Source organism: Hippopotamus amphibius, chromosome 14, assembly GCF_030028045.1.
Source record: "Hippopotamus amphibius kiboko isolate mHipAmp2 chromosome 14, mHipAmp2.hap2, whole genome shotgun sequence".
Lineage (NCBI taxonomy): Eukaryota > Metazoa > Chordata > Mammalia > Artiodactyla > Hippopotamidae > Hippopotamus > Hippopotamus amphibius.
Window position 1 is genome coordinate 54,605,679 of NC_080199.1, and position 72,089 is coordinate 54,677,767.

General features: G+C 42.3%; 1 protein-coding gene across 1 annotated transcript; it reads right to left on the minus strand.

The window, feature by feature from the left end:
* Nucleotides 1-48,266: 48,266 nt before the first annotated feature.
* Nucleotides 48,267-50,626, minus strand: LOC130835585 (protocadherin-8-like). The gene is given in 2 exon segments (XM_057707202.1): nt 48,267-50,350; nt 50,353-50,626. Coding segments are annotated over 2 exon segments (2,358 nt in total).
* Nucleotides 50,627-72,089: the final 21,463 nt, after the last annotated feature.

Below are 72,089 nucleotides of genomic sequence, written 5' to 3' on the forward strand. Positions count from 1 at the left end.
AAGGACAGGGGAATTCATTTTTCTGGGAAGGGTCAGGGCAAACCTTACAGAGAAGGTGACATCTATAGGGGCTTGAGGAACAAGAGAGGGGAAGAGAGGTGATGGCAATGCAGGAAAAGGGCCTGAGCAAAGCCAGGAGGCCAGGGTGACCATGCAGGTCTAGGGAACTGAGCGGAATCCAATGTGGTGGGTGTTAGGCCTGCAGGAATCTGGCCAAGAAGTAGGCAACGGGGAGTTGGCAGAACTCTTTAAGCAAGGAAGCACTGTAGAGATGAACTTTGGCAGTGGTGATGAGAAAGATGAAAGAGAAAAAAGGAGACCAGAAACAGATCAGGTAAGATGTTACTGCAATGGTCCAAGTGAGAGATGCTGAGATCCTTAACTGTGGACAGAGAATTAGAAATGAAAAGCAAGACAGAGTTTGGAAAAGAAATCTGAAGCTGAACTGAGAGACTCTATTGGAAATGAGGGAAAAGGACAAGATAACTAACTTGGATAGAACCAGGAGTGGGGGTGGGGGGTAGGGGGTGATGTCATACCTTAAAAGGGAGAGAGAAGAGTTTTGGGTTTGGGTCATAATGAATGTGGGTTCAATGTGATGAGCTTATGGGGCGTGTGGGACATCCATTGGGAAACTAGAACTACAGCGCTGGAGATCAGCTGAAGGGCTGATAGCACAGATTTGATCCCAGGAAAACATCATTTAATAAGCACATGAATCTTTGAGTGTTTTGCTCACTAGCACATTCCACACCAAGAGCAGTGCTTGGCACACAGTAGGTGATCAGTAAGTATTTATTGAACAAATGAATAAACTTGATGATCATCAATCTGCCAGGGGTAGCTGAGTGCACTGCAGGTGAGCGAGACTTCTCAGAGGCTGGAGAGCAAAGATACGGTGCAATCAAGAAGGACATCCTAGGGACTTCCCTGGTGGTCCACTGGTTAAGACTCTGCACTCCCAATGCAGGGGGCCCAGGTTTGATTCCTGATTGGGGAACTAGATCCCTCATGCATGCCGCAACTAAGAGTCCGCATGCCACAACAAAGATCCTGTGTGCAGGCAGCCAAAATAAATTAATAAATAAATATTTATAAAGAAGAAGAAGGGGAAAGGGAGGGAAGAGGAGGAGGAGAAGGAGAAGGAGCAAGAGTAGAAGAAGCAGCAGAAGCAGCAGAAGAAGCAGAAGCAGAAGAAGAAAGACATCCTAAGTAGGTACAGGATACTTTCAGGAAGCTTGCTGTGAAGAGAAGGAGAGAGAAAGATCTATACACTGAAGTTTCTTTAAGATAAGCACTGTGTATCGTTCATCCATCTGTGTCCTAGCAACCACAGAATTCCATCAGATAGTCCAAATAAGAGACTTTATGATAAGACTGTTTGCAGAGGTCCGGGCACCGTGAATGGAACCACGAGGAGTGGCATGGCACCAAGAGCTGAAGCAGCAGGAAGCCACTGCCGTTTCCGGGTCTGAAGGGGCAATGGGAGGAAACAGTGCTGCCAGAGATGGAGCCTTGAAGCAGGGACTGTTGGGCTGGAGTGGTGGAGGGACAGAGCCATCACCAGATCATGGTGCCAAAGTGGGGAGTAAGCAGAGAAGAAAAATCCTCATCTACCTTTTCTCCCACCCTCTGACCTCTTGCCAACACTTCCCATTGGCAGAACCCAACTGGTAACCAAAGGGCAAGGAGGCAAGGGTGGGGCCAGGCTCCTGAGGCACAGAGCAGGATGGGGGAGGCAGGAAATGGGACCTGGGGGGTGGGGGAGTGCAGGCGGGCAGATGGAGAGTTACCAACACAGAGACTGAAGACAAACAGCCAGGAAAGGTGGAGAGCTTGCAGGTACCAGAATGAGTCGAGCTACTTTCTGAGTTAGGGGACCTTCCTATGCAGTGGCAGAATAAGGATCATAAGGGCAGGTGGTTCAAGATAAGGGAGATTTTGATGACATCAAGCAGCTAACCCTCCTAAGTGCCCTTCTCCAGACTCCGGGAGTAACTGCTGCACCAAGATCTCCCTCCTGCTGTCCCACATGACACTGATGCTGTGAGGTGCAGGCATTTGGTTCAACTGGCTCATTCCAGGGTCCCCTCTGGGTGTATCCTAAAAGCCTCTCTTTTCCTCTGATACCAATGCTACCTGCTACTATCCCTTTAGAGTCCGCACATGCTGAATCTTCAGAGTGAGACAAGGAAGAAACTTCAAAAGCACTTCTGCCTCCGCAGATCTTGAAGCAGAGGTTCTACTAGCGGATCCACAACAAACATCTATCTGTGAAGCTCAGAACGCCAGATGCGGAAATAGGGGCCATGCTTCAGTTCTTTAGATGCCCTGACAAGAAGGCTAGAAAATCATCGTATGACCATTCCTCATTTAGGGTTGTGCGAACTGATGCTGAATATTATTAAGAACTTGCCCAAGGTCACCCCTGAACAACCTGGCTGCGGAGCCCTTGCTTGGAACCCTTTCTTCCATGTCACTCACATTCACTGAGCACCTAGAATGTGCCAGGCACAGCTGTGGACACTGGGAAATGAGAAATGAACAAGGCAGAGAGATCTCCCTCCCTCCCCGAGTTCACATTCTAGGTGGGGTGGATGGACGACAAACACCAAAGCAAGCATAAAGCAACATGAGCTTCTCCGACAGTGATGAGGCCCTTTTCTCACAGCCTTGCCAGAGCACTCGGACACCCTCCAATGCTGAACTCCAAAAACCCATGATCACAACACGGAACCCTGAGAGTTAAGGCGATACCCCCACACAGCAGGCCCGTCTGCTGTGTTTGTGCTGCACCTTCCTGCCAAGCCCTTGAAACGTGTTACATCATCGTTGCCATTCCACTGCGAGCGCATTTCTCTTTTATTTTAATCCTATTATAGAATTTTCTGATGGCAACCTGCTGTTAGAGTACATCTAACTATGTTAAAGCTCCCCAGGCCCTGAGCATGAAAGAACCTCTTCAGAACACACGCTAGGACAGGTCTACCTTGTTAGCATGGAAATGAAAATAAAAAGAGCTGCTCTGGGGCAAAGAGGGGGAGGCAGGTGTTCTAATACCAACACTTAGGAGGCCATCTCTCCTTGTTCTCGCTTTCATGCTTCAGGTGGTGGAGACCGAATGGCAAGGATCCTTTTCTGTATTCTGCCCGGTGCCTGGAGCTTGGTTTTGAACCCCGATGACTAGTAATATAACTTGCAACCCTGTAGCCAAAGATCATTTCTGTTGCTTTTATGTTCCAGCTGCTTTTTGGTACAAGGGACTCAGTAGCCAGGATCACCTACGGGTTCCCTCCTGAACCTTGGTGATGTTTCATTAACGAAATGAAAATATATATAATTTAGATACGCAGGTGAACATCTTCCTTCATCTGCAATTATGCAAAATGGGAGCAGTCCCAGCGTGTCCCGAGTAACAGCTTCCCAGAGAATGTTGTGTTCATAGTCCTTAAACAAAGTTTTACTTGTGGGTTGCCACAAGACTGTGTATTTTGATTAATTATTTCACTCCAGAGAATAGCAATACGCAGGTCATCCTTTCTTGGCAGTACCAATTAGAACATGTCCAAAGCACCGGAGCCTTCTGGGCCTCAATCTGCATGCCCAGGAGAATATAGAATGGATGCTGTAGATAAAATTAATAATGAAAGTCCATCTGAATGAAAGATGGGGAGACTTGTTTGTGGTGGTGGTGCAGGCGACAGTCATTGGCCATCTTCCGTGTGCTCTGAAATGCCAGCCCCTGGGAAAGCTGTATGTTAACCATCAGGTTCTCCTGGAGCGACAATACCTTTTTTAGGATGTTCTGGGTGCGTGACCCAACGTTAGGGCTCAGTGTTTGCTCAGGAGTCAATATAAAGTGTTAGAATCATTAACATCTTCTAAATATTGTTTATGGATTTTTTTATACTAACAACAAAAGTTGCACCAAGGAGATAAGAGCAGGTTGTTTTAAAGAGTTTGGCCAAATCATTTCCACATCAGTGTGGGTGGGTGTGTATGTAGGCATGCAACCACAAGATTGCTCACTGATATGGGAGAGTAATATACAATCCATCCCCTTAAAGAAAAACATACTGAGTCAATCCCTCAACCTGGCAGTTATATATTTAACAGCCAGCCAGGCATGAAGCATTCAGGAGGGACCCTGGCCTTACCAATGCATTTGTCATGAACACGAGTCCTGCATTTGCCCGCCCATTGGAGGCTCTCCTGCGATGGGAGCATCTATTTATTTAATAACAAGCTCTTACTACTAAGTGCATCCCATGGACTTCAGGGACCCTGGGCTAAGTGTTGGTGATTCATAGAAGAAAAAGGTATGGCCCCTGCCCTCAAGGGGTTCAGAATGTAGTAGAGGAAACAAACACATACAAAAACATAATACACAATAGAAAGCAGCATGACTGCCCTGATAGGCTTATGCACAAAGGGTTACAAGAGTTGAGAAGATGGAGAATTATTTACAGCTGGAGGAAACAGGGAACACTTCATGGAATAGGTGGTATTTTAAATGAGGCTTGAAGAATAGATGGGATTTAGACACTGTTGTGGACTGAATGTCTGTGTCCCCTCTAAATTCATGTGTTGAAACCTTAACCCCCAGCCCCATGATAGTATTTGCAGGTGGGGCCTTTGGTGGGTAATTAGGTGTTGATAAGGTCATGAGGGTGGGGCTGCCATGATGGGATTAGTATCCTTATGAGAGCAGGAAGAACTCAGAGCTCTCTCTCCACCTTATGAGGACACACAGCGAGAAGGCGGCAGTCTGCAAGGCAGGAACCAAGTCTACCAGAACTTGATCTTGGATTCTCAGCCTCCAAAATTGCAAGAAATAAATATCTATTGTTGAAGGCACCCAGTCGATAGTATTTTGTTCCAGCAGCCCTAGCGGACTAAGACAGACATGGACAGTCAAGAAAATGAGCCTCCCAGGAGAAGGACCAAAGGAAGCTACGACACAGAAGCTGGAAATTATGGGGCAGATTCAGAGAGCAGTTCAGCTTGTCTGCATCACAGGACTCGTGAAGACAGGTAATGAGAGATACAACTGGGAAAGGGAGATTGGGGTCAGATGGTGACAAGCCGTGAATGCCAGGGGAAGGCATTTGACCTGACCCTGGAGAACTTGGAGCAGAGTCCAAAATTCTTTCAGCGGGAGAGGAACACGACCAGAGTGTCATCATCGATCAGCTCAACCGTGTTTTCACCTTCACAGGTAATGGTGGCAGCGAGCGGGCCCCAGAGTGCCAAGCTCAGCAGCATGAGGTCAGGCAGGGGGTTGCTCGTGCCGCCTCGCCTGAGCCGGGAGAAAAAACCGCTTATTCAGCCTGTCAGTCACTGAGTCGCTGGAAGCACCCTCCGCGTGGGAACGACAGTGAACACTTCTACTTAGTACTTAGCAGCAGGGTGTGCCCTGCCCCACAGCTGTCATCTGGGACCAGGACAAAGAAGAAGCTTAAGAGGATCTGAGAGAGGAGTCTGCAGACGTTCCCACTTTTACTGGCTGTTTCCGTGAGCTTGGCTGACCGTGCTGGTCAATGTTGATTTTTTTCTGCATGAAATAGAAAAGCAGAACTCTGTTGATTTTGTGTTTCATGGTTGATCGATGGGGGTCAGAGTGAGGGCTTTGAGACATGCCGAGGGGGAGGAACTGTGCTGCCTCTGATGGCCTCATTTGTGTCGTGTCTTCTTCTGGGAAAGAGGAAGGTCAAGGTGAATCCCTCTTTCAGACTCAGACGACTCAGGCGACGTCACCCCCAGGGCAGAAGAGGCAAATGGTGGGGGCGTTTCCAGCCAGGCTGAGAGAGGCGAGGTGACATTTAAGGGCTTTGAAGAAACGCGGCACTTTTGGCAGAGGGACCCCAAACTGCACCTGCGTTTTTGCAGGCTCTTCACTTGCTTTTTATATCCTTGCAGGCTGTCTCTGGAATTGCTGAAAGGTGGAAAATCTGCACATTCCTTAAGCATTTGGAAAGACAGGGCAGGGAAGAAAGTGGTGAGAACAAGCTCTTCAGGAAGCAGGTATATGTAATTCTAACCCCAACTGTGGTGCCTTCAGCCAAGCCTCATGATCTTGATGTCTGTAATACCATCACTAAGAATAAGAGCTGTTAAACAGCCTCCGTACTAAATGCTTCACTTATGCCCAATCGCATTTAATCTTCGCAATAACCTCTGAGGAAGTGATGATCGCTTCTATTTTACGGAAGAAATCGAAGCTCTAACAAGTTAAGTAGCTGGTCCAAGGTCAAAAAGAAAGAAGCCACAGAATGAACCTGAGCCTGAACCCCATGCTCTTAGCAATTGGCCATGCTGTCTCCTCCACCTTACTCTTCTCACCTGTGTTATGGGGCTAACAGCCACAAGGATGGAAAGCAAACTCAGCCACCTTGTGTATCAACAGGCCTTGCAAACCACGAAGATCAGTGAATGTACAACACCACTGCCCTCTAGTCCACTCTGCCCCTTTTTTCATCAGGGACGTGTAGGATTTAGATATGAACGTGCTTTCAAAAGTCAAAAGGTGTCACAAACTGAAGTGTTAGCATCGTGAACATTTCAAGGGTCGGGGAGCCCGACGCTGTATTATACGCAGGAGTCAGGGAAGCAGAGAAGCAGGAGGGCCTACCCTGGGGTTCCCAGGAAACATCTGACTAGGTAAGGAGGTTAAACGGCCTCCTGAGCAAAAGCAAGAGGGAAGAGACACATGCAGAGACACATCTGCTTCACTCGACAGACGGAGCAGAGACGGATGCGTCCCTAACCCAGCATCACCCTTCCCTTCCGCCGAGGGAAGCTTTTTCCATTGTTCTGCCTCCCGCACGGTTTGCATGAAAAAGCAGCACAGTGTGGACATCATTAAAAGTATCACGACTGGAGGCTGAAATGAGACACTGATCATCCAATTAAGCGACAGATTTCATAAACAAATGCAATTCATTCTGCCTGCAGCCTGACATCGCTGTCTGAGGAGCACTGCTGAAAATAATGCGTCTGCTTGTGTTCTGCTTAAGCTTTCGGATGCCAGAGAGCCCCACTAAGTCACGGAGAGAGAGGTCTGCAGATGGGTTGCTGCAGCCACGCAGCGGTGAATGAGCCCCCGCCCCGCGCATCAGCCTCCTCCCTGCCCCCGGAAAGCCTCCGAGTGTCCCAGTTGCTGTTAAATGGCCATGGCTACAAAGCCACCGGTGCAGCCAACCGGAGCAACGGCCGCCCGAGAAATGACAGATTTAAAGGAAGAAATACCGTGCACTTGCTGGAAGCGAGTTATTTTAATATAATGTCAAGATGACAGCTCTCCACATTTAATCATCAGACTCCTGATTTTTTTTGCCACGACATTAGAATTTCTCACAATTTGGGAGAAGGCTTCTTTTCCACCCATGCCTGACAGTTGCGTGTTGGCAAGAAATGTCTGTAAACTTCTCCAATTATTTTTAATAAAATGTAAATGATTGTCTGCTTAAGCCCCCTCTTTCCCAGCCGCTCCCTCCCACAGCCAAGGGTAGCAGTTGGCCATGCCTTCTGGGCAAGGCCTCCGTGGCTTTGTCGTTTACCTCGTGGTACTAACTTGCCACTCAGAAGGCTTGCCTCTCTCTTTGTCACCTGCCACTATGACCATTTTTTTTTTTTAATGGTGTCTGTAATCAGCAGCTGCCAGAGAGACTGTGCATTTGATTATCTGCTCCTAAGTGGACTGAAGCAGCCCGGCTGCTTCCCAATCACAAGCTCAGCCTCGTCTCAAGGTCTGGCAGCCATTAAAAGGGACATCTGCATAAGTCTCGAGTTTGCTAATTCATACAAGGTCCCCTAAGGTAGGTCTGTATCCTTCTCACACCCGTTTCTTCTTAGATGAAAAGCTGGAAGGGAGACAAGTTCTATCTTAATTAAAGATACACAGCATGATGGGATTACAGCCAGGACCCGCATCCAGTGCACAAGAGACTCTGTTCCTTTCTTCTTCCCCAAAACTTTCAATGGGTGTCTACTGTCTGCAGGCCCTGAGGGTGCAAAAATAAATAAGATACGGGTCCTTCTCTACAGGAGTTAACAAGGTAATAGAGCAGACAGATGGGTGAATAAATAATGTGAGCACATGTGAAAGGCAACACAATCCAGGTAAGTGCAAAGCGCCACGGAAACATTTCCAGGACTGCGCGCGCCTGTGGGGGTGGGGACAGACTCACCGAGATGACCGCTGAGCCGCGCCCGACAGGACCGTTAGGTAGCGAGGGGCCAAGGGCCTCTACCTGCTGACAGACAGAACCACGCAAGCAAAGGCAGCAGATGTGAAAGAGCATGGAGTGTCTCAAGAGCAGGGCATCTTCAGGGAGGACAAGAGTCCAGGCCCCTAAATGGAGGGAGTAGTCAGGCACTCTGCTGGAGAAGAAGATGGTGGGCAGAAGATGGATGACTTTAGTGGTTTTCCAGTTACTGCTGATCTAACTCCTGTCCCGAAGCAGGCTGGAATAAGTTCTTCCATGTCAGCCATCCTCCCGCCGCCCCCAGAAAGGGCAACCCAACCCACGGGCTGAAGTTGCTATCCCGTGTGATACACCAACTAGGGAGCCTTCAAAGGACAAAACAGCCACTGAGACTAAGGAACCCACTTCTGGCGCCTGAGTAAACGGGATAGAACTTTATTTTCTCCAGAGGAACCTGCAGACACTCAGCCTCTTCCTGGGCTCTGTTCAACGATTGCTCGCCTGCCCATTAGTGCTTCCTTCACGTTCATTCCCAGCCTTCTCTATTAACTGGAGTGTGGATCTCTCAGGAGAATGGGGCTGGCATTAGTATCCCATCCTTGTCACGGAAAGAGAAGTGGTAATACGCCTTCACAGGAAGAGGGCTGAATCAGGGAAGCAGAGGAGCCCCAGAGCCGCCACCTCCCTCCCATCTCATCTTCACCTCTTTCTGCGGTGCAAAGCTGGGACTTGAGAAGCAGTGTCCTTGATCATAACAGAAGGCATTTTGCAGATCTGGGTTAGCTTCTGGACTGTATTCTGGGTAAATAATTAGTGCTTCTTTCCAGCAGCCTGGGCTCCAAAGCTCCACTCGCCAGAGACGACAAGCGAGGGGCGTTTGAGTCCTACTAAGGATGTCCCCAGAGATGAGCGACATTCCCGCTCTGTCACTGCTGCGTTTGACACTGGGCACCTCGCCCAGCACCCCCCACCATGCAGTGCTAATGAGAAATTCAAGTACAGGCCCTCTCAGGATGCCTGGGCAGGTCCTCGCTTTGCAAATGCAAAGTAATGTTCCCGACAAAACACATGCCTGCTTCTGGGCTATGTACAGGAGCCAGCTCTGCAGCCACTCGCACCTGTGCTGTCTTTGCAATTTCCCTTCCTTCCCTTTCAGTGTGCTAAATTGAGATACAAATGAAGCGGAAAGAATCCAACTCTTTTACATGTGCTCCACTTCAAAGGAAACATACAATCTCTTGAGGTGACTGTATTTACTCTGCCACAGCTCAGTATAAGCACCTCCATACCACCTCACCACAGGTTCCAAATGACAAATTTTGAGGGCTATTGAACATGCTGCAGGTTTTCAGAGCAGATCCGTGGAAACTTACTTAGCACAGCTGTCTCGGTAATTGTGATACATTAGAGGAGTGTGTGGTGCTCGGCGGCCCGGGGCCTCGCACTTGCCTGGGCGGTGGAACGGCCTGGGCTTGGGATTCAGCACCACAGTCCGTGAAACCAGCAGGGAGACGGCTGCCTGACCAGCATCCTGAGTCAGGCTTTGCAGCTTAATCCTATCTGGTTCAATGGATTTGTTTCCCATATCAGAAGGTCACGAACAGAGAGGGGATAGAACCAGTGCTACGGTGATGCCTTTGAACAGGCCTGGGGTGCCTGTCAAGTGGGCTGCTCCCCCGTTACATCCAGGGGTCAGGAGAGCCGAATGCGGTATGTGCACCCTTCAGGGTCCTTCTTAGCCTGAAAGCAACTAGAGTGTTTCCCCTCTACCACCTTCATGGTCACCCACCCCCATGCCCGTGACCTGCTCCACACCACACACACACACACACACACACACACACACACACACACACACACACACAACTTCATGACCCAGCTCATCAGCCGGGCTCCTAAGCACAAAAGGCATTACACATTCCAACATACATATGTTTTTTCCTTTAGTTCTTCACTCAGCTATGCATGTGTGAATGCCTTTGGGCTCTCTAACTGACTCAGGGAAGGGCCTGGCATGGAATAACAATAACAATCAAAAGTGACCATACAGCCCATGCCTGCTAACTGTGTGCCAGGCAGATACCAAGTGCATAACTTATTACTGTTTTTTAACTCATAACAACCCTGTGATAGAGCTGTGATTATTATCCCCATTTTGCAGACATTATTGACTGCAAAACAATGTATATTTTTATAACAATACATTGACAATGGTGGCAGTGGCCAGAGTTGTTGAAGGCCTGGAAATTATCTTCTGGAGAAAAGGAAAGAACTCAGATTTCAGAATCAGACAGGCCTGGAAATTCCAACTCTACTACTTACTAGCTGTGAATTTTATACCATTTTCTCAATGTATCTGGGCTTTAAGATAATTGCATCAAACATTTATTTTCATAATCATTGCATATAAAAAATACATGATGGCTTAGCACAGAGTGGGCCTTCAAAAATACACTTCTGTCCCTTTCTGTCTCTGTCCCTATCTCAGTCCCACATCTCAGGAGCCACAGTCCTTCCCCCATGCACAGGGCATATGTTCCAACACACGCAGTGGATGCCTGAAACCGCGGGTAGCACCAAACCCTACATATATTATGTTTTTTCCAATACATACATACCTAAGCTAAAGTTTAATTTATAAATTAGGCACAGTAAAAGAATATCTGAATTTCCAGCATTAGTACTCTTGTGCTTTGGGGTCATTACTAAATAAAATACGGGTGACTTGAACACAAGCCCCAGGATACCACAGACCGTCAGCCTGAAAACCCAGATGGCTACTAAGTGACTAACAGGCAGTACGCAGCAATGGTTCACATCCCAGATGGGATGAAGTGGGATGGTAGGAGATTTCATCATGCTACTCAGAACAGCAACTTAAAATTTACACATTGTTTATCTCTGGAATTTTGCATTTAATATTTTCGGTCTGCAGTTGCCTGTGGGTAAGTGAAACCACAGAAAGTGATACCCTGGGTGAGGAAGAACTACTGTATTGTCTGCTGAATTGCTTGCGGTAACCCAGAGTCACTTTGTGGTTATATCTCATTATTAAGATGTAAAAGTGAAAGTGGGGTGGGGTAAGGAGGGTGGGCAAAATGCCGACCCTCATCCCTACTCATGAAGGGCATAAAATAAGGGCATGAATCACCAAAATATCTGGAATGATTATCTGTGCATAAAAAATATTTACAGGGGAAAGCCTTAATTCACCAGGACCCAACTGTGGAATTGGTCAGCTAGTATTTCTTCTCTCTTGACCTAAAGAATTATGAAACAAGAACAACAAAACAAACCATCCTGAAGTAGAACTGTCCTATAATAGCTACCTCCTAGAGTAATGAGCTCCCTGTCACTAGATATATTCAAACTAAGGCTGGACAACCAACATAAGAGATATTGTAAAGGAGATTAATGCATAACTCAAGGGTTTGATGAAGTCAGTGATTTTCGTAATTTTTAGCAACAGAACATAAAAGAGATAAAAGTCAGCTGCTTAGGCTGAAGAGAGGTGGGAAGCTCTGATCCGAGGAGTCCCTGTGGAGTCTCAGGATTCAGTAATTAAGCCAATAAGAAAAGCCAGCATTTGCACAATATCTTCCATTTTATAAGGTCTCCTGTGCACGCAGACTATCTTTCAAGAGTATGCTACAGGTGAAGTTCAGACTAACATACATTGTGCTTTATGGGAGTGTACACTTGATAGGCCAAAAAAGGTGAGTGTGAAATGACTGAATTGTAAGCAGAGTGATATCATGGGGCCAAGGGAGAAAGATGCTGGGGGTCTGGGGCAGGGCAGTGGAGAGGAGAACTGAGCGTTTACCTGTTTATAACCAGAAGTTGTTCATCGCCTCCTTCAACAAATATTGTAATGAGTATTTACTCCGAGCCAGGCTCTAGTTCAGGTACGGGGACTGTGACAGAGGTTAAGACTAGGACCCCAGCTCTCAAGAAGCTTATATTTTTGTGAGGAAGAGGCGGAAATACTATACTATGTACTAACAGTGATTGTGTGAGTACTTTCCATTAGATAACTTTAAATAGAGTAGTGGGGGAAGGCTTCCCGGAGGAGGTGGTATTTGAATAATGAAAGAGTGCCAACCACACCAAGATCTTGAGGAAGCATATGCCGGCAGAGTCAACAGTGTTGTGTGGCACAAGAAGATCTCTTTACCAATCCCCAGTGAGGATTCCCACCATGTGGAGGACGGCAAAAATTACAGAGATGCCAACCACCAGAAGTAGGAGCCCACTGTCTCTTCTATGGGTTCCAAGTCTCCAAGGACTCAACACACAAGGCACTGGTTGGAACAATGCTTCACTTACAGAAAAGAGAAGAGATTCAGTAAAGCAACATGTGTAGTGTGCACTGGTCTCCCGTGGCCAGTGAGTCCCTCCTGATGGCCAACACAGGACAATGACTGCATGCACGCTTCTCACACTCCAGGCAAAGACCCTGTCCCCTTCCCACAGAGAGAGGGGCAGATATACTGATGGGACTGGCCAGGGGCCCTACGATGCACATGCTTAAGCAATACAAGAAATTTCACTGCAAACCCAGAACAGGGGGAAGTAGTCTCCTAAAAAGAAAGAAGAATCTGGAGCCAAGTGACAGCTTGGCACTCAACTTCCATATAGAGGAACGTCCCAGGCCCAGGGCACTGACTGAGCAGTACCAGAGAGGCAGGGAAGGTGCAAAGCCCTAAGGTGAGAATAAGCACAGACAGAGGCTCTAAAGAGTCCAGAATCCAAGTGGGCAGGGAAATTGAAATCTTTAAAACTAAGGATGACATCTAGATTTTTGCCTTCAGTAACTAGGGAGATGGTGGTTCCATTGTTGAGATGGGAACGACAGGTTCAGTGTGGAAGGCATTAAGAATTCTATTTTGGAAACATGGTAGATCAGATATCTATTAGGTACTCAAAAGTATAAATGATGTCAGATTCTTTCTTTCTCTTTCAACCTACTTAGAGGCCATCTTCCAAAGGATGGCCTCCAAGGGTCATCATTTTTGGATGGGGATAAAACGAAGGATCCTTACACCAATTGACTCTAAAATATACTCCAGCGCTGCAGCCAAACTATTCCTATAGACACAGGCACTAACAGGGGATAGACTGGAGGCTTAGCTGAGGACTTGCGGTAGCTGAGTCCTCCTACAGCTATTCGATTCTTCAGACGTTCAGTTTCAGGGGGACCATGCCAGTCCCAGGGCTGCCAAACCTCAGGCAGCCCCCTACTGCGGCCATGAGGCAAAGTTGGCAGCAGGCTCAAATATCAACTGCAGCTTTGTTCTTACACAGAAGCTTCATAAGCCCAGCTCAGAAGACTCATCAGCCATATTCCTTCCCCTTGCTATCCATGTGGAATCAAGCAGGGTGCAGGGGACCGTCTGCCTAAGCCGGAGATGATGATGCAGAGATGCACACACATCCCATCAGCAGGTAAACCTCAACTCACCACTTGGAATGTGGAAATTGGCCTGTGAAATGGCCAAGGGATATGCCTTTCTGACTAAGAAAAAAAATGTTATTTTAGGTATTTGGAGCAAGATACATATGTACAGTGTTGCAACATTCCCAGCACCACCCTCCCCCATTTTCTTTTTGCTCATTTTCTTGATGTGAGTCCATACGAATGAAGACCCATGATGGAAGCCACTGATGAAGGACGATTGGTGCTTCTTAAGGGCATCACCTCCAGAAGCTCTGAATTAAATACAAAGGAAGAAATGAACATTGAGGTGCATGTATCTTTTTGAATATAGTTTTCTCTGGACATATTGCTTAGTAGTGGATTTGCAGGATCACCTGGTAACTCTATGTTTAGTTTTTTAAGGAAGCTCCATACTGTTCTCCATAGTGTCTCCACCAATCCAGAGAAAACTATAATTCAAAAAGATACATGCACCCCTATGTTCACAGCAGCACTATTCACAACAACCAAGCCATGGAAGCAACCTAAATGTTCAACAGATGAGTGGATGAGGAAGATGTGGTACATATATACAATGGAATATTACTCAGCCATAAAAAGGAATGTGTAATGCCATTTGCAGGAACATGGATGGACCTAGAGATTATCACACTAAGTGAAGTAAGCCAGACAGAGAAAGACAAATATCATATAGTATTGCTTACATGTGGAGTCTAAAAAAAAAAAAAAAAAGATACAAATGAACTTATTTACAAAACAGAAATAGGCCCACAGACATAGAAAACAAACTTACGGTTACCAAAGGGGAAAGGGAGGGGAGGGATAAATTAGGAGTTTGGGATTAACATTTTACACTACTATATATAAAATAGATAACCAAAAAGGACCTACTGTATAGCACAGGGAACTATATCAATATTTTGTAATAAACCTATATCTAAATAAATCTGAAAAAGGAGATATATATATATATAACACACATATATATACACACATACATATATATACATATATATAACTGAATCACTATGTTGTACACCTGAAACTAACAATACATTGTAAATAAACTATAATTCAATTTAAAAAACAATACAAGTAAGTACTATACTTACTCCATTCTAAAAGAATGAATTGACCAGCCTGTTGAAAGACATAAACCCCGCTCATGCGAAAGCTGCAGACACGGAACTTTGTGGTTATCTGTGGTTGATTTGAAGTTATTTATCAAACCAGTCATTCCAACTGATGACCAGACTACTCCTTTCACCAGCAATATTTTGGATTCCTTTCCCCACTTTTCCAAGATGTAAGCTTCTTAAACTCCTAAGTGATCAGGTTCCTCATCACAGAGGATTATTAATTCTGATCCTTTCACAATTTGGAACTTCAACAAAATCTTCCCATTTGTCTCCTCTTTAACCCAGCACAGATGTGACACCACTCAGATTAATTTTCGTGATGAATCCGATTTCAAAGAACATTCATCGCAAGTTGAACCCATGCACCTGCTAATGTATTTCAGTACTTTTACTAATAGCTTTAGAGAGCTTTTTAATTTATATTTCACTGTATATTATGATATCCTCCTTCAGTTCGCCTGCCTCTCTGTGAGAACATTTTTCATATTTCAGATTAGGACACCAAACACTAGAACTAAATGGATGAGATAATTTTAAATATTATGCAGATACCCACGCAGGTCAGGTATTTTAATATTTTCTCATCTCTAATTTATTTCCGTACTTGTTGAATGTGGCATCTCATATGTCCTTTTAAGTATCTTCTTAATTTTAACGACATTTTAGAAAATTATTTGAGTCTGTTCTGTGTGTAGAAGTTTTTATGAAATGGGAAAAGGCCATGGGGGTAATGAAGTAGAAACTATTCCATCTTGGAGTTTTTAGCACAATGAGGACACGTAATGCTGCTATCAGTATGTTCACTGATCTTGGGCAAATCACTTAACCTCTATGTAAAATGGATCGAATGATGTTCATCTCATCACCATCCACCCAACTCTTCCAAGACAAATCTCAGAGTCATCCTCTGTTCTGTCCTCTCCCACATCAATCAGTGGAGCCAAGGGAGAAAGATGCTGGGGGGTCTGAGGCGGGGCAGGGGTGGCATTGAGGATGGGACACAAAGATTATTAGCATCCTATAACGTCTTCTCAGGAGGAGGGGTATGTTTCCGAGAGCTACTCTTTGAGTCACAGCAAACACAGCCTTTAAGTTCTTTATCACTTCTATTCCCACTGCTTTTCAGCTCTGCCCGCATTACTTTATCCCTATGGTCCCTTTCCTGGTTCAAGCCCGTATCACCCTGATGGGTGCCTCAGCTTCCGACTTGGTCTTCCTGCCCGCAACTCTCTTCTCCTAAAACCATCAGGTTCCTCTAAGACTCAGATCTGAACAGACCATTCACCAGCCAACAAACAAACAAACCCACCTTTAGTGGCTTCCTTCCCTACAGGAGTGTCAGTTCAATTCAATAGTAGTGGCTTGAATATCCCCCAAGTGCCAGGAACTCCTCAGCTACACCATGAAAGACCTTCAAAAGCTACTTGCTAGACCAAGGTTGAGAATCAGATGCACAGGCACAAGGCAGACACCCGCTGACCCAGTATCTGTTTTCATTAATTTACATGTATTGAGGGATTTTTTTGTTGTTGTTGACGAAAGAAAAGGGAAGAAAATGGTGCATTAATAATGGTGCCTGTGTAATAGTGGAAGAGATAAAGTCAGAGGAGGGAATGAGATGGTACATGTCTTCCTCTTATGCCTGGAGATGAGCCCTAATGAAGGAAGGGTTTAGGATATAAGCTGAAGTGTGTTTAGGGGAGTCTATAAGACTCCAGTCTTGAGAAATACAGCCCCATGGACAGTGCACGTGTTCTCTCTCTCTCTCTCTCTCTCTCTCTCTCGTGAAATGAAATAGAAGAGAGCTGGCTCTATCCCCACTCCCCATTCCCAGTTTGGGTCCCTGAGAGTTGAGGGTGGCTGCCAGCCGAGGTACCCCTGCCAGGCAGAATGTTCTGGTGCAGGCACAGTCAGCAGTGGCAAGCTCAAGGAACCTTGGTGAGGACATCAGTGCAGAAAATGGAAGCAGTTGATCCTGAGTCCAGATGAGATGGAAGCCTTGCTGGGCGTTTGGGAGCAGGAGGCCTGAAATGCCTGGGGGAGACTTTGGGCATATCCTAAAGGATAAGATAGCAGTGAAAAGCCCTCAGAATCAAGATGGTAAATGCTAACATGACCCCATTGTACTCACCAGCAGGTAGGTCTGGGACATCCCCATGGGAGGATCATCTTCCTCCACACTTCATCCCCAGCATCTCATGGATAACCTGTGTCCCAGGGATGTGGAGCCCTGTGCTTGCAGGCTTCTGGATCTTCTTCCTAGAGCCCCTTTTCCTCCCTTCTGTGGCTAGTGACATCCCACTCAGCCTACAAGGTACCTCATTTGCCAGTTCCTCCATTAAGTCCTCCCTCCACCCCTTATCATCACCCCTCCCTCAAATCCTCCAGGCAGAATCACTCACTCTCTCCACTGCGCCCCCTACCACTTGGTGCATGCATTGCACTTTTAAATTACATTCCCAGTCACTGTTTATAAGGCTACTCTCCCCCGAGGTTGGAAGGGGGAGGCCAGACTTATTCAGTTTTATGCAACCAAAGGGCAACCTGGGGCCTGGCCATATACATCTCCAGTTTTCCCTACTTCCTGCACCAGAGGCCGGGTTCTGCACCTCTCCGGTTGGCTCCCACATTCTCTTAGGCTAATCCCCACTGGAACATTCAGCACACTCACCCACCTCCTCCACGAAACTGTGATGTCCCCAGTACCCATCCAGTGGTTGTATATGACAGGCACTCAATGACCATTTACTAAATGAAGGAATTCGTTGAATGACTAAATGAGAGAACAAATAAGCAAGAAGTGGAAAAAACAGTACATGCCATGCTTCTTCTTGGCATGAGTTTCTGTGAACTTTCACAAATAACTAGTAAAGTTTCACTGAGTGAAAACGGATTTGCTGAGAATAAATCCCTCTTATTCTTTGTTAAAAGGGGAAGCTGGGACAAAGTGAGACAGTAGCCTTGACATATATACACCAACAAATGTAAAATAGATAGCTAGTGGGAAGCTGCTGCATAACACAGGGAGATTAACTAGATGATTGGTGATGACTTAGAGGGGTGGGATAGGGAGGGTGGAAAGGAGTCTCGGGAGGGAGGCGATATGGGGATATATGTATACATACAGCTGATTCACTTTGTTGTACAGCAGAAACTGGCACAACAGTGTAAAGCAATCATACTCCAATAAAGAGCTTAAATAAAAAAAAAAAGAAAATCAAATGCCAGCTTTGTGGTTTTGTCTGTGTGACTTCAGGCAAGTCATTTTCCCTTCACTTATCCGTAAAGTGAGGAGATTCGCCCACTGGCTAGAGTTCATTGAGCATTTGCTCTGTACAAGGGACTGGGTTAACCAATTTAACTGTATTGTCTCATATAACCCTCAGTAATCCCATGAAGTCCCTGATATGTTTCTTATTCAAGAGTTTAAATAATATGCTCAAGGTCACACAGCTAATAAAGCCCTAGAAACCCGAGCCTAGGTGTTCCTGGTGCCAAAGCCCACATGCTCAAATTCCCGTCTCCTTTAAGATAGCTTCCATCTCTAACTGTCCTAAATTCTGTCATGTTAAGAAATATCTACAGCCTCGAACATCATGTGCCAGACCAGTTGTGAGCCCCTTTCCTCCTCCTACAACCAAATAAGTTTGTGAAGAAAAAGTATCTTATTGCATTATGTTTGTAAATTAATATGCGGTTTACTCCTTTACTACACGAGGGTAGGGTCACGTATGGGACACTAATGTTTCCAATCTTTTCTTGAGCAGTGCACTTTGGAACTGCCCATGCACATCCAAAACGGGTCATTAAAGAGGGAACAGGAGGGAAAAAAACCCTGTATGTCCACTGAATAAACAAATAAAATGTGGTATATACACACAATGGAATATTACTCAGTTTTGAAAAAGAAGGACATTCTAGCACCTGCTACGATGTGGATGAACCTTGCAGACATGAGGCTAGTGAAATAAGCCAGTCACAAAAAGACAGACTGTATGATTCCACTTGTACGAGGTGGCTTGAATAGTCAAATCCATAGAGGCAGAAAGTAGAATGGTGGTTGCCAGGGGCTGGAGGGAAGGGGAGTGGAGAGTTGTTTAATGCGGACTGGGTTTCAGATTTGCAAGATGTGAAGGGTTCTGGAGATGTATGGTGGTGATGGCTGCACAATAATGTGAATGTACTTAACACTACTGAGGTATACACTTAAAAATGGTAAGATAGTAACTGTGTATTTTACTACACGTTTAAATTAAAATAAAATTAAAATTTATTTTAAAATAAAATTAAAACAAATTTAAAATTTTTTAAATAAAATTTTAAAATTTTATTTTAAAATTAAAAACATTAAAAGAAAAACAAGCAAGTATACCAGTTACTCAGAACGGGGAGGATAAAAGCCACCTCCGAAAGTCCAGTGGTCATTATCTATTTAGCAAGAAACAGCTATCGCTTGACAGAGCTGTAAGAGACAGATGAGGGGCAGAGGAGTTTAGGTGGGGGACAGATCCTCACAGAAGGAATCTGGGCAGATGCAGGAGCAGCAGGAGGGCCTCAGGGAAGGAGAGAGTTTCCCAAGTTTTTTTGTTTGTTTGTTTTTTAATTTAAAATTAATCAGTTACTTTGGTACCTGCAATCTTTAAAAAAAAAAGGTTAATTGGTTCAGGACCTAGGTTTTCTTTCTACTTTTCTCTTTTTCTCGATAAATAACTAGATGTGTGACGCTGAGCAAGCCACTTAACCTCTCTGGATCTCCATTTCTTTATGTAAAATAGGAGAGAAGAGGACATGATGGCATTTAATTTTCCTTCCAGCCATAAAATCCTGATTCTATGACAAATTACCCCATTTCCACTCCCCTCCCTCCACTGAACCAGCCCCACCACCACACAAAATATAACTTATCTTTCTTTCTTTCAGTACTTCAAATTTTCCTCAAGCAAATTATCTCATTAAATGGAAAATATTTTTCTACATCATGAGAAGTATGGTTTGGGGGGGGGGGGGGAGTTTTTTTGGCCTAAGATGCATTCTTTTCATTAATACAACCACATACTTTGTTTCAATTTCAGTGATAAAGGGAAACACCAAATTATCTCCTTGCTCACATTCCTCTTCCTCAAAAGTCACCAACTATTTCATTACCCCGGAGACTTCCTTCAAGAAAAAAGGAGGCATGTGATAAGATGAAATGTTTTTCTTTCTAAATTCTTTTGTAACTTGAAAGGAAATAAATTGTACTATGAAATCCTTTCATATATGGCAGTTTCTGCTTTAAATATCTTGCAACAGAATAAAATTTTTAAGACAAAGAAAAATGTAATCCATTCCATAATAATACAACCTAGTAGGCAACACACTATAGGAGTAGGAGAATTGAATTTTAGCTTCTTACTTTCTTACTTTCTCCTCTGTCAAAAAAACATGGCAGTGGGACTTCCTAGGTGGTGCAGTGGTTGGGAATCCGCCTGCCAATGCAGGGGACACGGGTTCAATCCCTGCTCCAGGAGGATCCCACATGCCACAGAGCAACTAAGCCTGCGCTCTAGAGCCCGTGAGCCACAACTATCGAGCCCATGTGCCACAACTACTGAAGCCCAGGTGCCTAGAGCCCACCACAACAAGAGAGACCACCGCAATGAGGAGCCCACGCACCACAACGAGGAGTGGCCCCCACTCATCGCAACTAGAGAAAGCCTGTGTGGAGCAATGAAGACCCAATGCAGCTGTTGCAGAAATCGGTCTGTTGAGAAACCAAGCACCACTCTCGGAGGGTTGGAGACCTGGGATTTACTAACCCAGCGGCCCCAGACGAGCTAACGCTCCAAAGTTCTGGGCCCCGAACTCAGGGTGAGCTTTACTTTCATAACGCACATGTTTACAGAGCATGGAAGTTTCCAAACAGAAACTTACAAGAGCAGGTGCAGAACATTCCATTTTTTAGCAAAACATCTTAAAGTTACATTGAATTGTTAGGTTGTCCTGTTTTTCTGTTTTTCTGTTTTTCTCGGCGCAGCAAGCATATTTCACAAAAGCAAAACAAGCATGGAGTTGTTTTTAACTGAGTGTAAGTTTCTAACTTTCCTCTTCACAGCCAATAAATAAATAAATAGACTTATAAAAAAACAAAAATACATGGTGGCCATAACCAGAGTTGGTGTTGGGCTGCTCTGCCAGGAACAGCCATGTCTCGCTCATGTCTGGCCCCTTTCATGATTGATTGGGCAGCTGTTCTGACTGATTGGTACCCAAGTTGTTAACTATTTCATTTCTGTCCCTGCCTGTAACTCAACAATAGAAGTACTATGGTTGCTGACTAGTTTGTTTGGAACAAGTAACAGAACGATACATGATGAGTAAAGCAAATGAAGAGAAGAAGAAGACACGGAGGTAGGAGGGGATGAGTGCTGGCATACTTTGTTATTTTATACTTGTCACATACGGATTCCAAGAATTAGATGCTGAAATTAACATGCTTTTTAAGCTATGATGCAAAGGACTCTTTTCCTTAAACAAACTGAATTAAACAATACCTCACTCTCTTTCTGTTTATACTAGGGTTGATTGTATTTGAATTAGCACCACCTGGTTGTCAAGAACACCTAAACAGTGGAGTGTTAGGGATAGTATAAGCCTCCCTTCTGCCAGTGAGTTAAGTGTTTGTTCCTGATATTTAAATACCATTTTCCAGGGCATCGGTGAACTCTCTGGTGTTTGGAAAGAAGTAATTTATTACCTGGAAATCCAGGTTTATTCACTTCCCATGGATTAATACTTTGCATTTAGGAAAGAGTATAGGTTGTTCATCAAAGGATTTGACCAATGTTACCCTCATTTTGTTTAAAAGATTTCTCACGATTATGTAAACATCAACTTTGACACCTTGGTTAATCTGTAAGAAAGAATCCTCTCTAATTGCTAAACTTCTGTGGACTTCCCCAACTTCCAGGTGGAAAATTTATCATTATTTCTTAATTCACACAGTATCTCATTCCCAAATATATTTTTGAAAGATTAGAAAAATAAAGCATATTGAGTGAGTAAATGAGAATGGCCATATGTGAGGCCATTCCTATCCCCCAAGAAAAAAATGTATCTAATAAAATCCCATATACCTGTTAGAAACAAAACAGAAATGGGAAGAAGGGAACATAATCAGCTACATAATTCCTTTTGCCTGTTTGATAAAAATGCCCTAGCTGATTAGAAGAAGCGCTCTTCTTGGCACTGAGGCTAGAAAGTCTTCTTTTGATCTCTTAAAAGACAGCACAGTGTAAGTGTACCATGTTCTCAGAAAGCATCCTCATGAAAGACTTGGACTTCCTGGACTACGATAGAGTAGCTTGCATCAGATTGACCTTCCTACTAAGAACAATTATAAAATGAGAAAAATGCAAACACATCTCTTTGTAGGCCTCAAAAAACATCTGGAACAGCCACAACAAGATCTTGGACAAAAGAGAAGTGTAAGAAAATAAGCCAACATTTTGTCACATTCCCCCTAAAATATCTGCTGATTTCTAAACTTCCCACAATGAGAAGCCAAGCATAAAGTGGTATTAAATCAGGCCTGAATGTCAATAAGGCTTAGCAAGTGCAAACCCTCAGGGCAACCCCTGAGTATAGCTCTTCTCAGTCTGAAGATCTGTGAATCAAAGACACAAATTATCTGCACCACCAACTCAACATACAATGGTAATACCAGGAAATCATAACTGTGATGGATACTGTCATTCACAAGTGGGGGTTCAGAGGGTCAGGGTGGGGGACATAAGGGAACAAGAGTCATGTAGCCGTCACTCGTCCAAAGCAATTCTGAAATTCATCTGGGCATATGTTGCCAGTTCTGTTAAGTGAGCCAACGCGGGTTGTGAAAGAATTCACAGAAATGTTAGCAAGAGGAGAAAAGAGAATTTTTGTTCACTTTCCAAGAGAGGAAAGGGGCCAGACACATAGAGCGGCATTGGCATCAAAGGGTGGGGGTTTGAGTCTTTTATTGGGCTTCAAAAGGCAAGGTGCAGAGAAAGGGGGTAGGCTTATGTCTATTCTGGTCCACAGCGGTACCCAGGCTGGCTGTGTCTCTATAGGATGCAGTTTTTCAGAGGATAGACTTGTAGTCTTCAGTAATTTTCCAGTCCTTGAGTGTCTGAAAGAGACACAATAGTGGTTCTTGACAGGTGCTACTCTATTGTGAACAATGTTAGATGGGTTTACAAGTTCCTTGATTAGGGATCAGTGCTGGGAGTTGTTTTCTAAGACTCTTGGTTCTACCCTCTGGAATTTTGTCTGCTCCCTCTTGGTCATTATTGCAAACTTTCTCTTCCACAAGAAATGATCCATGTTGCAAGTAATCAGCAGTCTCAGCCTGCTTCCTGCCTATATAAGATTAGGGACACAGAGGCTTTTTTCATTTTGAAGTACCTCCACCCATTGTAGTCCAAGCTTATGATGCTTCTGTCAATACAATTCTCTTAAAGATCTTTGGGCTTCCTATGAACAGTAGTGGGATTCACTCCACTAGACAAAACTCCACTTAGAAATCTTTTTGATGTAGGCCCCAGTCTGTTTTGTGCTGAAAGTCAGGGAGCTGAGAAATAACACTCTTAAGATTCTAAGAAAATTTTTGTCTAATTCTAATGGTCTATAAAGTGCACCCTTAAATCTTCCTGAAATCTTAGCAATGTGCCCTATGGCTGTGCCCTTGAAATAATCTTTATCCTGAGATCAGGTCTGACATTGAGAGCCTTTGCAATATGGGGAGGCTGCAAATAAGATACTGTTTTATCTTTACACCTAGTAAGCTCTGGATCCTTTATATTTTCTCTAATTTCTGCTTGAAATTGAAAAAGTTTCTCCTTAGCATCTTTCTCTTTCTCACTTTTGTATAATATTTTATCATACATGGCTAAAAATAACCAATTAGCATTTTTGACATTCTTCATGGAAATCTCCTTTTGCACGTTCACTATTTCATTAGGTACATTCCCTATTGTCCATGTTACACCAGGCAACAGTTACTCTATTTTCTGCCACTACATAACATGGGTTGCCTTTCCTCCAGCCTCTAGTAATAGCCTCTTCCCTGTCCTTCCAGTTGCATCAACAATTCCTTTGAGGATATCCCAGGCTCCTTCTACCTCCTAGTCCCAAAGCTGATGCCACAGGTTTTTGTTTGTTTAGACACAGGAGTCTTTTTTTTTAAATAAATTTATTTATTCATTTATTTACTTATTTATTTATTGGCTGCACTGGGTGTTCGTTGCTGTGCACAGGCTTTCTCTAGTTGCGGCAAGTAGGGCCACTCTTCATTGTCGTGCGTGGGCTTCTCATTGCGGTGGCTTCTTTTGTTGTGGAACACAGGTTCTGGGCACGTGAGCTTCAGTAGTTGTGGTATGTGGGCTCAGTAGCTGTGGCTCAAGGGCTCTAGAGTGCAGGCTCAGTAGTTGTGGTACATGGGCTTAGTCGCTCTGCGGCACACGGGATCTTCCTGGACCGGGGATTGAACCCGTGTCCCCTGCATTGGCAGGCAGATTCTTTTTTTTTTTTTTTTAATTTTTATTTATTTATTTATTATTTTTGGGGGGTACACCAAGTTCAATCAACTGTTTTTATACACATATCCCTGTATTCCCTCCCTTCCTTGACTCCCCCCCACCTCGAGTCCCCCCCACCCTCCCCGCCCCAGTCCTCTAAGGCATCTTCCATCCTCGAGTTGGACTCCCTTTGTTATACAACAACTTCCCACTGACTATCTATTTTACAGTTGGTAGTATATATATGTCTGTGCTACTCTCTTGCTTCGTCTCAGCTTCCCCTTCACCCCCCACCCCCTCCCAAACCTCGAGTTCTCCAGTCTGGCAGGCAGATTCTTAACCACTGCACCACCAGGGAAGTCCCTGATGCCACATGTTTTAAGGTTTTGTTTCAATCATATCCTACTTCTAGGTATATTTTGTTTTATTTGTCTATTACTGTGTAACTGACCACCCCATAATTTAATGTCTTAGACTAATTTATTCTTAGACCTCATAGCTCTACAGATTGACCAACTTCAGCTACACGGTTCTTGCTTGGGGTCTCTTGCACAGCAGCAGTTAAACTGTGGCAGAGTTGAAGTCATTTGAAAGCATGGCTGGGCTAGATCTCTTAATGGCCCATTCACTCTTACATCAGGCATCTCAGATTCTCTTTCTTTCTCTCCCTCTCCCTCTCTGTCACTCCCACCCCTTCTCTCTCTCTTAGAACTTATCCTCCAGTGCCTCTCCGTGTGGCTTGATTCTCCTATAGCATGATGGTATCAAAGTAATTTCACATCTTAGCAGTGAGGTTCTCAAAGGGTGAATCCCAAGAGTGAGTGTTCCAAGAGGCCAGATAAGCAGCAAGACTTATGCCTGAGCCTCAGAAATCACACAGGGTCAAAGTGGATGTGCCCTATTGGTCAAAAGGGGCAGGACAAAAATACAAGGAGGCATGATTCATTAAAGGGACAACTTGGATATGAATATAGAAAACCATTGAAAAACAAAGACAAAATTCTAAAAAACAGTCAAATAAAATATGACACGTTACCTTCAAAGAAGCAACAAGAAGACAGATGCTGGCTTTTCAAAAATAAAACGATAGCCTCCAGAAGATAATGGAATAACATTTTTAATTTAAATCCAGTTACTTGCTGAAAGAAAATAGCTGCCAACTTGGAATTATATATCTAACAGAAACAACCTACAAAAATGAAAAATGTAAAAAGATATATTTTACAACAACATCAAAGGACATCAAATTCCTAGAACTAAATCTAAAATGTGTGCACAACTTTGATACTGAATAAGAGATATTTTTTTAAAGACTTACAGATTCAGTACAATCAAAATTAAAATTCAAGCCACTGCTTTTATATAATTCACTGGTTCTTCTCACGGAAATGAAAAGAGTTAAAAATAAAGGAACTAATCTAGAAGAACAAAGCTGGGATCTTATTCTACTATATATCAATACCTATTATAGAGTCAGGGTGGTAATGACATAGGTCTAGACAGACTGACCTATGGAACATAATAGAGATGTCAGAAATAGACCCACACATACATGGTTCCCTGATTAATAACAATAGCAAAGAGGCAGTTCAGTACAAAAGGATTTATCTTTTCAATAAACAGTTCTGGGCCACTGGATATCCACGTTGGGGAAAAAAATATATGATCTGGTTTCTCCTTACTCTTATAGTGAAATGTGAGAGGAGAGAGATAAATTAAAGGAGTTGTTAAGCAAAATGGAACCAAAAACTAAAGATGTGGGAAATCCTCAGTCTACTCACATTGTCAAAAATGAGAAAGCATATTCTGAAGAGACCACCTCAGGTGTGGCTGGACAATCACTGCATAAAGAGATTGTCCAGCCGCCAGCTCAGTAGAAGCCAGGAATAGAGATGGGATTACACGAGGAGAAACACTGCCAGTTTGGGCTAAAGAAAACAGATAATGGACAAAATGAAGGAAGGCTTTGGACTTCTGGGATTCTACAGGATGGAACAATAGAGCTATTGGGCTGTGAACATTCCTTATCCCTCAAGAAAAGGGATGAACCATCCCGAAGGCGATTCAGAGATGGGCAGGACTTCCACTGCCACTATACATTCAGAGGGCATAGGCCCAGGGGACAGGGCAGAGGGCCAGGCTTCTGCCACCAGTGCCTCAGAGACAGGCTGCCACCCAGAACCTTGGAGGCAGGGCCACCAGCCACAGCCTCAGGGGCAGAGCTGCTGCCTAGGACTGTGGAAGGCACGATGCTGCCCCAGTGGGCTCAGAGGGAGGAGAATTAAGCCAAAAGGACTGTTCTTGAGCCTTAAGATCTAATGGAATTTGCCTTGCTAGGTTTCAGACTTGCTTCGAATCCGTCATCTTTCTTTTTTCCAATTTCTCCCTTTTGGAATAGAAATGTCTATCTACGCTTGTCCCACTATCGTATTTTGGAAGCACATAACTTGTCTGGTTTCACAAGTTTCACAGCTATAAAGGAATTTTGCTTCAAGATGTATCATACCTCAAGCCTCACCCATATCTAATCTAGTTAGGAGAGGCTTTGGACTTGGAGTTGATGCTGGAATCGGTTAGGAATTCTGAGTCTGCTGGGATACAGTGAAAATGTATTTTGCATGTGAGAAGGACATGAATTTTGTGCTAAAATATCCAGAGCTGCACTATATGTAATTAACTAAAATTGGCAACTACTCAAAGGCCTATAAATAGTAAAATGGATAAATGAATATTGGTAGATCCACACAACAGAATGCTATAAAGATTAGCATCCTCCGTTTATAACTGAATGCAACAATATAAGTGAATCTCACAAATATAAATGAGTAAAGGAAGTCATCACAAAAGAGCATCTAACATATGATTCCATATACACAAAATGCAAAAACAATCCAATGTAATCTATGATTCTGGAGCCAGGAGAGTGGACATGCTTTGCTGGGAATAGACTGGAGAGGAGCAAGAGGGTGTTTTCAGTTTGTAAAAATCTGTTGAGCTGGATGTTTATTATGTGTGCACTTTTCTGCACATATATTATACTCTGATCAAGTTTTGTTTAATGAAGAAGAAATAAAGACATTTTCAGATAAATTAAATACAGAGAGAATTCAGAGCCAGAAGGTCCGGAGTAAAAGAATTATTATTGTGAGTTTCTCAGGTAGAAGAAAATGATTCCAGGTGGAAGAATGGAAATGAAAGAAGGCATGAAGAGTAATAGACTATAAATATGTATGTCAAACCAAATAAATATTGACTGTATAAAACAATAAGAACAGTACCTTATGAAGTATAAAGTACATGTAGAATTAAAATACATGATAATAGCACAAAAGATAAGAATGGGATCAGTGCAAAGTGTTCTACACACTTACATTTCCAGGAAATGGAAAAAAAAATACTAATTCATAGTAGATTCTTAGTAAGTCTAGTATATATGTTATAATTCCTAAAGACTAAAAAATAATAAAATAAATTATAACCAAAGGCAAGTAAATAAAGGGAGAAAATGGAATAGTAATGTTTCATATTGTTGATTAGTTCGAAAGAAGGCATGAAAGAAGAAAACCAAAGAAAACAAACAGTAAAATAGTAGACTTGAGTACATGAAATAGTACTTATACCAATATAAATGAACTAAATACTTTAAGACTAAAATTGTCAGACCTGATTTTTTTAAACTATCCTGCTTATAACAGACACACTAATATGGGCACAAAAAATAATGAAAGTAAAACAATGAAAACAGATATGCCATACAAACACTAAATGAAAGAGAACTATATGTTATATGAACATCAGGCAAACTAAATTAGAAAAAATAGCAGTATTGCTTATAATTACTAGAAATAGCATTACTGAACATGATTGAACTGTATACTTAAAAATGGTAAGATGGTAAATTTTATGTTATGCGTTTTTTCCACAATTAAAATTCTAAAAATTAAAAAAAAAAGAAGTGTTGCTAGAGATAAATTGGGATATTATAATGATAAAAGGGTCAATCATAGGACTTCCCTGGTGGTGCAATGGTTAAGAATCCACCTGCCAATGCAGGGGACACAGGTTCGATCCCTGGTCTGGGAAGACCCCACATGCTGTAGAGCAACTAATCCCCTGTGCAACAACTACTGAGCCTGCGCTCTAGAGCCCGTGAGCCACACCTAGTAAGCCCACATGCCACAACTACTGAAGCCCATGTGCCTAGAGTCCATGGCTCTAGGCCACAACAAGAAACAAGAGAAGCCAGCACAACAAGAGAAGCCACAACAACAAGAGAAGCCACCACAGTGAGAAGCCTGACTACTGCAATAAAGAGTAGCCTCCACTCGCCACAACTAGAGAAAGCCTGCACATAGCAACGAAGACCCAACTCAGCCAAAAATAAATAAATAAATCTTTAAAAAAAAAGAAGGGTCAATCCACAAGGAAGATAAAACAATTCTTAGTTTTCATTTACATAGCATTGCCTCAAAATATATAAAGCAAAAACTGAAAGAACTAACAGGAGAAATAAACAAAAACAACCTTATGATAAATATAATTGATTTCAAAACTCTGCCTCATGCAAGGTTCTGCCCTTTGGGAATAAACCCAAAGGCTAGTTTGGTAAGAGAGAGCCCTTGGGAGGGCAGAGTGATTAATTTCAGGTAGGCGGATCAGTAATGGCTTGGCTTGATCTACAGATACTTTTTAGGGTATCTAGAAGCCTGCATATCCATCAGATAATCAAAATCCCTTAAAAGGAGAAAATAAATGTTAAAACGAATCACACCCAGCTTGCCAGGGAGACTACTGACACAGAAGCTCTTTTTTTTTTGACACCTGACCTTTTGAAACACAACTGGCCATGATCCAAGAAGAGACCTTAGTCACTGGGGGTGTACTGTGGTTAGTGATACATGTGTGAAAAACTGTGCTTAGTGACTCACAGTTGCTGTTTAACTGTATTTAGTGATATGTGTGTGAAACACTTTGTTTAATGGTGCGTGATACACATACTGCTGGGTTTACTGAAGTATGTCTGAAACACCACCAGATCCAAAGTGTGTGAATGTTGTCTTTACCAAAAAGGCAGAAAGGGGCGGTGAAAAAAAGCAAAAACATTTCAAATCAAACATACACAAATTAAAATCCCAGTTTGACAATTTTAAACTTGAAACCTTGACAAGTCGCTTAACTTCACTGAGTACGTTTCCTTATCTTCAAATGAGGTAATGATGTCTCCTTTCAGATGTCTGCAAGGATGAAAGGAAAGAGATATGAAGCATCGGGCCCAGGCCTGGTGCAGAGACTGACATCACAGCCCAAAGTCACTGCTGCTCATGGACGATCTCAAGGCTTCCACACCAAGTTTAAGCCCAGTTCCTAACATAAACTCTACAGGCCTTCAGAACAAGGTCTTCTCCACAGTAATCAATTTATATCTAAGTTTTTATAACACACAAAATGAACTTAAAACATACTGATATTCGGGCTTCCTAGATGGTGCAGTGGTTAAGAATCCGCCTGCCAATGCAGAGGTCACGGGTTCAATCTCAGCTCCAGGAAGATCCCACATGCTGCGGAGCAACTAAGCTCGTGTGCCAAAAAAAAAAAAAAGAATAATAAAATAAAAAAAAAAAATACTGATATTCAAAGAGTGGCCTAGCCATATATAGCATTTAAATTTTCCTTCATCCTTTGGTGAAGAGGTGGTAAAGTGTGGCTCTTCCTTTCACTCAGAATTAGTAAAGAAAGAAGGGTAATCTCTGCCTTCAGCATGCTCATATTGCTTTAAAAGAAAATAGTGATTTAAAAGCATACTAAATCTATTTAAATAAAATTTTCATTCTCACAACACTTTTCTCTGACAAATTGTTTCACTATTTAACAAGCATTTCCTGAAAGTCTACTGGAGTCAACCAAGATGCTCACTGAAGCCCTATACAGAGAGAGAAGGGCAAAGTTGCTCTGCTTTCTCTTTAGATGGGTTGCATAAGAACCATACTTTTACTACCCCCTAACTTCATCAGATTTGAAGCACAAAAAGCAACAGGAGAGGGAAGCACGAGTAAAATCAGGTCATAGTGTATATTTTCCATTTCTCAAACCACCCCGGCCCAGGTCCACACAAAACTACTCGTGAGACATTATCTTAACCATCAGAGTCAACCATCTCCACTCTCAATGACAGCGGGAACTCCATCATCTTCCCAGGCTGCTGTGGACTCGGGCGTTTGAGGAGGGAACTCACCAAGCAAAGAGCAGATGGCTACAGAGGAGACGGCTTCTGACAGACACCTAGGCCCCCAACTGTCCCCAAGCTCAGCTGTCTCCTTCCCCTCAGGGCAGAGCAGATGCTTAGCAAGAAGGAAAGCTCTATAAAGGAGTTTCCAAGTCCAATCAAATATGGACAAGCTTTAGGGCTGAGAGAACATGTATCTTATGACTTTTTTCTCATCAAGTAACTTTAGTAACTAAAACTATGAAATATATTTTTCATTAAATCACTCTTTGGTTTGTTTTAGAAAGCATGGTTCCAATTGAGATAGCTATTTGAAAAATAGCAACAACCACACAAAAACTCATGGCATAAAACTGGATTCTTTCAGTTTTCTGTATATGTATGCAGGGGTCCCCAAGGCCTGAGCTGAGGACTGGTACCAGTCTGTGGCCTGTCAGGAACCAGGCCGCACAGCAGGAAGTGAGCAGCAGTTCCCCATCACTCCCCATTGCTTACATTACTGCCTGAACCATCCCCACCCCCCACCCCCCACCCCCAGCCCTGTCCATGGAAAAACTGTCTTCCACGAAACCAGCCCCTAGTACCAAAAAGGCTGGGGACCGCTGTATGTATGGTTAAATGGAGTCTATAAATGTGACTCTTCTCGTGAATAATCTCTAAGTTTTTTTTAAAAACACAAACTTTAATATCTAGCTCAATCATTTTCCAAGTTTATCTTAGTCGTTCTGAGGGAATGTGGGCAGTTGCTTGCATGGTATTGTAAGCATGACAGTAGGATCCCAGAAAAAAAAATTGTAGCCTTAAGGGAGCAAGTTCATATTAGGAAATGAAAGGTAACACTCATATCTACTCCCTATACCAGTTTACTCCCCATCTCCAGGAAAAAATAGTTAATAGCAGCTGCAGCTCCAAATTTTGTACCCGTTGTTTGATTTACTCGACCACTTTTCTAAAACACTGGTTTGATCAAATCACAAAAGAAGTCAGATTTCTGCGTTTGACTTTCCCCACTCTCCTATGCTACTTTCAACACCAGAAAAGTGCTAATAAGTTGGGGGGAAAGTGAACAATATTCAAGTGCAAAGAGAGAAAGAGAGAGAGAAAAAAGATTCAGATAATCCACAAATATTCAATAATTCTCAGAATGTAATGGATGTATATTATACATACACTGAGCTAGGTGAAGACTGGGGCACCAAGATATATATATATATAAACAAAGGTACGCTATCAGTGGAAGTGTTATAAAGCTGCTCAGGTATATAATAAGCTATCTTAACTGTAGTTATCATGCACTGAGCATTTTCAAAATACATGTGCATAATTTCTTACCTTACAGAAGTTTTGTTACCTTTAGGGAACCTTATATGGATTGGCCAAAAAGTTTGTTCAGGTTTTTCCCATAACATTTTACAGAAAACCCCAAACAAACTTTTTTGGACAACCAAATAAAAATAAGTCAAATGGCATTACCAAAACCAAAGAGAGGAGGGCAAAAGAAAGTTAAATATCTTAGGCCCTTTATACTTTTAAAAAGTAGTTTTCCTGTTAGCACTAATCGATAAATTTAGTAAAGTAGCAGGATACAAAATTAATGCACAGAAATCTCTTGCATTCCTATACACTAACAATGAAAAAGCAGAAAGAGAAATTAAGGAAACACTCGCATTTACCATTGCAAGAAAAATAATAAAATACCCAGGAATAAACCCGCCTAAGGAGGCAAAAGACCTCTATGCAGAAAACTCTAAGACACTGATGAAAGAAATCAAAGACAACACAAACAGATGGAGAGACATAGCATGTTCTTGGATTGGAAGAATCAACATTGTGAAAATGATTATACTACGAAAGCAATTTACAGATACAACGCAATCCCTATCAAATTACCAACGGCATTTTTCACAGAACTAGAACAAAAAATCTTATGATTTGAGAAGGAAAGACGGAGTTGGTGGAATTAGGCTTCCTGACTTCAAACTATACTACAAGGCCACAGTGATCAAGACAGTATGGTACTGGCACAAAAATAGAAAGAAAGATCAACGGAACAGAATAGAGAACCCAGAGGTAAACTCACGCACATATGGGCACCTTATCTTTGACAAATGAGGCAAGAATATACAATGGAAAAAAGACAACCTCTTCAATAAGTGGTGCTGGGAAAATTGGACAGCTACATGTCAAAGAATGAAATTAGAACACTTCCTAATACCATACACAAAGATGAACTCAAAATGGATTAAAGACCTAAATGTAAGGCCAGACACTATAAAACTCCTAGATGAAAACATAGGCAGAACACTCTATGACATACATCAAAGCAAGATCCTTTTTGACTCACTTCCTAGAATATTGGAAATAAAATCAAGAATAAACAAATGGGACCTCATGAACCTTAAAAGCTTTTGCACAGCGAAAGAAACCATAAACAAGACAAGAAGACAGCCCTCAGAATGGTAGAAAATACTTCCAACGAAACAACGGAAAAAAGGATTAATCTCCAAAATATACAAGCAGCTCATGCAGCTTAATACCAAAAAAGCAAATAACCCAATCCACAAATAGGCAGAAGACCTAAATAGACATTTCTCCAAAGAAGACAAACAGATGGCCAACAACCACATGAAAAGACGCTCAACATCACTAATCATCAGAGAAATGCAAGTCAAAGCCACAATGAGGTATCACCTCACACCAGTCAGAATGGCCATCATCAAAAAATCTAGAAACAATAAATGCTGGAGAGGGTGTGGAGAAAAGGGAACTCTCCTGCACTGTTGATGGGAATGTAAGTTGGTACAGCCACTATGGAAAACAGTTTGGAGGTTCCTCAAAAAACTAAAAATAGAACTACCATATGATCCAGTAATCCCACTCCTGGGATATACCCAGAGAAAAGCATAATCCAAAAAGAAACATGTACCGTAATGTTTATTGCAGCACTATTTACAATAGCCAGGACATGGAAGCAACCTAAATGCCCATCAACAAATGAATGGATAAAGAAGATGTGGCACATATATGCAGTGGAATATTACTCAGCCATAAAAAGGAATGAAATGGAGCTATATGTAATGGGGTGGCTGGACCTAGAGTCTGCCATACAGAGTGAAATAAGCCAGAAAGAGAAAAACAAATACTTTATGCTAACTCATATATATGGAATCTAAAAAAAAAAAAAATTGGTACTGATGAACCCAGTGACAGGGCAAGAATAAGGATGCAGATGCAGAGAATGGACTGGAGGATACAGGGTTGGAGGGCAGGGGGCGAAGGGGAAGCTGAGACGAAATGAGAGAGTAGCATAGACATATGTACACTACCAACTGTAAAATAGATAGCTAATGGGAGGTTGCTGTATAACAAAGGGAGATCAACTCGATGATGGGTTATGCCTTAGAGGGCTGGGACAGGGATGGTGGGAGGGAGTCGCGGGAGGGAGGGGATATGGGATATGTGTATAAATACAGCTGATTCACTTTGGTGTACCTCAAAAGCTGGTACAAAATTGTAAAGCAATTATATTCCAATAAAAAGCTTAAAAAAAAGTAGTTTTCTTTTACATTAGAAAGCTAGCGGTTTGTAGATTTGAGAAGAGGGAAATAGGTTGCAAAAGGGTTAAATTCACCTCAAAGAATCACTGAATTACAAGCATAACCCCTGACCAGGCCACTAACTGTTTTCTAGTATTTTATGTAAAACTCAAAATTGAATTTGCCAACAGACATGGAAAATTAAATTCCCTTGAGGAAGTTGCAAGGGCCTACATTTTGCTACAGGAGAAATAGAACATTAATGGAAGTTGCACAATATCTGTCTTTTTTAATCAAAATCTCAACAGGGCCCTGAACAGTAGCATGCCTCAAAGGAAGCAGCACCGAGAGAGGAGGCAAAGCACCCCTTTGTGTAAGGCTGGTGCATCTATTAGGAGCATGCATGATGGATGAGGGACACTTGGCCAGAGGACAGAACACATCTTTGAGGGGTTGAACATGCATTTAGATTGCTCATCCGCTCCTGGTGATTTGAGCAGAGAAACTACCAAAATGGGTTAAGTACTTTGCTTTCTAGACCTATAGACCTAATAAAATGAAGAACTAACAAGCTAAAGGAAAGGCAGTAAGGCAATGTGGAATATGCCCCAGACCCAGAAGGTGTGGTCCAACACCGATGCTGTGCCACTCACTAGTCCTGGGACTCACCCAAGTAATACAACCTCGATTTTCTTATGTGTAAACGACAATAACACTGCTTGCTTTGCAGGATCGGAATAGCACTGTACACAGGAAGAACTTGACTGATGCTGTATTAGTTATTACTAATCACCAGCTGATGCAGATATTTAATTAGGAAAACCTCTGGCATGGCCAATGCAGGGATCAGGGTGACATACTGCCTGGGGAACAACCAGCAGGCTGTCCCCCTAGGAGACCTCAGGGACTTGCATTCATTATCTTTAATCCCTGATTTTTCAGCACTATGAAAATAGACCCTTTTCTGAATAGCAGGACCACTTCAAGCAACCTCATGATTATGATGTATAAAACCAAAATTGCAATCTAATTAATTTACAATGCAAATTTTAATTTGCACAGGAACAAAACACATGCTTCCACAGGTCCAGCCCATTCTCTCCCTGAAAACAATCTTATATGGAAAACCAGGTCATAAGCAGAAGGAGGAAGCTTGCTTGGGGACAAGGACTTAGGTGAGTAGGTAATCAGCACATTTCAGGTGTCCATCTCTGTACAGGCCCTCTGGTGTAATATGGCCTCAGGGCTACCTGAGAGGTGGGCCTGGCTCCTGTGATCAGGGCTTGGGGTATTGTCTATGTGGCTGTCCCATCTCCATTTTAGGGGAGGCAGACCACTGAGACCGGGGCAGGGAATACAAGCAGGAAGGTATCCATCAACCGATGAATGGATAAAGAAGATGTAGTACATATATACAATGGAATATTACTCAGCCATAAAAAAGAACAAAATTGGGACATTTGTAGAGACAAGGATGGACCTAGAGACTGTCATACAGAGTGAAGTAAGTCAGAAAGAGAAAAACAAATATCGTATATAATTGCACATATGCGGAATCTAGAAAAATGGTCCAGATCAACCGGTTTGCAAGGCAGAAATAGAGACCCAGCTGTAGAGAACAAACATGTGGACACCAAGGGAGGAAAGCACGCGCGAGGGGTAGGGGGAGGTTGAGGTAGGACGCACTGGGAGATTGGGATACGTTACAAGAAAAAAAAACATCAAATAGTACACTTTAAATACATGCAGTTTATTGTATGTCAATTATATTTCAATAAAAGTTCTTACAAACAACAAGCAGGAAGGTAGCAGGAGACAGAACTAAAAACTAAACATGGACTAGAGCATATGCCTTCTACAAAATATGTCTACCAAAATATCTACGAGTGTCTGTGACAGCCTTCTATGCCTCATGTGGGAGAAGTTCTACAGGGTTTCTTGCCTCCGGGTTGGAAAGAAAATACCTTTCAGGCTGCATCCTTTCTGGAAGACTCTCTCCCATTGCTTAGAAATGCCCATCAGTCTTCCCCTCAGCCACACTGGCCTGAGCTAGGAGCAAATCAGCCACTGCTTTATTCCTGTATGCCTCTCGCAGGGCGTCACAGAGGCACTGCGGGCTGATGGGAGTGCCCGGTGAGCACAGCAGGACGCCTACAAGCTCAATTACACGGCACATCAACACTAACCGCAGCAGAAAAAAGTGGGCTACCAAGTTTTTGAGAGTTTTCTAAAGGATTCTTGAACTAAAGAAACAGTGTATTTATTATTATTGGGCTCTAACCTTTCCATTTAAATGCCTTCATGCGCCTGTCAAGTTCACGGCTGGCTTGAAATATAGCCATAAGACAAAATGACTGACTGATCTAACTTTCCAAGGACTACTGTAAAAAAAGGTTTCCACTAAATCCTCGTTTTTTTCAAATCAGAGGCTCAAACCACTGTCAAAAAACGTGTAATCCACAGAACACTTTATTATTGTTTGCTGCTTGAAAAGTTAGTTTAAAAAAATAATAATAGCCAACCAAAAGAGATGGAAAAAAAACAAAACTACTTGCACCAAACAGAAAGGTAAAAAGAAAAAATGAGGAATATTTGGAATAACAAACTACATCCATTTAAACAAGGCAAGAGAAATGTCTCTGACAGGAATAATAAATATTTAGTAAGTGATAACTACAGTCAAAGCATTGCTCTAATCATTTTAAAGGTACAATCTCATTTAGCTCTCACGAAATCCCTGTAAAGTAGGTACCATTATCCCCATTTTAGGTGAGGAAACCAAAACCAAACAGGTTATAGTATTTCTTTTGAGAAAGAAGACATTATTTTCACTGTTCCTTTAGGTCACTTTTTACACAAATAGTAGCATTTGAGTACAGGGCAAGATTACACATTCTGCGTTACACCAGGTCAGAAGGCATCACAACTTGTCAAAAATCCTATACAAATCCTGTCTGACCAAGGCAGCATGATTACTCTTTAAGAAAACCAAGCACATTGTGGAAACCTGTCCTGTAATGCACAGGTCAAGTCATTACCCTAAGATGTAATGCTGCATTGTCAAGAGTTCAAGAAAGCTTGGGAGAATTCAGTTAGCCTGTAAGTCAGTTTTAGCTCAATCTTCCAACATCACATTACAAAAGGGCTCCTCTGTACAACATCCAACAATAAGAATCAATGGACATTAAATTGAGATGAGTAGGAGTCTGAAAGAGGGTGATAGGACAGGGAGCTGGCTGAAGATTTTCCTTCCACTACAGCTAAATATTTCATCTTCCTCAAGCAAGTGAAATGACTAGCCCACACCTAATTAAACTGCACAGTGATTGTTCTGCGCCACCTTACAGCATGACAGACACATGGCCTCACCGGTAGTCAGCCACAGAAATCAATAGCTGACATTTACTCAATGAAATACAAATTGAGATTAGCTGGCTTCACTTTTATTCAGCAAATTCAAGTCTGCAATCAATTCCTGTGGTTTTAAATGGATTTGTTTCTTGCTTAGCTAATTACAGTACACAAGTAAATTCATAATCAATTGCTACCTCTACTTTTACTGTATACATTTCCATGCGCAAAAGAAGTCTGTCAAAGATGGATATTAGGATGGTCTTTACAGAGGGAAGCTACTAAGTGTTCCACATACGTTGTAATACATCAGCTAGCTAATGATAATTTAAAAGACTGTCTTATTTGTTGAACAAATATAAAACTTCCCCTGTGGTTATGAGTTAGGCATATAAAAAGTTCTCAGTTTTATCAAGAGCCTGCTTAGAAAAATAGAGCTTCTCAGACTGTCTGGCACATCACAGAAAGTGCTCAGACAATATTAGCTGTTATTGATGTAGTGGGTGGTGTACAATGGGTAACAGTGGAGTCAGAAAATTTGAGGTTCGTATACTAGATCCATCATCCTTCTGGTTTTCGAAAATTCACTCAGTTAAGTTATACATATATATATATGTACATGTATATGTATATATATATTCTTTTTTAGATGCTTTTCCATTATAGATTATTATCAGATATTGAGTACAGTTCCCTGTGCTATCCAGTAGATCCTTATGGTTTATCTATTTCATATATAGTAGTATATATATATATGTTAATCCCAAACTCCTAATTTATCTCCGCCGCCCCCATTATCCCCTTTGGTAATCATAAGTTTGTTTTCTTTCCTTTTTTTTAATTTTAAATTTATTTATTTATTTATTTATTGGCTGTGTTGGGTTTTTGTTGCTGCACTCAGGCTTTCTCTAGTTGCGGCAAGTGGGGGCTACTCTTCATTGTGATTGCGGGCTGCTCATTGTGGTGGCTTCTTTTGTTGCAGAGCACGGGCTCTAGATGCATGGGCTTCAGTAGTTGTGGCACATGGGCTCAACAGTTGTGGCTCACGGGCTCTAGAGCTCAGGCTCAATAGTTGTGGAGCACAGGCTTAGTAGCACCGTGGCATGTGGGATCTTCCTGGGGCGGGGATTGAACCAGTGTCCCCTGCATTGGCAGGCAGATTCTTAACCACTGCACCACCTAGGAAGTGCCCAAGTTTGTTTTCTATGTCTGTGAGTCTGTTTCTGCTTTGTAAAAAATTTCATTTGTATCTTTTTTTAGATTCTGCATCTAAGTGATATCATGATATTTGTCTGTCTGACTTACTTCACTTAGTATGACAATCTCTAGGTCCATCCATGTTGCTGCAAATGGTATTACTTCATTCTTTTTTATGGCTAACACTCCACTGTATAAATATACCACATCTTCTTCATCCATTCCTCTGTCAATGGACATTTAGATTTCTTCCATGTCTTGGCTATTGTGAATAGTGCTGCTATGAACACTGGGGTGCATGAATCTTCTCGAATTAGAGTTTTCTCTGAATATATGCCCAAGTGTGGGACTGCAGGATCATATGGTAGAGTCACCATATCATCACCCTTGACTCAACAGTTCTACTCCTGGGTATGTGGCCAACAGAAGCAAGTGTCACATCCACCAAAAAAACGTGTAAATGAATTCACAAAACTTGAAACTACCCTAATGCCCATCAACTGTAGAGTGGATAAATAAATTGTGGCAAATTCACAAATGAAATACTACACAGCAGTGAGAAAGAACGAAAAGCATGAATGAAGGTCATAGGCATAACAGTGAGCCAGGCTGTACCGTTCTGTTTATATAAAGTTCAAGTACAGGAAAAACTCAGATGGTAAAAGAGGTTTGAATCATGGTTACTTTGGGAAGAGTTATTGCCTGGGAAGGTGCATGAAAAGGAGCCATCAAGGGAGCTGGAAATGTTCTCCTCCTTGATCTGAGTGGTGGTAACATGAGTGTGTACATATAAAATTCCATCCAGCTGTAAACTTAATTCAGGTACTTTAATGTTATATCATAATTCCTTTACCGACTATATGACCTCAGAGAAATCATCTTCTCTCAAATTCCATTTCCTCATCTGTAGAATGGGGATGATAATATAACTAACTCCCAGGATAATTATGAAGTATAAATATGATAACCCATGTGAAGCACTTAGCACGGAGCCTTGTATACAATAAGCATTTGATAAAGCTTGCCCATGGTGGTCGCTCACTGAGAATGCAGTCATAAACAGGCAGGATTCAGGAGTTATAAATTGCTTGAGGAATCATAATTAAGGTAGAAGCTACCATCACAAATGCATGTGAACCTGGTTTTAAGAAAAACAAAGACATCTAATCTTGTGTTTATAAATTTGAGGGAAGATTTTAGGTTCTCAGCTTCCAAATAATGTTTCCCACAGAATTTATTTACATAACAAATTACCCTAATGACGTTGAAATATTATTCAACATAAACTAAAAGACGGGTGTACATTTCACTTTGAAGGTATGTCTCATGTAATTCTAGGTAAGTTTATTCATATTTGCTCCACTCTCCCTGAGGCCTAGACCACCCATTCTGGAAAGCTGATGCTTGAGACCACATTACCAGCTCTGAAGACACTCCAGGACCTGGAAACCGATTTCTACAACAGCGATTTTCAATGGGAGGCCAGCAGCCAAAGGAGTTTAAAGGACTTACTAGCTTCTTGCCTGAGCATAGCTAAAGAATGAATTAGTGATCATGCAAATGGTTGAATTATTTCTTGGGAAAGTTTAGGCATAAGAGTAGGTTGGTTTTATCACAATCATTGCTGCAAGATCTCTAAAGTTACAGGACTGAAATGAGAACTATAAATTTAAGGTGCTAGCTATAACAGCAGAGGAGCTTTAGAAATTCCCCAAGCCTGCAGAAAACCTGTAGTATTGGGAATTCTTTTTTTTTTTTTTTAAAGATTGAGTCGCTGCAGTGTGTGGGATCTTAGTGCCCCAACCAGGAATTGAACCCGGCCCTGGCAGTGGAAGCTCGACGTCCTAACCACTGGACCTCCAGGGAATTCCCAGGAATTCTTGTCATTAGACATTTTTCAAATATTTTATAATAAATAATATAAGGTGCTCATCCATTTTGAGATACTTCTATGAACCAGTAAAAGACTGACTGTCATAAACCAGGGAAGCGTGGAGCACAGACGAGAACACCATCAGCCTGTAAATGTGCCGAGCGAGGATGGCAGGTCACTGGCTCACGCAACACACCCAGCCCATGGAGGTGGTCCTCCTTCTTCTAGATCCACTAGAACTGTGATAATGGAAACATTATATAGCTTCTCTGTCCAATACCGTGGCCACTAGCCACACGCGCCTAATGTGGCCAAGGAACTGAATTGTTCATCATAGTGAATTTTAATCTAAGCAGCCACATGTGGCGAGTGATAATTGTATTAAGCAGACAGTTCTTGCCGGTCAGATCTTGATGAGCCCAAACTCTTCCAGCTGGGGAGACACTAGTGTCCTGCCCTTGCAGACTCAATTCGTCCCATGGTCTGAGCCAATCTTTTTTTTTTAAGCTCTTTATTCGAATACAATTGCTTTGTACTGTTGTGCCAGTTTTTGAGGTACACCGGAGTGAATCAGCTGTATTTGTACATACATCCCCTTCCTCCAGACTCCCTCCCACCCTCCCTATCCCAGCCTTCTAAGTCATCACCCATCATCGAGTTGATCTCCCTGTGTTATGCAGCAACTTCCCACTAGCTATCTATTTTACATTTGGTAGTGTATCTACGTCAATGCTACTCTCTCACTTTGTCCCAGCTTCCCCTTTGCCCCCACCGCCCCTGTGTCCTCAAGTCTGTTCTCTACATCTCCATCTTTATTCTTGCCCTGTCACTGGGTTCATCTGTACTATTTTGTTTTTTAGATTCCATATATATAAGTTGGCATATGGTATTTGTTTTTCTCTTTCTGACTTACTTCGCTCTCTATGACAGTCTCTATGTCCATCCACCTCACTACAAATAACTCAATTTCATTCCTTTTTAGGGCTGAGTAATATTCCATTGCATATATGTGCCATATCTTCTTTATCCATTCATCTGTTGATGGGCATTTAGGTGGCTTCCATGTCCTGGCTCTTGTAAATAGTGCTGCAATGAACATTGTGGTACATGTTTCTTTTTGGATTATGGTTTTCTCAGAGTATGTGCCTGTAGTGGGATTGCTGAGTCATATGGTAGCTCTATTTTTAGTTTTTTGAGGAACTTCCAAACTGTTTTCCATAGTGGCTGTACCAACTTACATTCCCACCAAGAGTGCAGGAGGGTTCCATTTTCTCTGCTCCCTCTCCAGCATTTATTGTTTCTAGATTTTTTGATGATGGCCCTTCTGACTGGTGTGAGGTGATACCTCATTGTGTCTGAGCCAATCTTGAAGCAAACAAGACACAGTCCAGATGCTTCCACCCCATCATCCAGCCTTGCTGCCCCTGGATCTGGTTAGCTGTTCACCTAGCCTACCAGTCACTGCACTGGGGGTTCTACCTCTCCTTTTGCCCCTGGTCTTCTGCCTCAGTGTGTGCCTAGCTTCTTGTTCACAGCTAAGGGAACTCCAACCCAGAAGACTGAGGCCTTAAGACTCTCTAGGTCCTGCCACCCACCCCTGCTCCCCGCAGCCCCGCCTCTGATGGAGCTGCTGCTGTGAATGGGCTGAGTGCCCCAAAGCACAACATCACCAGCCATCTGTATTTGGTTTTTACCCACTGCCAGAATCTGCCACTGCTCTACTCACTAAGTGCCAGGCAACCGTCTCAGATGTCAGGCTAGAAAATGATTTGGGTTCCCCCACCCCAGTGGTGCCCGTCCACAGCTGCTTCTTTGTCCCCACTGGGCCTGTGGTTACAGTTGGGGTCCAGATTCTTCATCCAGCCTAAAGTTATTCAAAATTAAATTATGTTCCCAGTAGAACTGTAAACACTCAAATATATATGAACAGCTAGATTAATATTTTGTTTACATTCATAAATGATCCTAGAAAGTAAAATATATGTTCACTTATTATATTTGTGGCAATAAAAGACTACAACTAGAACTCTTTGGTAAAATGGCCCGGATTCTATACAATCATCATGTACTCTGAAATTGACTGTTACCATAATTTAGGGAAACATCTATCAAAACAAGGAGGCTCGTGTGTGCAACTTGGCTTATAAATAGTTGACAGAAACATAAATGTGTATATTCCCCAAATGTAACTGTCTATGTGAGTTGCAGCATTTCAGAATCAATTGGCTATTTCTGAGGTACGTGAAGGTGATTCATCCACTGAAGGATGATTTAATTCATCATTCTGTCCGGGGCGGGGGGGCGGGGGGTGAGCGGGTAGGTGGCACAGCTGGCCTGCAATTCTGAACTCTGTCATATACACTTGGCAGCCCTTCACTTTGGGAGGCATAGGCTTGAAAATAACATCCTTTGAGTTCTGAGTGTTCTGGTTGGAAACTCATATTTCTCAGCTGGGAATTGTGAGGGCAAAGGGTACTTGAAGAGAGTACAATCCTGTAGCTCTTTTCATGATGTGATGAAAGAGTCTTGCTGCCTTGAGATGCCTGGATTAATCTTTCAGGACTCTTAAATGTTTTTTGTCCTGAATGATCTAAAACAACTTGTAAATAAAACGAAATAGTTCTAAATGTTTTAAATAATCAAAATGCTACATAGTGATATACTTAAAAATGCAAAGAGCATTCAGTTGTCCAGAGATTGGTTTTCTAGCTGTTTCTTTTTTCTTCCTCTGGACTTTCTACCAATGACTTGTACCTCCACCTGCTGGTGTGCTGAGGAAATGAAATGGAAATAAAATCCAAGCAAGTAAATTAAACGATTTGCGAGAGTCTCTGCTACAGGTTTTGTGGGAGGAATGGCTAAAATTACAGTCTAAAATGAAGTTTCTGGAGATTATCGGGTTAATCCACTCATCCTCTGTGTTAACTATTAAAAGTGAGATGCAAAAAATAATTAAAAAATACCTTCGCTAAACTTCTTATCTCCAGCTATCAACATCTAATTCAATTATCTTGCCATCACCCACATGGCATCCTTTCAACACTCCCGCTAAAAGTTTTACAAAAAAATGCAGCAGAGAGTTGGAATATAAACCAGATCATAAATCAGAACATCTCATTTAAAGTCAAAGACAGAAACACCCTCAGGAATGTAAATCGATCCTAAATCTTCAGCAGACTCATAAAGTAAGTATTTAAAACCCTACTGAAAATACGCTACGGCAGAACATCAAAAGCATGGACTCCAGAGCCAAACCTCCAGAGTTGGAAACCCAACTCTACCCCTTACAGCTAGGTGGCCATGATCAAATTACTCCAGCAAGTGTATGCCTCAGTTTCCCCAGGTGTGAAACAGGGTTAAATGACAGTACCTACTTACTAGCATTATCACGAGGATTAAGTGAGTTAATACTTGTAAAGCATCTAGAACAGTTCTTGGCACATAGTGAAACTGGTATAAATGCTCAATAAATAAATAAAATGTAGAGGTAAGAGGAAATGTGATTGTAATTACTGAGAAACAGTGTCGTCTCAGACTGAACACATTGCCTTGATCACATTATTGTTTGCTAAAGCTACACCTTGAGCTGTCATGGATCTAGAGAGCTTGCCTGTTATTATGAAGAGGAAACTGAGACAAGGCAAGAATACGCTGGTAATTCCCTAAATAGTGAATAAACAGCAGGAGTTCTAGGAACTTGATTTTTTTGGAAAGGGCTAATTCACCATTAAATGATCTGGAAAGATAAATTTACTGTAAAATCCTCAAGTTTCGAGATGACACTAAAATTTTCCAAAAATAAAGCAGGACAATGAAATGTTAAAAACACCAACATTATTTGACCCTGATATAAAATGTGATATTATCATAGGAAATAGTTATACAGTTGCAGTGTATATTCTGGTTAGACAACACCTTCATTCATCCATCTGGTAAAAAATGTTTAGTACATATTTGATGCCGGTGATTCAACACTGAACAGGGAACAAATAATAAACAAACAAATATATAAAATAATATCAGACAGTGATAAATGCTATGAAGGAAGTTACAGCAGGGTGGCGAGTGACAATGACAGCGGGGAGAAGCAATCTGTTAAGAAGACCCCTATGAGGATGGATATTTGAGCAAAGAACTAAATGATAGCAAAAAGCAAACAATATGGATATTTCGAGAAAGAGCTTACCAGGCAGAGGCAACAGCAGGACCCTGAGGTCCAAAATAAAGACAGGCTCGGTCAATTCAAAAAAAAACAAGAAAGCAAACAAAATGATCTAAATTATCAAGGGGAAGAGTGGCAAGAAATCAGATGGGAGAAGCAGCCAGGAGCCAGATAATATAGGACTTTATGGGCCATGCGTGGCTTGTTTACAAACATGGCCCCAAAATTCCTTAATAATTTTCCAACATAGAGGTGGGCTTTTTGTCCCCTTCCTTTGAATCTGGGTGGGCTTAAGATTGCTTGGACCAGTAGAATACGATGGAAATGACTATGTCTTTCTGAGGTTGGGTCATAAAAGAGGATGGATGTATAGAAAAATGGTACAAATCAACCAGTTTGCAAGGCAGAAATAGAGACACAGATGTAGAGAACAAACATATGGACACCAAGTGGGGAAAGTGGGGAGGGTTGGGGGGGGGGAGTGAATTGGGAGATTGGGATTGCCATATATACATTACTAATAAGAAATAAAAACCAAATTGTACACTCTAAATATATGCAGTTTATTGTCTGTTAACCGTATCTCAATAAAAGTTCCTAAAAAAAAAAAAAGAGGATGGATGGATCTTTGTCTTGTTTGGTGGAACATTCATGTTTGCAACCGTAAGCTGGCATGTGACTTTCCTGAGGCCACCATGCTGTGAGAGAAGCAAGCCATATGTAAAGGGCATATGTAGCCCCCCTTCCCACCCCCAAGTCTGCAGTCCCAGACTTTCAGTTGTCCTAGTTCCCACGCCAGACACATGACTGAAAGAGCCTTTGGATGATTCCAGCTCCCAGCCATCACAACTTCTCAACTAAAGCCTCAGACGCTGAAACAGACACAGACTACGTCGTGCCCAAAATGGCCCAGAAACGCCATGAACATAATAAAGTGATGGTTGTAAAAGGCTACATTTGGAGCCAGTGTGTTACCCAGCAGTGATAACTGGGACAGCATGATAGGAATTTTGGATAAGTGAGACATCTTTGGAGAGTTGATTAACATAATCTGATTTATGAAGTAAGAAGATCACTCTAGTTCCTGCAGGAAGAACAGACTGCAAGAGGGTAAGCGTGGAAGCAGAGAGTTCAGTCTGGAGGCTATTGCAGTTGTATAAGCAAGAGATGATAGAGCCCCAGGAAGGGCAGCAGCAATGAGGATGGTGAGAAGAGCTTTGACTGACAATACAGTTTCAGAGTAACTTCAACAGGATTTGCTGATGGGTTGGAGGTTGCATGTGGGAAGATACAAATCAAGGATGACACAAGGGATTTTGGCAGAGCAAGCAACTAAGTGAATAGAGGTGTCATTTCCTGAGATACAAACATCAGAGAAAGAATGGGCTTGGAGAACGGAAATCAAGAGTTCAGTTCTGAACACGTGGCACGTTCATTAAATACCCAAACAGAGGTGTGGAGAAAGCAAGTAGGTGTAGGTATTTGGAGGTCAGGAGAGCGGCTGGTTCTGTAGTACTGTGTCCAACTTTAAATGCCTCATTTTAGGAAAGATATATACAAACTAGAAAATATTCAGCAGAAGGGGACCAGGATGCAGATGCTTTTAGAAGTCATATCATTTTTTAAAAAGTTGAAGGAACTAAACGTAGGGTGGGCAAAAATACCCACAACGGTGAAGAGTCATTTGAATCAGTGATACCATCAGGACTCATCTTTGAGAGTGCAGTGTCTGCTTTGAGGAGCTAAACATCTAATGACCACTTGTATGGAGACTAACATGAAACACCTCAAAATTGACTATGCCTTTCTCCACAGGAGCTACCATTCTAGAACCAGACACCATTACAGAGATTTTGACCTAAACACTACAGGAGATGGACTGAACAGCATAAGGTTGTGTTAGTGCAGGATTCTCTAAACAGAGCAAAGCCAGACAAAAGCACACACCCCCCCAAAAAATTTAAAAAGAAATATCAAAAACAAAAAACCATCCCCATGTGTTCCCAGCAAACGACATACTGGCCTATATGAAATTTACCTATTCATATACTGTTCCCTTCTGGAACGCCCACATGGGGGAAGTTATCCTTAGTGTTTGTGACACTAAGTTACTTTAGTATTAATAACCATAGTATTCTGATTTTTCAGTATTTCAATCTTTTGCACTAATAGAGGCAGTTTAGTAGGGTGTTTAAGAGCAGGAAATCTAGAGCCACAATTCCTGGGCTACAATCTTAACTCCAACACTTGGGCAAACTATTTAAACTCTCTGTGCCTTACATTACTAATAAGAAAAATATATATAAAATTGTACACCTTAAATATATGCAGTTTATTGTATGTCAATTGTACCTCAATAATAGTTATTAAAAATAAAATTTAAAAAAAAATAAAAAATAAAAAAATAAAAAACTCTCTGTGCCTTAATTTCCTACCTCATTGGATTTATTATGGGGAATAAACAAGTCAATAAGTATAGTATTTAAAATACATAGAAACAGCTCTACAGTCAGTGATCAAAAATATTAGCTCTGTTCAGCACCACTCAGCACACTCCCATTTATGAATGTACACTTGAGACCCCTTGTTTATTTTTTTATTACTCATTTGGGTATATAGTATTATGACTTTGAAAGCAAGAGCTTCAAAGTCACAGGTGTGAACTTACCCTCTTGCTTTGCAATCATTCCACAAGGTGCTTTCTTGAAGCTCTCTCTACCGATATCAGAACTGCTGTCATTCAATGCACTGTCTCCTTTTCCACTATCTCTCACACTAAATTCATCTCGATTTGAATGTGTCCTGGAAGTGAAAAGGAAAGAATTACTCTGTTATCCATAAAAATGTACAAACCGTCAAGCCCATGGCTTAGAGATAATGGCAAATACTCTGCAATTACCTTAAACTTGCAGCAGATTTATCCTCTCCCCACAGGGATGGAGAACGAAAAAGGACCTGAGACTGAACCCTGTTTAAAAAGAGGGGTGACAGCAGCAGTTAATAATATTTCAGCCTTGGATATCACAGCTGACAGCAGGTGCCGCATCCCTCATCTGGAGTGCTGCAGGAAGACACCCTTAAAACCTGCGGGAAAGGGACTCGAGCTGGACCCATAAGGAGGTTACCCGGGGCCAAAACAGCAGGAACAGACATGGGCCTCCATGAACACATGACCGTCAGGCCTCCTCCTGCCTGCAACTGTGAAGAATTTTTCCTCTCAAATAAAAAATAAACAAGTCCCGAAAAATTAGCCACTTGAAGTCCCAAACCTGACCAGGCACTGAATTTTCATAAAGCTACCGGCGTGAAAATGTATTAAACGTGAACAAGGACACTAAGCGAGCTGGGGGTGCGCTACCTGGGCCCGCGGGATCCCGCTCCTGGGAAGTGAGGAGCATGAGGACACCCCACTGTCCCCGCGGAGTGGGAAATCTTGGCAGACTCACCCTCCTGGGCCTCTGAGGAAATGGAGAGCGGAGTCTCCACGAAGACTCCCGGGGCGAAGCCCCCAGGGTCAGCCCCTGACTCTCTGCCCACCCTGGCCAGCCTGGCCATTGCCCGCGTGGCATCCGCTCTGGCTGTGCTCACAAAGTCGCTTCCTCCGCGTCCTAGCTTCGCCTGGGCAGGAACGAGTCACGGGGACGAAGGCCACCAGCAGAAGGCCACAGTCCTGACCAAAAACCCCACCACGACCACGGAGAGGTGAGGGTGCCGGCCTGCTCCCTGCGCGGTGCGCCGTCCCGCGCGTGTCCCGCCCCTGGCTGGTTTGGCGGCGCAGGCGGCCGTGGCACCAGCACCACTTGCCCGCCAGGTGGCGCCAAGTGCGCGGACACGAGGAGCACTGTGGCCACGCACGACAGGGCCGGCCGGCCTCCGTCCAGCACCACGACGACCGCCGTCAGCGGGCCGGCGGGCTGCGTGGACAGACGGCGCTGCAGGCGCAGCTCACCCGTGGGCGGGTGTAGCGCTAGCGCCCCGGGGCCGCCGTCCCTGCGGAGCAGGATGTAAGTCAGCTCTGCGCGGAGGCCTTCGTCCGCGTCCCTAGCCTGCAGTCGGCTCAGCAGGTAGCCCCGGGGGCGCGTGCTGGAGCTGAGGCAGCTGGGCTGAGCCACTGACGGGTGGCGGGGCGAGAGGCCGTTCTGGTGCTCCACGTGCAGCCACACCACGGCCCGGCGGCGGGGCGGCGGAGAGCCACCGTCGAGCCCCCCCGAGCCCCAGCTGCAGCCGGACCAGTTCCTCGCGGTCAAAGCACCGTCGTGCTGCCGCTCCCCAGGGACGGGGTCCACCGAGACATAGGTGGACACGGCGCCCCCAGCGCGGCCCACCTCGGCCTCCGGCAGCCGATAAGTGACCTGGCCGTTGCGGCCCAGGTCCGGGTCCCTGGCGGACACCGTGGCCAAGTAGGCCCCGGGCGGGTTGTTCTCACGCACCGACACCTCGTAGACCGGCCGCGTGAAGAGCCGCGCGTTGTCGTTCTCGTCGCTCACCCGCACCGTGTAGGGCCGCACCGTGCGCGGCGGGGGCGCGCCGCGGTCCTCGGCCACCAGCGTCAGGTTGTACTCGGCGATGCGCTCGCGGTCCAGGGACGCCGCGGTCACCACCAGGTAGCTGCCCGCGTAGGCCGGCTGCAGCCGGAAGTGCTCGTGCCCATAGAGGGCGCAGCGCACCTGCCCGTTGGCGCCCGAGTCCCTGTCCGAGGTGCTGACCAGCGCCACCAGGCTCTCGCGCGCCGCGCCCTCCGGCACCAGCGAGACGGCGCCGGTCTCTGGCGTCCCGGGTCCGCCCGACGAGGTCGCGTCCGCACCCCCGAGAGCGGCGGCGGCGGCGGCGGCGGCCGCGGCGAAGGGCGAGGCGGCAGGCGCGCCCGGGGCGGCCAGCGGGGTGATGGCGATGTCCGGCGCGTTGTCATTGACGTCGCGGATGCGCACGATGACCTTGCAGGTGGCGGCGCGGGGCCCGGGGCCGCGGTCCTGCGCCCGCACGTCCAGTTCGTACGTGTCCTGGCGCTCGTAGTCCACCGGCCCGGCCAGGGTGAGGCGGCCCGAGCGCGGGTCGAGGCGGAAGAGGCGGCGCGCCTCGGGCGGGGTGCGGGCGCCGAAGGTGAACACCACGTCGCCATTGGGGCCCTCGTCGGGGTCCGCCGCGTCCAGGTCGAGCAGTAGCGAGCCCACGGGCGCGTCCTCCGCCAGCTCCACCTCGGCCACGGCGCCCTGCGGGAAAGCCGGGCTGTGGTCGTTGGCGTCCAGCACGCGCACACTGAGGGCTGCCGTGGCTGAGCGCGGCGGGCGGCCGCCGTCCTGGGCCACCAGCTCCAGGTTGTAGGCGGCCTGGCTCTCGCGGTCCAGCTCCTGCAGCAGCACCAGGTCGGCGCACTGGGCACCGTCCGCGCGCGTCTGCAGCTCCACGCGGAAGGGGCTGTGCGGCTCGGCCAGTCGCACGCTCTGTAGCCCATTGGCGCCCACGTCTTCGTCCACCGGCACCTCTAAGGGGATGCGCGTGCCCACGGCCGCGCCCTCGGACACCTCCACGGGGATCTGGGCGCGGGGAAAGCGCGGCGCGTGGTCATTGATGTCCCTCACCTCCACTTCCACGTGCACCAGCCGGAACTGCTCCTGCGAGAAGCTGACCATGTCGAAGGCCAGCACGCACTGCGGGGCCTGGCCGCACAGCCGCTCGCGGTCCAGGCCGCGACTCCGATAGTCAGCTGCCCATTTCCCTCGTGCACCTGGATCAGCGAGCTGTTGAACTTCATCAAGCGGAGCTGGCCAGGCACCTCGCACTGGGAATTAAACAGGACGTGGTCAGACAGAACGCCGATAACAGTGCCAGGGGCTTCTTCCTTGTAGTTGAGAAAATTGACGGTTTCGGTGCAAGACCCTGACACCAGAAGCCACCACAGAAGCAGCAGGGACTCCGGTCCAGCCCTGCGTGAAGTGTCAGTGGGGAATCTGAGCCTCCAGTGAGACATTCGTGTTCCTCAAAGGGAAAAAAAACCAGTCTGAGTCTCTGCATTCAGACTTCCAGCCTTCTCAAGCCCTCCTGAGTGTACAGTCAGGAGACAGTTGCCCTCTCAAATACTTCTGATCACTAAACTCTCTCTGCTGTGTAATCGCTTTTCTCTGCCCAGGGCTCAAGCACGCTTCTTCTGAACCCTACCAGGGAGGTTACACAAAGAATACTGCAAATAAGCATCCCTCTGGGCCAGTCCACAGTCTCCCAGCCTCTGGGTCGTGTTTTTCCCTTGAAAGAGCTCGCAGAAAGGCCCGGGGAGCTGAATAGTGGCTGCGGCAGTGCAGGGGGTCATTAAGATCCCTACAGAAGTTTACACTATAAAAATGGACCCTGTAGACAGAAACCTGCAAATTAAATATACTTTTCCAATTCAAAAATAAAATAAAATAAAAAAAAAATGGACCCTGCTTGCTTTGTAGTGTGCCTGAATCTCACTTTGAGAGTTTGAGCAGGGGACCCATAGCCTCTTTATTCCTTCCTGAGCACACACAGTCCTTGGACAGAGGCACAATTGCTATTCTGCTTTACCACTTTGAAACAAACGCATATATGCATCCTTTACCACCCATGGTCATCCATCTATATTGGGTTACCATTTCCTGTATTGAAAGATTCTGGGGGAACAGCTCCTCCAGAGTCAGGCAGTCTAATCAGAGAAGAACTGTTTTCCAAAGTAATCATTTCTGAATAGCTTTTCGCAAGCAAAGAAACCATTAATGATGAAATTTCAGCCCCTTCATCTCCTTTTATGTCAGTGATTACTTATACGTGAAGACTCAGTGTCAGGCAGGGAGGTTTGTCAACCACAAACCACTGCAAGGAATAGTTAAGGGTAAGAAAAAGATTTAGGGAAATATATTGCAGTCAGTCTTGTTAGAAAATTGCTATAGACCAATTATTTTTAAAAAGCCCTTGGCTGAAGAAAACCACGGGTGGCCTGATAGGCTGAAGGCTAAAGAAACATTAAACCATCTGTCCAAAGCACAATAGTCCTATGTTAAGTTCTCTTTTTGTGTGAAGTGTTCTAAATGCTAAATGGTCCCACATGTTAATGATAACATTGTTCCTCCTGCCATGGAGCTGTCATCAAGGCAGAATGTTCTTTAACCAGTCATCTTGAATAAAATCAGTGAGCAGGCTTAGTTATTAATATGCCCAGCTATTCTTGGGTCCTACATGATCTATAATGTTATTGATTCCTGCAGAGACATGTCAGTAAATGACGGTTTTTTTTCTTTCACTCTTAAGAGGGAGTTGCACTTATTTTAGCAACAGGATCTGTGAACCCAGTTCTGAAACTGAGCCACCTTTGATGAGATAATTAATTTCCAGGGGTTTTAATTAAGTGGAACATTTGGCAGTGACTCTAATTATAAGTACCAGTAACCAATAGAGAGGTACAGCGGGGAGCATGTGTTGATTTTCATCAGGTACTCTGAGATCCTAAAAAGAGAAAGAGCTTCATTTTGTTTACTTTAGATTTTTTTAATTTTATTTTTTTAATTGACATATAGTTGGTATACAATGTTGTAACAGTCACTGCTGTACAGCAAAGTGACTCAGTTATACATATACATTCTTTTTTTTTTTTTTTGTATTCTTTTCCATTATGATTTATCACAGGATATTGAATATAGAAGGACTGGGAGTTTGGGATTAGCAGAGGTAAACTGTCATATATATGATGGATAGACAACAAGGTCCTACTGTACTTTAGATTTGTTTAATTTTCCTGACGAGGTATTCATTGAAGGAAGGAAACAACTCTCAGACTAGAGTTCTTGTAAGCCAGTATCCTCAATGCTATTAAGACAGTTTGCTTTCTTTCTTAGAAGTGGGTATTCCAAAGAAGTATCTGGTTATTCAGCCTTTGGGTCTCGGGAAAAATAAGAGGATCTGATCCCTTTACCCTTACCCAAAGACTGAAAACTGATTCAGCCCATGCTTTTTAAAAGGCACATGCTTCCATGCACTTTAGCCAGGAGAGGGACCCATTTAACCACAGTCCAAGTCTTGGCCCTTCCTCCTCTCCCTCGTGGCACACAATCCCTGCCAGGCCTGGCTCTTGCAGGTCTTCAACATTTTTGTTGCCATTCACTATCAGAAAAACTCCTCAGCATCCTGAAAATGAAGAATAGTCTACGACTCTATCTACCGAACAACAAAAGACCCAGACACAATATTTTAAAAGGCAGGCAATCATACACATTACCTCCACAGTGCTAAACATCTGGCCACTTAATGTTTGAAAACACCCAGCTATGATGCCTGATTGCATTTTCCCCACTTCTCCTCCAGCTGTTTGGCAGCAAGGAGACCATCTATGCTAAGGAATGTGCTATATTGTCAGTGATTCATTATTAGCTTTAGCTTTGTTTCCTAGTAAACAACCACCTTATTGAAATACGGCTCCATGAATGAAGGACAGCTGGAGTTTCAAGAAAGAGACATTTTCTGAGGCAAAAATCAGTTCTGTGCCAGTAGAGTGACAAGCTGAATAATATAGAAACTGTATGATCTGTCCCCCTAGGGATGTGTCATTGGGAAGCCGTGTTTACAGCCTTGAGCTCATGGTACTCTCACGTTCCATTCCGTTTGCTCTGTTAGATAAAAATCTGTCTCAATATTAAAAGCATCGTGGCAGAAATTTGCTTTATGTTGCTTGTTTTCCCATTTGCCAGCATATTGCCAAACTATAAGTCCATAAAATGTAGTTTTGATCTCTGTTGGAGACAAACATGGAGCAAAATAAGCAGTGGGACCAGGGGGACTCCCCAAATGTGACTAAAGCAGCCATTTGGTCCTCTTGCTCAGTTTGGTTTTAAAGGGGATGAAGGGGGGTGGGGGAGGGATTTAGTTGAACCCCCTACAGTGTTTACTTTTGTTCCTAAAACAAAAGCACCAGACATACTAGTGTTCCCCCCAAATGCCAGAAAACCAGATCTGTAAAACAGGATTTGCATGCCAATCATTTTAATAAAAGATTTTCTCTTTTGCTAAACAAGTAACACCAGTGTGTCCCTTACACACCAAGGCACACTGTGCATAAAGTAAGGAAAATTTCACCTTAAACATGGGGGGAAATGGTCCCTAATTCAAAATAGTGCCTATGCCTTTGCATATTCCCCTCTTCCTATTACATAAAACTTAATAACACGGAATGAAGCCACAGGGAAGTTCCTAGTGTGAATATTTGGCTAGATTTTGGTGTCCACGCTTCAGAGTAAGCATCAACTTTTACAGAACCTTGAACTAACACTTCCAGAAACAGTTTTTGCGCCATTTAGAACAAATCACTCTATGTACTATACTGAGACCCATTTTCATTTCTCAACTGAACAAACATTCTGGAGATGAAGGAGCAAAATATTATCAAGTGTAATGTTGCTGTCTTCAAGGAGCAAGTTGTAGAAATAGAAGCTATGAAGACTGTTTGAAAGAAAACAAATCAACCTAACAGCTGGGTTTTTTTTTTTTCCTGTTTTTAAAATCGAACCTTGAAAAAGCTAAAATCATTCTTCAGCAGGGTGAGCCCCCCAAACTGAGAGTAACTGTTTTAAGTGCTCTCACAAGAAGGGTCATTATCTCACATTCCTGTTACCCCTCTGCATAATCAGTTTGTTATCAGGTCTTGACTATGCAGTCATTTATAAGAAAAGTTATCAGCAATTGCTAGTCCTTTTTGGAAAATGATTTCAGGGAAAATAATTCAGCCCTGAAGTCAGCCAAAACACTGTCTACAAGCATAGACAAATGATATTTATCCGCTAAAGTGCTTGAACCTAGAGAAAATCACAGGGAACCACTATAGAGTATCAACACTAATCACAAATTCCCCTTAACATAAAACAAGGATTTGCATGACTTAATCTTCACATAGGAAAAAGTTTCCCATAAGGTCATTATGTTAATTATGATATTATCAAAACCATGTAATCTTAAAATACTTCATACAACTAGTTTTTAAACTGCTGGTTTTATTAGTCTATCTCTATGAAGGAAATTCAGTCATTGAATAAATGAAAAATATTTTGCCTTTTTGATTCAGGGATATCTCAAATCCCAATAGAGCCAGAGAAATTGACTGCAGTACTTGACTTTGGTCATTAGCTCAAGGTCCATATTTTGGATTCTTACCACTCTCTAGGAAAAAACTGCCCCCCTCGCAAGAATGTTGCAAAGCAAGAGAAGAATAAAAGAATATGAATTACAATGGAAACTATACAACATTGTAAAACAATTATACTCCAATAAAGATCAGAGGGAAAAAAAGTATATGGACTGAGGAGTAGCTTTTCATCTGTGCCTTATTTTATCTTCATCTCTCTTCCTCTTACCTGAACCTCTCTATTCCTCTTACCTAAACCTCTCTATTCCTACTCTGCAGTAAAGCTCGTGACCACCAGTAATCAGAGCACTTTGGGGTCTTTTATCAACAGATATTTGATCAAGTATTGGTGACACAATAAAGCTCACAGCCTTGCAGAAGAAAATACTTAAATGTTAAATAAAACCAGGAGAGTTCAGAGAACACATAGTGCCAAATGACATGGAGAAAGTTATATCAAGTCCAAACAGGAAGTGATCTCAGATTTCACAGGTAAAATCACATGTCAGCCAGAACTGCCAGGGATATAGAGAACCCAGGAGTGATGTTTACAAGCTGTGAACAGAGCCTTTTATGGGGACTGAGCATACCAGTTGGTTGGAGTGGATGGTTTTAGGAGGACAAGCTTGCATGGGTGGCACAGTTGAGGAGGACCTTGATGCTAAGCTAAAGAGTTTAGACACTTTTAAGGCAGCAGTGAGAAAGCATTGAAGTTTGCGGAGAAGGAGATTGTTGATATGTATTCTATTATAGTATTCCCCCCTTATTTAAAGGGGATGTGTTCTAAGACCCCTACTGGATGCCTGAAACCACAGATAGTACCGAACCCTACTATACATAATATGTATTTTCGTATACATATATACCTAAGATAATGCTAAATTTATAAATTAGGCACAGGAAGAGATTAACAACTAATAATAAAATAGAACAATTTTAACAATATACTATAGTAAAAGTTATGGAAATGTGCTCTCCCTTCCTCCCTCTCTCCCTCTCTCTCTCTACAAATTTAATGCCTTTTCCATGCTCACTAAGCACTTCTCAAGCACTGTGGCCATAGATTTTGCAGTTTGAGATATGACAGCAAAACTAGCAAAATTTCTTTTTCCTTCTTCACAATTTCATGGATAGAAAATTTATGCATACCATAGGTCTTAGCAACCTCAGCATACAATTTGTTTTCTTTTCTTATTAAGTGGGGTAACTTTCACCTTTTCACTTAAAGCAAGCACTGTATGGCTTCCCTTCCGCATATTCAAATGGCCAGCATCACTGTTCTGGCACTTTGGGGCCATTATTAAGTAAAATAAGGGGTACTTGAACACAAGCACTGTGGTACTGAGGGTCTGTCTGATAACCAAGGTGGCTGCTAGGTGACTAAGGATCAGCATACACTGGATAGAAGGATGATTCTGTCCCGGATGAGATGGAGCAGGACAGCCCGAGATTTCATCAGCCTACTCAGAACAGAATGCAATTATTTTTTAATATTTAAAGTGTACAATTTGATATTTTTTCTTACTAGTAATGTATATATGGCAATCCCAATCTCCCAATTCATCCCACCCCAACCACCCTCCCCCTCACTGCCCTGCTTTCTCCACTTGGTGTCCATATGTTTAGAACAGCATGCACTTTTAAAACTTATGAATTGTTTATTTCTGGAAATTTCTATTTAATATTTTCAGACCTCGGTTGAGCACAGGTAACTGAAACCAGGGAAAGTGAAAACACAGAAAATGGCGGAGGTGGGGTGGGGTGGGGGGACTACTGTATGATAAATTATCTAGACGATTGCCTTTCCTGAACATTGGTGAAATCCTCAAAAAGGATTGTGGTTTTTTGGAAGCTTTAAATCATGATCCAGCACAATGACTGAATTATCATAAATATTTACCAAATAAATGATCGAGGCCGTATGACACGGTATACAGCTTCTGCCTAGCTCAAAAGCTAGCTGGAAGCAGAATGAATTAAAGAGAGACAAGAAGCAAGGAGAAGAGCAGTTTAGGTGCCTCTGCAATCTCTGTATCAGATGCTGAAGGCCTGAACAATGACTTGGAAAAAGTATAGGATGAGAACCTAAGAAACACTGAAAAGGAAAAATTGGCAGGACTTCATGGTGTACAAGCTCTAGGGGATGGAGAAGATGGAACAAATAAGTGATTCTAAAGCTATCTGATGGCTTAAGGAATGGTCATGCTTTCTCAGCACTCTCAAATATTGAGGACTACAGTATTCCCAAATAGAATTCCCAAAGGCCCCTGCTACTTAGCAGCTGAATGACCACACACAAAAGACTTTTTCTCTGTAAACCTCAATGTCTTTAGAGAAGAGTGCTTACTTTGAGGGATTGCCTTGAGGTTTAAGTGAGAAAATGTGGGAAGAGCAAAAAGCCCAGTGCCTACCATTTTGTGAGGTCTCAAAAGACAACTGAATCCTTTGTTATAGACACTGGCATATCACATTGTGATTTATTTACTTAAAGGTATATTTCTTACCCCCATTATGAATCCTTCCAGGTATTAATCATGTCTTCATCAAATTTGTATCCCAGAGCCCAGGACATTGCCAACCACATGAAAGGGGCTTATGGATATTTTGAAATAGTTGTGAGGGGAGGGGCCCACCACCCTGTGCCACTTCTGTGTAATTCTTACCGCATTACATCATCTGAATTCTAAACTAGAAAACTGGCTAAAGGATCATAAGATCCTTGGAACTTGTAGATTATGTGAGACTTCTGCAATAAGTGAGACTTATTGAATAATATGCAAGACTTGGTACAGCCACAAGTAACAAAACAGGTTTCTTGAATCGATTTCAACAAGTCCTATCAGGGTGCATTGGATATTCATTGTTTTTGCCTATTCAGCTTCCAATTTTCTTTTGAGAAACCACCTCTTCTCTAAATCAGTCCATGTGAGTAGGGTATGATAGACGCCCCCACTCTTGGTGCTGGGATGGCCATATGACCCAGGCTTAGCCAAATTAAAATATCCCATCCTCTAGCTAAGGTGATTGACTCAGGTACATGCGTGTTTCCCAGCTCAGGCCAGTCAGGGCCATTGGTCGTCAGGTCCAGGATTGTTTCTACAATTACTAAGAGAGGAATTTTTTTTTTCCCCTCTGGAGTTGCAGAGCTAAAAAGATGTAATCTGGATGTGAACCACTAGGTTGGGAGTGCTTGCCTGAGTATAAAGTCAACATTTTTCAAAAAAAAAAAAAAAACCCTGAAATGGTTCAGAGCACTTAGATCCAACCATGCCTGATCTCCCACTGAACTTTTCATTTAAGTATAACAACAAGTTCCCCTTTTATGTCCAAGAAAATTAGCAACTGGATTTCTGTTATTTGTCTCCTAAAAAATCATAACAATTTCCAACAATGAGAAAGGAATTCTCAGTAACAGACTCTAAAATGGGTAATTAGCTGAGAGGATCCAGGGAGGACATCCATGGAGACCTATCTATATGCTAAGTCTAGAGGTTGCCCTGCATTCTTGCTCTGTGTTTGCACAGCCACTGGTAAACCATTACTTGTATTTTGGGATTCAGATCATGTGTCTATTAAAGCCAGAGAATAGGAGGTTAGGGATTGGAAGGGCTTGGCTACATTTATTTTAAAAAGGATAGTCTCCAACTGAATGTAGTCCCTCTGAGAGCAGAAAGGGAAGAAAGTATAATATCACTGAAACAGTCCCTTTTCTGACTGAGGCCAATAATCCAAGAAGGCCAAAAGTTGGCAATCTTGGCAAGGCTTAAGGGTAAAAATAAAAGCAAAAATGTCTGTACCAAACTAAAATTAGTGCAAAAAAATCATTGGCAAAAATAATCAGGAAGACAACACTGAGGTCTCACAGAGCCTTGAGGCCCCCTGTCCCTCTCAATCTCCCCTTAAGTCTGGAAGATCCAAGTTAAGAAAAATTAAAATCACCCTCAAGGCAAAAAGCCATCCCTTAGGATGCAACTTGGGAGCAGAGGGGCATATATTAGCTGTGACTCCCACCCCAAGAAATTGTTCTCAACGACCCTGGAGAGGTGCAGGTAGAAGACATTTAAACTGAGGGTTAAGGGCATAAGCAGAACATTCAGGGCTGTTGCTAGGAGATGGAAATCCCCAGGCTGGAAGTAAATTTGAGCACTGTCTCCAGCGTTGATTGTGGAGTTGATCAAATGCAAATAAATACTAAACAATTACCTGGCAAACAAGGGACTGAGATTCCTGAACCCCAATAAAAAATGGTAAAGCTCCTGGGATATCATCCCAATTCCCAACTCAGATGTGGTCACAGAGGACAAAGGCTAAGAAAGAGCATCCGTGTGGCTAGGATCTGGGGAGGCCATCCTAGCTATTCTAGGAACACACATCTCAGTCAGCTTAGGGAATCCTTGCATCGTCTGGCAAACAGGATATACTTACGTGCCGTGGACAGTGGTCATTGTGTGTGGTTTTCCCTTTGCCAGATGGGTTTTTTAAATTGCAGTTACTTGTCATTGATCTGCTGGGGAATGTTAAGTGGATCAGATAAGTTGTCAGATCATGAGCAGTTGTTTTACCCAGCCCTGACTGAGAGCAGTACCAATCTTCCCAAGATCTGACTTGTTACAGGACCTAGTAATTATATCTTATATTGATCTTTCAGCTTCCTTAGGGAACTGATTAAGTCACCAAGTTGTGATTTATTTTAAATTAATTTTTCTGTATGATATGGAATGGAGGCTGAGGTTTATTTTTTTCTCATATGTTGTTCCAGTAGCATTTGTTGAAAAGATTATCCCTTTTCCATTGAATTATCTTGTTGTTTTTGTCAAAATGAACACATATGGCTCTATTTCCGAATTCTGTATTTTTTTCCATTGATTTTATGTCTACCCGTCTGACAATTCCAGATTGTCTCGATTACTGTAGCATTTATAGAAGGTCATGAAACCAGGTAGTATAAGTCGTTTGATCTTGTTTTCCTTTTTCAGAATTGTTTTGACTGTTCTAGGTCATTTGCTTTTCTGTCTAGATGTTAGAATCAGCTTCTCAATTTCCACAATAATGGCCTCTGCAATTTCGGTTGGAATTTCGTTGAATCTATGTTTCTATTTGGAGGAAATGAACATCTTAACAATATTGAGTCTGCCAATCCATAAATATGGTATATCTCTTTAACATTTTAAAAATTTCTCTCAGAAATATTTGATGCTTTCAATACACAAGTCTTGCGCCTGTCTTTTGTTACATATATTTAAAAGTATCTTATGTTTTTTGATACTATCCTAAATATTTTTTAATATTTATTTTTATCTATTTGTTACTAACATATAGAGATGCAGTTGATTTTTCTACTCATCCAAGTACAGCATACATCCATATCCTGAGGACATTAATAAGTTCATTTACTAAGTTTAGTTGATTCTTTGCTTATTTGCTTTTTATAGACTCTGTAGTCTTTTCTCTCATGTCTTCTATGAATAGAGACAGTCTTACTTCTTCCTTCTCAATCTCTATCTTTCACAGTACAATACTGAAGAAAAGTAAAGAGAGCAAACATCCTTGCCGTATTCTCAGTCTTAAAGAACAGCATTCAGTGTTTTACCATTAACTATGATATTTTTAGTAGATATATTTTAAATGTTGTTTATCAAATTTGGAAACTTCTCTACTAGTACTAATTTGCTGAGAGATTTTATCAGATTTGGGTGCTGAAATTTGTCAAATGTTATTTTCTGTATCTATTGATATTATCATGTGATTTTTCTTCTGTATTTTGTTAGCGTGGTGAATTATATATATTAGCTTTTAAATGTTAAACAAGCCTTGTTTTCCTAGGACCAACCTGCCACGGTCAAGACGTATTACCTTTTTTCGAGCTATTACTTGATTTGATTTGTTAACATTTTTATTTTTGCATCTATGTTAATGAGGGGTATTAGTTTTTTTTTTGTTTTTTTTTTTTCTTGCAATGTCTTTGGCAGGCAAATTAATTACTGTTAGTAAATTTGAACTTGTTAGCCTAGGTTTTAGGCTGTGGAAAGCTCTAGCTGTTTCTCATTCCCCATAACTTAGTGAACTCAGCTTCCAAACTCTGTCTCCCCTGCAGATCTTGGCAAAACTTAGATTTTTAGGTTTTAAGAAGGTGGGCCTAGAGTAGGCCTGACGACTAGGCACGGTCCAGTCTTCTGAGGTATGGCCTTTCTGATGTCTCAGATGAATGCCTGGAGTGTTCACAGGAACTCTCCACAGGCTGGGTCACATATGCAGCTTCCATCCACTTGAGTGGTCCCAAGCTCTTATCTCTGCCTCTTCAAGTCAACTGGACCATCTCCCTCAGCATGGACTCAGCTTCCTGGGCTACGGCTGGAAACCTGGGCAGAGACCTGGATGAACATGAGGAGAGAGTCCCCTTCTCTTGGGGAGTGTACCCCTGTTATTCAATACCTGAAAATAGTTGCCTCTTATATTTGTCTAGTTTTAGAGCCATTTATGACCAAAAAGCAGCAGTCTTCAGGGCTTTGTTTTAAATTAACTCTTTGACTTGCAGCCACCAGAGGCAAGATATCAGAAACTTTAGGACAATGACAAAATGGATTTTTTATTGCCTCAAAGTGGGGCTGAAAGCAAGAGAGTTACAGATTGTATATGGATGTTTGGAAAGTATTACTGTTTCTCAGTCATTTTTATTTTATTTTATTTTTCTAATCATTTAAAAATCTTATCTTCTTACCTCTTTCCTAAGAACTCTTTTCATTCTCATAATATTCCATAAAATTTCTTGCTAGCAGCCACCCGCTGAATTAATGAGAAAAGGCCAGGCCAGATGATTCTTGTTATATTCCAAAAGGGAAAAACTGTGACTCAGGGAATTATAGGAGGGAAAGTATGCTTCACCAAGAGGAATTAGGAAAATCCAGCTGTGTTTTCCCTGAGTACTTCACCAGAAAGATGGGTAAGAAGGAGTTTTCTGGCCCATCCAGGAAGCAACAGTCTGTTTGTAAGGACTAGACACAAATGCTTGATTCCAGCTTCAAGGAAGAAAATGGCTGAAGACACTTCAAATCTTTCCTGCCATCAACTCCCTGGAAACTCCCCTCCCCATCCCCAACTTGGAGATCCTTTTTCTGTTGTATCAAGTATCTGTTGCTGCATGTCAATCCTATACTTATTGTCTTAAATAACTACCATTTTATTTGCTCTGACTCTCTGGGTCAGCCATTTGGGCTGAGCACAGCTGATTGGTTCCTTTTCTGGTCTCACCTGGATCACTCATGTTTCTACAGTCATCTGTCAGCTCAGATGAACCTGGTTAGTCTAAGCCTCATTCACATCTTTGGTAAATGCTGCTGGCTGTCAGATGGGCCATGTGTCACCAGGAGGCCAAGAGACACCTTTACATAGTGGCTGTGTTCCAAAAGCAGCAAGAGATGGGGCAAATGCTAATCAGAAAGTATTTGTTGGGACTTCCCTGGTGGCGCAGTGGTTAAGACTCCACCTGCCAATGCAGGGGCCACAGGTTTGATCCCTGCTCCAGGAAGATGCCACGTGCCACGGAGCAACAAAGCCCGTGTGCCACAACTACTGAGCCTGTGTGACACAACTGCTGAACCCTCACACCACACCTACTGAAGCCCGAGTGCCTAGAGCCCGTGCTCCACAACAAGAGAAGCCACTGCAATGAGAAGCCTGCGCACTGCAATGAAGAGTAGCCCCTGCTTGCCTCAACTAGAGAAAGCCCGTGCACAGCAACAAAGACCCAAAGCAACCAAAAATATAAATAAATAAATAAATAAATAAATAAATAAATAATTTTTAAAAAAGTATTTGTTAAGACTCTGCTTGAATCTCATTTGTTAGTGCCTCGTTGGCAAAGCAAGTCACATAGCCAAGGCCAGTGTCACATGGAAGAGGATTAGTAAATGCTGTGGATACAGGAAGGTATGAGTCATCAGTGCCATTACTGTAAAAACCTACCACATGTATTGAGATATCCAATCATGTACCTAAGCCCTTATGCACTGGTGTCGTCTTTCTGCCACAATTCTCAATATCACAATGTGCTGCTTCTAACGGAGGATGCAATAACCGGTAAAATCAGGAAGATGGATCAGTGATTCCTAAGGCCTTTTCTGCTTTGACAATTTGATGCCAATAGCTGGGGCTCCTTTCCCATAAGTATAGTTGATAATTATCTAGCACGCACCAATGAAGGTTGTTTATATCCAGCCTTCATTTTGATTGGTGAGTACTTAAACTGCAGGGCTGCTAAATATTTCGAACATCAACCCTGACCATATATGTTGGTTACTTACAACACGCTAATCCAAGCCTGGTTAGTACCCTAGGCATAATTCACAGACTCAGAGGCTCCTCAGCACTTGTCCAAACCCTTCAGGTTACACTTGAAGAAACTGAGGCCCGGGGGATCAAGTGACTTGCTTTAATTAGGTCATACGACAGGTCAGTAGAAGAAGTAAACTCAGAATCCAGGTCTTTTGATGGTTGCACCAGTGCGCTCTTTATTAAGCAATATCCCAACTGAGTTTCCTGTGACTTAGTCCCGCCTTTATGGACTTCAGTCTCTTAAACTGCTGCCTTAGTTTATACATTTAAGAACCGCATTCCAGCCATAGATTTAAAATGTAAACTTTCCTAGTTGATAAAGAGAAGATATTTAGAATTTCCTGGGTTTTACTCTTTATAGAGTTTAATAGGAACACGTCATCATTGCAATTCACCTCACAGTTTAGGGGTGGGTGGGAATGAGGAAAGAGTGTTATTATAAGTATAAATGCAAAAACCTGCTTCTGAATTCTCTCCCATCCATTACTCCAGCAAAAGCATCCCTAAGCCCTGACTCCACCAATCAGCCCCAACACCAAGGAATTTCTGCACCTCTCTTATTGCTTTAATACGACATTCACCCTCAGAAATGTTTTTATTCTGATTTAGTTACCTATTAATGTGTGCCCCAGAACCACTTCAGTCTTAGCACGTTAGGATCTGGGATGTTTTTCTCCCGAAAGCAATCATTCAATGTAGGTTTGAACCGTCCCCTGAAAGAAGAATCAAATTGTGTTCTGTAATAGGCTAAAGGGCAAGACACTGAAAATAGAACTATCTTTTTTACATCTTATAAAATCCAAGTGAGTCTTTCAGAACAAACAAAGGAGCACAGAATGGGAGAAGGTCAAAAACCTGGAGCTGTTTGGGGCCACTCAGACTTCCAATACCTTCGGATTCCATGTGGTCTAGCCTACTTACGAATTTTACAGCTACAAAGGCATGAAAACTCTGTGCAGCTACAAATCACTAATAAGCCTGTACAAGAAGACATTGAAAATCCAAATTCATCTTTACCAAGTGAAGGGTATGAGAACAGGAGGAAATATAAACAGCGCATGGAGAGAGATACATAAGAAAGGTACTAACACACCAATTCAAACTCTTGTCAAACGTCTCTTTAGAGCTCCTGACAGCAGGAAGCCAATTACCAGGGAGAGAATGAAGTTTATTTTATGAGCACAATATTACAAACACATCCCCTTCATCTTAACATCAAGGAAGAGTTTTGCATTTCCAATAAAAGCCAGCAGTGTTTTTTGCAGCTGATGGGCTGGTAGTTTGCCTTGGAGGTTAAAGCTATGGGAGGAATCAACAGCTTCTTAACTCCTTAATTTAGGTCTGGGTGATTAATCTATGACACTTAATTTGTGGGAACCTGCAGGAGAAAACCGGGGCCCTCGGAGCACAGTAGCTCATGCCACAGAGTAACTTTTGGCCTCATGAGCTTCTAAAGGTCTCTGATGTGACAAGTCTTTAACGCCTTTGGCATTCGAAGCCTGTGATTCTTCATCAGAGGGGTAGGAAGAGAAACACAGAGCATCATCTTCCATTCCATAACTTCTGGACATAATTATTTCATCATGTAATATTCCCTAAGAAGAAACAGCTCTTTGAGAGTTTGCACATAAGAAAATGTTTTCACTAAAAGACCATCTTTGCCCTTATTCTGAACACAAAAACATCTAATTTGTCTCGCTTGGTTTATATAGACCTTTCCTTCATATTTGAGCAGACAGATAGCAGGAGTCTTAATTACTCAGCGCAGTATGCTTGGTTAAATAATGATGTGAAGTGCTTCTCTGTGCTCCTAAACATCTGCCAGATTTTTTCCAGGGAAGAGTAACATTTCCCATGAATGAGAAAAGGAAAGGACTCAGGCTATTCAACAGATCTTTTGGATGATAGAAATTGATATTTCTATGCCTGGGCACAGGGTTCAGTGTTCCCAATCCTGTTATCATTATTGTCCCAGGAGGCCACCCTGCGTTGACCATTTGACCTGTAAGATTCATACAAACTACAAAACAGACACTTAAAAAGCCCTGCCATGTCATTTTTGTGCCACAGATACAAAATTCCTTGAAACTTTAACAGGAAGAGAATGAAAAAGAAAGAATCTATTCCATTTCCTTGGGCTAGCGCCTTGACGGCTGCAGTTATGAGTTTAACACGATGATATTAATTCTCCTTCTAAAGCTTAAACAAGTTCTAATTTCCTCTCTGATTTCGTCTTTGATCCATGGTTTATTTAGAAGTATACAGTTGGCCCTCTGTATCTGTGGGTTCCACATCTGTGGATTCAACCAACCTCAGATCCAAAATATTCAACAATTTTTTTAAAAATCCAGAAAAGTTTCAAAAAGCAAAAGTTGAAGTTGCTGCACATTATTTACATACCATTTACACTGCATTTACACCTATTTACATGTAATTTATGTTGCATTAGGTATTGTAAGTAACCTAGAGATGATTTAGATATACAGGAGGTTGTACCCTAGGTTACATGCAAATACACCATTTTATATAAGGCACATGAACATCTAAGGATTTTGGTATCTTCGAGGAGCCTGGAACCAGTCTCTCTCTGATACCAAGGGATGACTATACCACTTAATTTCCAAATATTTGGGGATTTTCTAGTTACCGTCTCATGACTGATTTTTAGCTTAATTTCACTGTGTTTGGAGGACATACGGTGTATGAATTTATTTTTTTTAAGCTCTTTATTGGAATGTAATTGCTTTACACTGTTGTGCCACTTTTTGCTGTAAGCTGTATGAATTTAATATTTGGAAATTTGTTGAAACTTGTTTTAGGTTCCAGTGCAGTTGTTGAATGTTCAATGTATGTCAATTGGGTCAAGTGTGTATCCTTACTAATTATTTTCCTCTGCTTGTGCTATCAGTCACTGGAAGAGATATATTAGAACCATCTAAGACTAGTGTGGATTTGCCTTTTTCTTGTTTTGGTTCTATGAATTTTTACTTCGTAAGTTTTGAGGCTTTATTATTGTATTCACGCAAGTTTGTCAGTGCTGCTTCTTGGAAGAGTAACCATTTTATGGTTGTGAGCTCTCCTTCTAGTAATTCTTCTTGCCTGAATGTCTACTTGGCCTGTGATTAGTTTACAAAATAGCTTTCTTTTAGCTAATGTTAATTAGAAATATCTATCATCCTTGTACTGTCAAACTTTCTGCATCCTTATTTTTAAATTGTTTACTATAAGCAGCATGAAGGTTTTTTAAAAATCTAGTTTGACCATATTTGTCTTTTAATTACAGTATTTAGACTTTCATTTACAGGTTTAGATCTACCATATTACTCTATGTTTTCTCTTCTCACATGTGCCATGTCCCTTTTGTTCTCATTTCTTGCCTTATTTTGTTTTTAATTAAATATTTTTATTATTCTATTTCCTCTTTTATTATGTTCTTTATTATACTTTTACTATTCTCTTAAGGGTCACCCTAGAATAAAACATGCATCCTTGACTTTTACAACAGCATAACACAAGGACTTTAGGACAGTGTAACTCCATTTATCCATTCTCCAACCTTTTGCTCTATTTTTGTCCTGTGTCTATCCCATAGATATTTAAACCCCACAAAGCAACATTATTATTATTCTATACCTTAAATATTTATCTAGATCTACCCATATATTTACCCTTATATTGCTTTTCATTTTTTTCTCATATCTCCATGCTTCCATCTGGAAATACAATAAATGCTAGAGCAGAATTCACTCTAACATTTACTGCAATGCAGGTCAGCTAATGATAAAATTATCTCAGTTCTTTTTTGGTCTAGAATTATTTCATTTATTTTTAAAGAAGATTTTTACAGAGATGGAATTCTAGGTTAGTTCTGAGTAAATTATTTAAAGCAGTTTTTTCAAAATGTTGAATAAATAATTTCATTGCCAGCTAGCTTCCATTGTTGCTTTGGAGAAGTCATATGAGAGTTTTATTTGGGCTTTTGTCTGCTTTTAAGACTCTTTTTCTTTGGTTTACAGCAGTTTTACTATGATAAGCCTAACTATGTTTTTTTTTTTAATATTTATCCTATTGTAGATTTATACTGCTCCCTGACTCTTGGTATCTTTCATTCTTTTTGGAGAACTCTTGGCCATCATCCCTTCAAATATGGCTTCTGTTCCAATATCATTCTTCTTTCATTGAGGGGTTCTAAATGTACCCCTCAATAAAAATTGTGTTCAAAATATGTTTGCTCTATTTACTAAGTCCCATATTTCTCTAGTATTGACATTTTCTTATGGCTTCCAGTTCACTAATTCTCTTTTAAGCAGTTTTTTTAAATCTGCTACTAAATATCTCTATTGAGTTAATAATTTCAGTTGTCATTCTTTTATACTCCAAATTTTGCATTTGATTATTTTTTAAAGTTATTATTTGTGTAAATTATCTAACTTTTTATTTTCATCACACTCATTAAGTTTATGGCAGATAACTTCAGTATCTGGATCTCCTCCAAGTCTGTTTCTATTGTGCTTTACCTTCTGGTTTCCAGGAGTGTGTTTATCTCCAGGCATTGCCTCGTAATTTTGTATTGAATTCTAGGAAACATATGAAAATTTGAGGAAATACTTTGAGACTCTGGAAAATGTCAACTCCTTCAAGACAAGCATTTAGTTTTCCTTCTGACAGAATTGAGAAAGATCAACTTCATCTGATCAGGGAATAAGCTGCTTTAAACCTGGGCTCTGTTTTGTGGGTCTGGTCTATTTCTGGTCCACTCTCACTCCTAGGGTATAGGCCATTCAAGCACCTAATTAAATCCCTGGAGAGTTGGCCAAGGTTTCCCACCTCAAGGTGGCCCTGAACTCCAGTTTTTGTCCTCCGGCCCGTGAGACCACCAGAAGAAACTCCATTTGGCTTCTCAGCCTTTCAACCATCATTTTCTGCTCAATTTCTTAGCCTCTCTGCTGCTTCTTTGGAATTAGCACATACCTTGAAGGGAAAAGCATCCCTGAAAATCAAATTTATATCTTTGCACTTTTCTTTCCAAGATCTTGGTCCCTCAGGTTGTAGTTGCTTTAGTAGCTCTTCGATACTTCAAGTGGACTTTTTATAAAATACATTTTGTGCAGGTTTTTTATTTCACTATCATCAGGAACAGATATCCTTCCAAAATACTTCTAATATTTTTAACATGCAATCCCAGCAGCAGAAGAAATTTGACCATTTCTATATAATAATAGATGTCTTGGGTTTAGCTAAGAGGAGATTCACAGCTTTCAGGGCAAGGTGGGTCCTTTTTGTCCAAGGGCAAGTCTCAGCGGCACAGAGCAACTGTGAGCTATTAGCAGCCACCATTCACAGCAGCTGGCAGATTGATGCATTAGGTGAACAGGATATCTAGGAGGCATCAATAGCACTGAGTACAACAGATATCCTGATCATGTCAGTAGTGCAGTTTTTTGTGTTTTGTTTTTTGTTTCTTTTACTTTTTCAGTTCTTATCTAGGTCTTCCTTATTCCCTTGCCTCTCCATTGCAAACATTTTTTTCTGGCCCCTTGACAACTTGGGTGGGGGTGGGAGCTGAGAATGGGATGAGGGGAAAAGAACCCACCCCAATACACAGACACACAGTATCTCCAACAGCATTCCTGGACCACCACTGACCTCACTGCTGCTCCAGTGGTGTACCCCACTCAGCCTCTTTATTGGGGACACCTTGCCCTGACAAGCAGACCTCTTAGGCAGAGTCTTTTCAAGATTCCTCTGAACTTTCTACTGACCACAGAATGTCCAATTAGCTCATTAAAAGCTTACATCTCTGTCTTTCCAAAATCTAGATGTATAGGACACTCCTCCTGTGGCCTCTTCCATTGGTCTAATCTCCAGAGGCATTGCCACATATCCTCTTGCCTTTAGGATTCTCTATGCTAGAGTCAGGGCCCAATCTCTGGGTAGAGACTCCAAAGGACACAAGTTGACATCTCCCTAGAACTATCTCTGCACTCGGCTTTTTTCCCATGGTGACACAGGGATGGATAAGTTTCTACAGCTCAGCCAACAGTCATCCAGGATGAGATGTCAGGCTCTCCTTCTGGCAAACACCACACTTTCTCTTAAGTCCCTCTTACATGGCATAGCACAGAGGGAGACATTCCCTTGCCCTTACCCCATAAGGAGAGGAAGGGAAATAATTTCTATTCATTTGAAAAGTACGGAAAACTTAACTATAATGGTTTTAAAAGATGTCTGGTAGGTGAAGGACTAAGGGACATTTTCAAACTCCTTTTCCATTAGCCCTTATTTTAAGAGGGTTTCTGTCTTAAACACAATGGGCACAGTATTGTACTTGTTGTGTATACTTCAACCAGAACTCATGAAACCTTGGGAATTTCAATCTTGTCTAACACAATTTGCCACAAGATGTTATGAATTATTAATTACTTGATTTTATAACATTAATTTTAAAGCTTAAATGTTTAACTTAATAGAGTTTTATTCCCCCTGGAGACTAAGATTTCCAAGTTTAGAAAGAACACAAAGAACCCAGTTGCCATCTCCTTCCTACCGAGTGACATAGAATCAGCATTAAGGTCTGACTTTAAAAATGGTTTCATGTTAGCAGACCACACTGAACAGAGCTTTCTTCCCTCTCTCCTTTATGGGCCATGAAATCAGAATATTTCAAGCCACTGTCACTATATCTGAATTTTGGGAAGCCAAGTGTAATATAAATTCTTTGAAGACTCCTAATTTCTCCTCTTAATTGATTCCTAAGCATTTACTGAGTGTATGATTCTGGGCTCAGTATTGAATTACAAAACCAGGTGAGAAATAGTCACTTCCTTCAAGGAGCTTACCAACTAATAAGGGAACCAGAAAAATAACAGATCATTAATATATGGCTGAGCAATGATGGTGATATGCACAGGGTACTGTGGGAGCCCAGAAGAGAGCAAGCAGTAGTCAAAGGGGGGCTTCTGGAAGTAAGTGCTATTTGAGTTGTCTTGAGGGACAAGTAAAAAGAAGCCCAATGATTCTCAGTTTTCTCTCCTGGATGACCAAGTGAATGTTGGTTCAGCAAAGAAAATGGAGAATATGTAAGCATAATGATTTAGGATGAATGGTCATGAATTTAATCTTGGGATTGGTGGGCTTGGGGAGTTGGCTCAAAGAAGCAAAGATAGATGGTAAACATTAGGATATATAAGAATAAAACTCAGGGGAGATTTAGGCTAGAAATACAGGTTTTAGAGTCATCAACATTTAGCTAGTATTGAAATACTGAGACTGAATAAAATCATGAAGGAAAAACATAGTTTTACATTGTCTGGTTCATGTATCTTTTCGAGAATTTGATGAAAAGAATGGGCTCTCTTCCAAGAAAAATGTACACAGAGAGATTTTTGCATATGCTTACAGTGAGTGCATAGATTCCCTGAAGCTATTCATGACTAAGAAAACACAGTATGTAATAATAACAAGGGAAGTGAGTTGATGATCGAAATTTCCTGAGCCACAATCAAAAGCACTGATGTTCAAGACCACATGCAAGATAAAGCTGTCCAGAAAAAGAAGATTTGAAAAGGTTGAGTTTCTAAATCTAAATACTTTCATTTTTACAACTATTTAACTATGGACTACCTGCCTTTGGAACCAGTTCAGTCTATAAAATGCATTGCCACAAAAATCCAAAACCAGAGGCAATTTTGAAATATACATGCGAAATGGCATTGGATCTATTCATATCACAGCTCCAGAGAATATATCAAGTGAGAAGTAATGAGTTCCAGTTTACAAGGATTTTTACAGCTCAAGAAAAATTGGCTTTTCTAAAGCTTTCCCTTCTCTCGGTTGCCAGAGCACTGTGCTTAAGTTTCTACCATAAAACTCATTTCATTCCTTCTTGTTCACAGGTCAACCTTCTGTCTTCAAAATTTTAGGGTCTTTGTAGAAAAGGACTAATACTTGTTTATCTTTGCCCACCATGCTCTTTCCCCAACCCTTCCAACCACCCCCCCACCCTACAAAAGACAGCCTTGCACATGCATATGACGAATATTTGTGGAACCAACCAAATTTGTCAACCCAATCACAGAATCTTCCAACACTAGAAAAGCAGAAATCAAAAGTGTGAAAGATAATGGAAACCAGAGGCTCCCATTGCCTCTTTCCAGGTCAGGTCTGATGGCTCTCATTTCTGTAGCGATTGACAAGAAGCACCACAGTAAATAATATTAATCAGCCCAGGGTCTCCACATCACATTTGTCGTGCCTGTATGACACTGCATGGTTTGGAATTAGAGAAAATGGAGGGGAAAAAAGATGTAAGATCTCAGAGGTAAAAGCATAGAGAGAATTCTCTTCTCGTACCGTATAAAAATCACCTCCTAGACAAAAGGAGACTATCATTTATGCAAAGCAAAGGACCAAACAGGTGTTAGTACAAAAAAATAGACAATCTTTGGAGTCGTAAACGAAACGCTTTGCTCCACATAAACCAAGGCAGAAATCAAGAACACATGTGCAGGAATTAAATCACAATTTAGCCCTGTTTGCTGTGAAACATTGTAACTAAGATTAGTGCAAACTGACATCGTCAAACATTTCATATGAGCCCGGAGGGAAGCCATTTTCTGACCTTGGTAGATTTATGGTTCCACCTAGTATGAAATAGACAGAATGTCTTTGATGTTTTCAGAAGCATATTTGCCCTAGCTCCTTGTTGATGTCTTCATTACCTTACTCCAATAAGTCTTCACTTTCTGCATGCAAACAGAGCACTTTGGGCATCCATTCCTGTACACAAAAGGACTGAGTTTGTTTCAATATCCAACAAGGTGCTTTTTTGCTTTTTGGTCTGTTTTTGTGTTTTTTTGTTTGGTTTGGTTTGATCAGTCTGTCCATCTTCAACTATCCAAAGGGCACTTAAGCCCCAATGCCTCACAATTCAAAAACATGAAATAAAATTAAAACGCAGATAGAGAACAATTTCAAACTA